This window comes from Haliotis rubra, unplaced genomic scaffold (genome assembly GCF_003918875.1).
Source record: "Haliotis rubra isolate DU_JTF1 unplaced genomic scaffold, ASM391887v1 Scf185, whole genome shotgun sequence".
Lineage (NCBI taxonomy): Eukaryota > Metazoa > Mollusca > Gastropoda > Lepetellida > Haliotidae > Haliotis > Haliotis rubra.
The window spans coordinates 782,285-854,373 of record NW_025765836.1 but is presented as its reverse complement, the minus strand read 5'-3'; the positions used below and the strand labels follow the sequence as shown (position 1 = coordinate 854,373).

The 72,089-nt window shown below is 39.1% G+C and overlaps 1 long non-coding RNA gene across 1 annotated transcript; it reads right to left on the bottom strand.

Annotated features, from left to right (window-relative positions):
- Positions 1-21,730: 21,730 nt before the first annotated feature.
- On the bottom strand, positions 21,731-40,995 carry LOC124273857. The gene is made up of 3 exons (XR_006897759.1): positions 40,911-40,995; positions 24,907-25,030; positions 21,731-22,216 (listed from the first exon to the last, which is right to left on the bottom strand). It is a non-coding gene; the product is annotated as an uncharacterized LOC124273857 (long non-coding RNA).
- Positions 40,996-72,089: the final 31,094 nt, after the last annotated feature.

Below are 72,089 nucleotides of genomic sequence, written 5' to 3'. Positions count from 1 at the left end.
GAAATGGGACCATTTGGATCAGTCATTATACCATCCAGGCATTAGAAAACCTGAAAAAGCCCACACTGCTTTGATACTTTATTACAATCAGACAAGAACTACCAGGGATATTTTCAAATAACTGCATCTGATGGGCATCCACCCTTCTTAATGTCGCACTGTTTAGGTTGAAGAACTTAACCGTAACCGTGATGAGCGAGGCTGATCAAATAAGGCCTAGTGACACCAAGCGATTTTGACGGAATCACCTATGAAAACAAGTTGTAACTCGGAAACTAGGCAAAGCAGGTGACAAAATTAAACGACAGTAGAGTGTGAGAACATATAGCTTTCATTTTTCACAACAGTTGTCACGATTTCAGGTTTAAACAAACCTGTAAACAAGATAATTTGACCCTGAAATGTACATGAATTCTGCATCGGCCCTCACATCTATTCCTCATATGACGTCACAGAGAAGCGCCGCTCTGACTGGTTGAAATTTCGTTCGCGTGTGAGAATTGTGCACTGTTGTCAAAAAGGTCCATTTAAGTCAGTTAAAGATCGAAATGAGTAGTTTTAATGACGGGGTTTCATTTATAACGATGCCAGTTAGGGATTTATGTATTTGTACCCCCCTAGAGTATATGTGATTTTTAAGAGAATTACTGATACTGGATTGGGACAAAAGAAGAAACAAGCTGAGCCTATCAGGGACGATGAAGAGAACCAACTGTGGAAACTGAAACTTATTGGAGGTCACAATGCCAGAGTTCTTGTAAACACCATGGTGTATCTAAATGGTAAACATTTCTCCCTGAGAAGTGGATCCGAGCACAGAAGACTTCGTTACAAGCCATCTCAGATTACCTTGTGTGAGCCTACCGGAAAGCGAGCATACCTTAAGTACAAAGAGGATATTTCAAAAACCTGTCAAGGTGGACTTAAGCATCGCAAAATAACTCCTAAAGAAGTAACACACCATGCAAGTGAATGTAAGGAGCATTGTCACGTAGAGCTGTACAAGAAGTACATGAGCCTGTGTCCCACAGATGGAAGGGATGAGATGTTCTACCTGACACCACTACAGCACCCTACTGATACATGCTGGTACAGTTGTCAACCAATTGGCCACAACACATTGCAGAAAGTGGTTCCCGAACTTTGTCGTAAAGCAGGTATAACAGGACATATGACAAACCACTCTCTAAGGGTCAGTACAGCAAGGAAACTGTATGAGAAAGAAATATACCTGAACAACTGATTATGGAGCGAACGGGACACCGCAGTGTTGAGGGTGAGTTTTACAAACTCTGTTTAAATTCTAAAATTAAACCAAAAATCTGAAAATGAAACAAGGCGGTTATAACATGCACATAAAAATAATGTTAATTGTAAGAACTATTGAATGACGTCTTTAGTAGAAGGTCCAATATTTTGATTTATGACAGCGTCGGTCTTAAAAGTCGATTTGTTTTCCATTTTACGCCATCGTCAAAACCAAATAACGTGCTAGAGTGAAAGATTTCAATGCAGTATCACCCATGGTTCGCTAGTTCCACCCGATGCTCACAGGTTTCATCTCATCATAAACCACATTGACGGTCCAGGCTTTCTTCTGCAACAATACTAACAGGCGCGATATAATTGAAATACTCTTGAAAGCGGCGTTGTGACTGTTGTGAACACAGTAAAGTTTTTGCACGACACAAATATATATACAATGTTTACATATCAAACATTCTGTTTTCAGGTGTGAGGACCTATAAACGAACTTCGGAGGACCAAAAGGAGGCCATCAGCTCTATATTGAATGGAACAGAAGATCCGACTGTGGATGCGTCGGACATTCATGACACAACTAAACAGGAGACCGTGCTCTCTCCAAACTGTTCTGGCGCAATTATCGCTACGAACTGTGTCATTCATGTTGTGGTGCAAAAGTAATAAACAGTAAACTTGCTCATCCCTTTTGTCATTTTGACAGAGGTAATTCTTGAATATTTCTTGAGACGGAAGTTGAGAGAAATATTCAAGAATTGCCGATGTCGTTTTTTCACGAGGGAGAATATGGATAACCGAGGCGAAGCTGAGGTTTTCCATATTCGCCCTAGTAAACATTGGTATTGTAGGACCCTTGAATGATATAATGATAATCCCCAAGGGGGGATATTGAAAACACCTGCTTATGACGTCATAAGAGGTTGATATGAGGATGAACCAATGCAAAGTGAATGGGATCATATCGTTCCGAGGTGTGTATTTCATTTTATATGTGTACCTACACTAATTCTGAAATACTTTTGCAGGTCCATTATAAGGCCAAACCAATTTTATTTCTTGTTTTACAGATCCACCGGTCATATTTTTTTCAGGAATAGGAAATGAAATTAATTTTCCCCACTCCAAAATAAAATCTGGCCAAAAGAACTTTTTTGTCCCATGTAAATGTCATAAATTGCCAAAAGTAAAATATGAGTTGTAAAATGACATGAACTTGACAAAATCATCCAATATTGCTGCCACCCATGTTGCTGTGAAGCCCAAAGACTCATGCAAACCATTCAGAATATAATCATTTGTTGAATAATGAATGCAGACATCGTTATAATCAACTTATCCATGACCTTGGCCAAGTTTATGAGATCTTAATTCACAAATGTTCAAAAACATTTTCATTATTTTGTGTATTGTGTAAAAAGGATCACTTGTAATGTTGAGGTACAGGTACAGGTACACCAGCAAATGTTATGTTGAGTTCCTTAACAGTATCATTGTTTTAGATACCTATGGATGTGTGAGTATATGTGTATGTAAGATGCTTTGTATGGAAGTGCTCGTAGCTACACAAAATTCTGATATTATGGGTTTTGTATTTGGAGCAAGTATCACTTCAGAACATGATAAAGACAGCTTCGAATAAGAACTTCATTGTGTTCATCTGACCCTCCAAGCAACATGTTTATTAGGAAGATATGAGTCATGTGTTTTATCTCCTCAGAGATCCCAGTAATGAACCAGCTAGTAGAAACAGACTTGTACACCATATGATCACATAAATCATGTCAGTAACCCATGCTTGGTGTAAAATGGGATCGGGAGGTCAAGCTTGCTGATTTGGTGGACATGTGCTCATGCTGTTGATCACTGGATTGTGTGGTCCAGACTCGATTAGTTACAGACTGCTGCCATTTAGCGGGAATATAGCTAAGTACGGCATAAAACTAACCTCACTCACTCCTGGTAGGGACTTTTTGGTTTTCAGGTGTATTTTAAGGTATCTGGCAACAATAGATTTGAGAATGTGTCTGGTTTTGGGTCGTTTCACCCCAAGTAGTTTCACCCGTGTCATTTCATTCCAATTCCAAACTATGTCAGTTCATCCCATATTAGGAGTTGTTTCACCCAACCAATTGAGTACACATGGAGAATTGTTTTTATCTCATCTAATCATACTTAAAATTTAAATGAACATTTAAATAATCAACATTTAGTTAGACATTACACTTGCATTTCCGCCATGGCGACTGCATGTTTGGAGATCTGCCTCAGCTGCAAGAAGAGAGTAAGACCGCGTCAAGATGGACTGCAGTGTGAAACTTGTCATTGCCAACAACAAGAAGCTTCTTAACCTCTGGGGGGCGGTGGGGTAGCCTAGTGGTTAAGGCGTTCGCTCGTCACGCTGAAAACCCGGGTTTGATTCCCCACAATGGGCACAATGTGTTAAGTCCATTTCTGGTGTCCCCCGCCGTGATATTGCTGGAATATTGCTAAAAGCGGCATAAAACTAAACTCACTCACTCACTCTTAACCTCTGGACACAGTACACAGACAAGGAACGCTCCACAAGTTCATTCCTGTCCAAGGCAGCTACTTGCTATCGTCACTGAAGGACTTCACCGGATCCAACACAGCCAATTGATCTCCAAGCTTGTACTGTCATGTACATATCAACTGATACAATTATTCAAACAATCTGAATATGCTGTTTCTTCACTATGCATAGATGAATAAAGTATTGAAACAATTTTATAGTTGATAATAATAATTATTATTTTCTGGGCTGAAACAACCTCTAAATGCGGTGGAACAACCCGGGTGAAACAGACTGGGGTGAAACTGTCCAGGGGTGAAATAACCCTTTACTGTGTGTCCTATCCAAAAGACAAAATAAAGTATATCCTGTATTAAAAAAATTGTATTTTCACTGAGAATTAAGTATGAATGTGTGAATGTGATCAACATTCCACAAACACCAATCGGGGATATACAGAAGCAACCAAAACAGTTGGGTTCTGTTGGTACCGGTATATGGTCTAATGAAATCAGGCGAAGACATTTTGATCTACCAGATATTTAGGAGATGAGGTTTGATTGTCTTAGATGTGAGTGCATCGTTTTTATCCAAAAGATGCAAGCCTGTGGTAGTTTCATGAGAGTTGACAGTTTCGCTTTAGAAATGCAATTATCTAAAATGTGATGAGTGTAGGTAACACATTTCAAAACATCACAGAAGAAGCCCTCATAAAATGAGTGGAGGCCATCATTCCATCCCTGCAGTTATACTGCTGTGTACATGGAGGGTTTGATAAAAGCAAAACTCCATGTTCTTGCATATAATCTGTAAACTAAAGAAGTCCTCAATTCATGTTAAATAAATATAATTAGTGTATACATTAATTGTATGTAGTATTTTGCATTATTTTGCATATAATCTGTAAACTAAAGAAGTCATCAATTCATGTTAAATAAATATGATTAGTGTATACAATAATTATATGTAGTATTTTGCATTATGTAAAATAGTGTAAAAACCTTAGTGAGTTTTGGAAAGATGGATGAATCTCTCATAAAATCTGCTTTCAGGAAGTATTACTAGTTGCTGCCAGTTTCCTCCCTCCAATACTATTCTGCGGAACCCTTCCTGCCATGATGCTCTTCCTTAATCAACAACTGACTCTTATGGTCATGTTGCTATATGGATTACCTATTCATTGTTTTTTAACCATTATAATGTCCATCTTAGCACAAATTGTTATAAGCAGAACCATTTCATCAACTTTTGGGGTCTACACTTAAATTACAATTATTTGAGTTTCTAGGCTTTTTGAAAATAATTCTTCAACATGTTGACCACACCATGTGTTGGTGTAGTTAGTATATTTAGTATACTGGTACCTGTGTTCTTTTGTATGATAACAGCAAAAATGTCTTCACATTTTCTGTCACCAAATTTGCAGCTATTTATTCCCACTCAGGCAAAAACTCCCTTCAAATTATTGTAGTCCAGTTTTGAATGGAATGACTGGATGAATGCCGTTATTACAGATGGTTGTTGAACTAATGTCATGTTTTATATCCTGTTCAGTGGCAGAAAAAGAAAATGTGTGGCTACCTGCTCAGGACTCAGCCTTACTGTTGAAGCATTGGCAGTTTTTCTGCTTGCATATTTTTATAGCTGGACATTGTGTCCGGCTAGCATTTCAAATACCGTTCATTTATTAATTTTACTGGGCAAGTGATCACACTTTTCATTGTGAGCGAGACCTTGCACCTTAACAACCAATCTGAAATGTAGAAGGTATCGCAATGTGTCAATGGTGCTATTTTTGGCCTGGGGTTTTCCAAAACTGCTATTTTTTATTTGACAACACCTCGATGGCATTGTGAAAATGTAATCTTTTTCGGGGAGAAATAAAACTGACAGAGGTAATTAGAAAATTGATTTTAAAATCTTAAACTTTAAGATGACCGACAGCCATGAAATTATCGGACATTCTAACTTTGTACCGGTCAAAGTCCAGGATACACTGGATAACGGAAACAATGGCATTGGTACTACAATCACATCATCACAAGTTATTTACCTTTTGAAATAGGACTCTGTCCTTCAATGTTTTATCACATGCTCGGCAGAGTAGTCTTCTTCTTTTTTGTTCAATTGGTCATCAAACTTACATTGCAGATTAACAACATAGCCTTACCGTTTTTGAATGCTGGACAGTCAGATGAAATAAAGACAAGTTTCTGTGTATTTTCTTTGTTTGTTCAGTTTTTTCCAAATTTGAAGTATTTTTTGTTACTGATAAATATTAATCCATTCCCCTCATGGGAAATTTTCGGAATGAGTTACTGGATCATATAAACCATAATATCAATGGTAGCTTGTCAGTTAGAACTGACAGTTCCAAGAGTCTAGTTATTATGTGCTTTCCATTCCTGGAACTAGTGGCACCTGGTTATAACTGTCTGACATGAAGACTTCCATGACACACTTCACAACAGCAACAGTGACACTCCCATCCTACAATAGGAGTTACCAAAATATTCCCTGGTCCAGTCTAACAGCACATGTGAGCACCGGACTACCATGTAATCATTGCATCAGTCAATGACCTCACTTATTCAGAAGAAACTGACACTTGACTACGAACAGCCGCCAGTGTGTATTTCAGTCACTGCACAACAAATCATCAATTGATTATGGCGTGTCACCTCCGGAGAAAGAGTAACAGATGATTTAACAGTTTTAATCACACCTCATTGAGTCGGAACAATGAGTCTAAGTTGTCCGGGGCTGTTAATGCTTCATTTGTGGAGGACGGAGTTGTGATTTGTTGGGGTCATCACCATTGTGGTGGCCATTGTCATTGTGGTCAATGTCTTGGACAGCCAGATGCTCGCACTTGGACGCTTGTGGCTTCACCTCAGCAAGGACATGAAGTCAGCCTCAGTATTTTAGTTAAGGTCATAATAAATTCATTATTACATCTTCGTCCCCACCAACATCAGTACAGCACATTATTAAATGTTTTTCTCACTTCCCACATATGGAAGTTGTTACTTAATATATATAATATATATAGTCCTACCAACATACAAACATGTCTTGAATAGTATGTTTGAAAAATAATGGATTGATAGATGATGAATAATTTATGGTGTCCTCATTTTCCTGTCTTAGAATGAGACTAAGCTATGCATATTACTTGTTTTGACATATTTAATATTCTCGTTTGATTCCTTAATTACTTTACACTCAGATCCCTTCAGCAATATGTTTTATCTTTCATTTTCTGTTCTGCTTCTCTGGGTAGTTTGACCAGAAAATCTGTACAGAAATAAATAAAATTGGTTACCAGTGTAACCACAGATTTCTTCTGTTAGGGAATTTGTCAAGGTGTATATGGTTTGAAAGGTTCAATGAGGTATGAAGTAAAGCGAAGTGCTCACTGTGTACTGTGTTCATACAGACTGGAAATGTCTTGAAAGCATTACAGCCTTTGTATAATTATACAAGGTGTGTATGATAGGTGGGGCTTGAGCTTTCAATATTCTTCTATGGCAAGGATGAATGAAACTCAACTCTGGTGTTGTTTCCAAAATTGCACTTTGTGACTTATCGTTTCTAAGATGTGCGCCACCCATCAAGTTCAGTGCATTTAACGTGAATTGAATTCTATTATCATTAGATTTATGTGCCACTTGTGTGTAGTGTCGCCTGGCCAAGGGGGAACAGGTGTAGATCAAAGGGGAGTTGAGGACATGTGATAGTTGTTGTGGAAAGCTCAGAAAGAAGAGCTCTTAAGGTGTGAACAGGTCAAATATTTATAATTGTGTTCAAAATACATGTATGTGTTCCTGTGATGTGAAAGCAAGGTACTACTAAAATGTCAGATATAATTAACATTGACGACAAGTCAACATGTGCAGTTTGTTTAAAGGTAAAAGACATGAATATTGTTTAAGAGAAATCCCCCAAATGAATAGATATTAATGTTGGAAATAGGAAGCACCTTTCAACAAATGTTAAATAAAAACAGAATAATATGTGTCTGTTTTTTCGTTTCATTTTTAGAAGACAAAAGGTGAATGGGTAGTTGTTTTTATTATTAGTTCATGGCAATAGGTGAATATTTTAGCAAACATCATACTGTAAACTTCAGGACTGGTCTCATAAGCACAGAAATTTGTGTCTCAGACTGTTTTGAATAAGTTAAATATTAATCATGTAAATTGTTGTATGATCAGTCCCATATTTCCATCAGGTGATTTATCATAATATGGTGCCTGTCCTGATGGACCTCCATCTGAAAGATGCTCTGGATGCAGACATTTATCCATCAGTGTCATGAAGAGATGAATAAAAAAGACGGTCATTCATTTGAAATAATTCCTGTTCTACTCCAATGTGTAGATGCCAGGCTCAGCAAATAATAAAATGTGTTCTTCATTTGTCAGGGAGTGTCACGATATTGGCGTTGGGCACTTCAATAGGCAGATGGCATGTTTGACACTTTCACAGCATCCATAACTTGTAGTAGAATAGGCTTAGCACATGCTAATATTTCCCCACTGGTTCCTTGTTTGGTCCTTTGTTTGTACAAGGTATCACAATATACCTGCTTCAACTAACAGGTGTGGAAATATTCATAATGCTCCAATAGAAATTCCACCACTCCTCGAAGTGTTTGGAATGGTCCGAGGCACGTGTCTGGATTAAAGACCTGTTTGCTTTGATTTTTATGGGGACATAGAAACTATTGTGTGATTGGTATAAAAGATAGAAATAGGATTGAACACTGCAGAATGATTTGACTGATACACTCACAAAATAATCAGCAGGTGATAGTTTAATGGAATCTCCATGATCACTGGATTTCATGCATGGTTGAGGACAAACCTCCATCACTTGTGTTGTCCTCAAGAGCAATGCTTGGATGTAAATTATGGGTTTTAGACCTTACAACATTGTGAAAAGGGGTGTTTAGGTGTGTAGAGACGGTGTGAGTGAAGTCTGAGGAGGGTGGGAGACAAAGGAGATGGAGAGGTCATCTACAATATAGCTATTGGATCGTCTGTAAAGAGAATGTCCCCGTGTTGGTTTTGACCTGGTGGGGAACTGGAGGGTGGGAGATGTTATTGTTAGAGGTCAGAGACCGGGTGTTTGATCACAAATAGATGATATGGTGCAGTGTGGTCTGTAATCTATAGCGGATCATAATGACACAATATGTTGTTGGTGGAGTTGATGTTTTCAACTTTCTCAATGCAACCAAACTAGAAGTTGAATGTATAACTAGGGTTCTGAGGATACAGTTTGTAGAGATATGATACTCATCTCTATAGCATGGAGAAACAATGCAATACTTAAAACCAGACAAATGGCATATGAATATGTCTTGGTCCATGAAATTTAGAGAGGAACCTAAATATTTTGTAAATCTGAATAAGTTTTTGCAAAAGTAGCCTGGGGGCAAACCAAGTTCTATGGATAGTCAACTTCTTTATTGCAATGAATGCAACATTAGAATGCAACAGTGTAGATTACACTGAAATGTCGCATTCATTGGAATAAAGAAGTTGACTATCCATAAAACTTGGTTTTCCTTCATCTTTACAACTTTTAAAATGACTCTCAAAGAAACAATAGCCTGGTATATTACTTCTCAATTCATCAAAAATTTAATTTCATGTGACCTGTACTCATATATGAATAAACTTCTGTTCTGTTCTGTTCTGTTCTGTTCTATGCCTACTGTTCTATGCCTACTGTTCTGTGTCAGACAAACACTGTGTATTTATTAGTTATGCACTAAACATTGAAGACCAAAGAAAATAATTTGATTTGATATCTTTGGTTGGTATCCAATAATGATGAGCATTTCTTTCCAGATGCCCCGCATGGAAAGTCCGGCCCTGGCTTCTACAATGAGTATGGTCATCACGGTAGCATGGAAATGGCTGCTGCCGCCATGGCGATGGGCCTGCAGTCCATGGCCCATACTTCCAGTTCCCAGGACTTCTCAAGCCTAAATGCCTTGGCCACAACAGCGATGTCTTGTGCCAGTGGAAGCATGTTTGATCAGATGGCAATGAACTATCCACTGAAGCCAGAGAAAAATATGCCACCTACACCTCCAGGTGATGCCCCAGAACCACTGTGACAAGATTATCACAATACTTGCTCACACCTTACACAAAATAAAGTTCACAAATACTGAAATATTATTATACTAATTATTCATGTTTCAGATAATCTCAAACAGTTTCTTATGTACTATTCATGCCATGTTTACTAGTGACAGAATAATCATTATATGTGACAGATATTTGACATTTTCTGGGGGTTTTTTTCTGGGTTTTCCTGGTAGGGGGTGGTGTTCTTAGTCTGTCTCAGAATCTAGTGATAATGGAATTGAATGCTGGATTACACACATTATAATTAACAGTCTTCGCAGATAGAGGTGGTGGGGTAGCCTAGTGGTTAAAGCGTTCGCTCATCATGCCGATGACCTGGTTCGATTCCCCACATGAGTACAATGGCTGGAATATTGCTAAAAGCGGCGTAAAACCACACTCACTCACTTTGACTGCCTCATTCCAATTCAACTGACTCAGCTCATCTCCAATTATTTTTGATAAAATGCTATTGTGTGACCTCCCGGTAGACACTTGTTGTTGTGGATAATATCATGATGAATCAATCATGAAACCGGGCTCGATTTAGTGCTTTGTTACTTACACTGGTGCAGCCCAATGTTACAAAGTGCAACCTAGTTATTAGTCTTACTTGCACAAGGTGCAATATAATTTTTGAGAAATAAATCAACAATAAATCTAACATTAGAGGCATAATTATATCAACTCATTTTTCTTCTAACCTTCAATAATTCAATAGCATATTTCTTTCTGGACATATTGCCAAAAAAGCTGTGCAACTGGAATTTGGCTGGTGCAACTAGGTTATTATCTCAGGTTGCACCTGGTGCAAGTAGGTTAACATCTCTTAATTCGAACCCTGATGAAATATGTCAACTTTTATGGATTCTTGCAGTCAAGACACTGCTGTTGTCCAAGTTTCTTGTACATTTATCCTATTTGCTGTTTCACACATTGGGTCAGTGGCATATATAGTCCAGTGCCCAGCCGAACACTTGCATTTCACAGAGGTGTCCCTTAGGGATACTAGAGTTTGAATCTTGGTTTAATCCTTGACTGTTTTTGTGGGGTGTTTTTCCAATTGTAAGCTTTTGCTAACACCATAATAAACTGAAGTACTGTTCAGAACAGTGTTAAACCCAAATAACTTACTCCCTCTATGAATACCAAGGAGTCCTGTACACATGAATGAATCATGATTATTGTGACAATCCCAGGGAGTCCTGACGATCCAAAGGAGTTACAAGGAATACCTGGCTTGTCCCACCCTGACCACATGGCTATGCCACAGAACATGATGGCCAAACCTGTACCCATGAAGAAAGGCTTAGATAGAAGAAATGCGCAAGCCAGGCCCGGCTTGGCCTCACCTACAATGGTGTCACCGTCAATGATGTCACCAGAAACCATGATGGACCCCAGCATGGGGTTGATGCAAATGCCAAACGACAGTAAGTCATTACATATACCTTGTCATTATGGATGCTGTTAAATGGAGCTGATTTGTTGCACCAATGAATGACACAAACCATTCAGAAGCTATTCATCTGCACATCAATAAACTAGTAAGGCAGGGGTGGAAATAACTTTAAAATTGCTAGTGTACTCCGGTACAGTGGCACATGTAAAATCACTTGCCCTGATAATTTTTTCCACTGTACCCTCCGTTTTCTTGTTGATTTTTTAAATAAACAACATAATTAACATTGGAAAGTCAACTGAACACCGGTACAGTGTGATATACAAATTTGCTTGCCCGACAGAAAAAAACACTGGACTCGGACGTTGGGCAATGGGTTATTTCCACCCCTGTAAGGTAGTGAGGTAGCTCAGTTGTTGAAGTATTTGCTTGTTGTGCTAAAGGACTGAGTTTGACCCCACACGTCTACAATGTGAGAAGCCAGTTTATTTGTACCCTAGTGTGATACTTCTAGCATCCTGTTACTAGCAGTGTAAAACCATACTCACTCACTTCTGAAATTACCCATGAAAATCCGGGTTAGAATTGGTCTTCAGCAACCCATGCAGGGGTGGAAATAACTAATTGCTAGCGTACTCCGGTACAGTGGCACATGTAAAATCACTTGCCCTGATAATTTTTCCACTATACCGGCCGTTTTCTTGTTGATTTTTAAAGTAAACAACATAAATAACATTGGAAAGTCAACTGGACACCGGTACAGTGTGATGTACAAATTTGCTTGCCCAACAGAAAAAAACACTGGACTCGGGCGTCGGGCAATGGGTTATTTCCACCCCTGCCATGCTTATTGTAAAAGTCGACTAACTGTATAGCATGGTCAGACTTGCTTACTCGGGTGATGCCCATTGTCCATCATCATATCCCAAGTCCTCACAATGTCAATCCCTTTATATATAGCTGGAAAAATGCCTAGTGAATGCATTAAACAACAACAACAAAAACACTTACTTTTCAAACTGTCCCACCCTTTGGCACTTCCACATGCACAATATTGGATTGGGTGGTCAGCCTGAAGACTCAGTGAGTTGCAAAATATAGTTATTTCATTTTAAAATATGTATCTACAAAAGAGATCCAAATGGATGCCTGAACAGTTGACAAGTCAAGAACAGAGGCAATAACACCATGCCATATCGTTTTACACTTGAGTAGGACTCACTTCATTCTTTTTAGTCTCAATAGGTCTTCATTACCCCATACTTGTGGAAATGTTGGTTCTAGTGACTTGACTGATAGTGTACATGTACCACGACATCTGCCAGACGATTCTTGTGACCATGGGTTCTATAGTTCACATTCATTTATTCAACAGCAGCCATTGTAAAGTTATAACATTACAGACTGTGGCCTAAACAAACCAGCAACTAATTCTGTATGCAAATATTGTAACCTTATCTATCTATCGTTTACTGTAACCTTAAAGTTTCATGGAGACTACGAACAAGATGGTATAAGTACAGGAATAATGTTACCTAAAGTATCTACATGTTGTATGATTATGTCAACTGTTTTGATACATTTATTGATTTTGGAGAATATATTGACTTTGAAAGAAGTTGTCTGAGCAATTAATTCCTGTGCCCCAGAGCAAAACAGTTACTTTCATCGTCACCTCAAATGTAAGTTCAAAAATTAATTCTTATAAGTAATTTTTACACAGCAGGGCTCGATTTAAGAGATGTTAACCCAGTTGAACTAGGTGCATCCTAAGATAAAAACCTAGTTGCGCCAGTCAAATTCCATTTGCACTGTTTTTATTGCAATATGTAATATCAGAAATATGCTATTGAATTATTTAGATGTTTTATTCGAAAGTTTACCCTCTCAAAAATTGACTTGCACCTGGTGCAAGTTAGACTAATAACTAGGTTGCATTTTGTAATATTAGGTTGCACCAGTGCAAGTATCAAAGCACTAATTCGAGCCCTGCACAGTATAATACTGTTTGTAAAGGACACATTAGTGAATTATAACACCAAATCTTCCATTACAAAAACCTTTGTTCATACAAAATTAGCATCTGCCTTAAGAATTATTCATTACTGAACTGTACAATTAGTGAAGCCTTCCAAAATTGAAATCAGATGCATTCTATCTCACACATTCTCATCAGTTTGGTCACAACCACTGCTAGAACTATTGCACATCATGTGTTAACTCACAGGTGTGTAATAATAGATTTTACTGGTGCTTTGTCATGTTCAGCCATGCCTTGTTGTCCCTTTGTCACCTTGTCTGTTTTATGGGAGACACATCTCCAGATAATGGTGTCTGTAATCCTGTCTGTGATAAGAGGTGTTGTTTACTGGCCTTATTTAAAACTGACTCGATTTGATGAAGGCCCTTTTATCTGTGTGACCTGTTATCAGGGATATCTCTCAGACGTGGAAGGTTCACATGAAAGTGAAAGGCATGTGTATCTCGTGGCAAAATGTTACACCCTAATACATACTGACATTGTATGTGAATGCATTAAATACTTCAAATTCCAGTAAAAAGCTTGTTACATCAGCATGATAATGTGATGAAATTCATTTAGTTCCTATTGCATGCAGCTATGGACATTGCATTATGCAAGTGTCCACAAACTAAGTTTGCTTCAATGATACCACTGCTTATTGATTAAGTGGTGGTAAATATTTTGAAGTTCTTTATTATACTAAGGAATTCTGTCAGTCTTTCAAAAATTGTCAAAACTGTTGAAAGACATTTTGTTCATTCAGTAACTTGAAATCAGTTGATTTGATTGTTTTCAAATTTGGGGACCACTTTTTCATCTAAAGGAGTGGTGCCATGCAAATTTTGATCAGGATATTTGTATTTTGTCAAGAATTACCATAATTTACAGATTTCAACTTGAAAAGTTTGTTCCACCAATAACTTGACAAAAGTTTCTTTGTCTCAAGGAGAGATGCAATGCAAATTTTTGTTCTTACTTGCTAATGTTTGCAAGAGGTTCAGTCAATTTACATATTTTGAACATAGAAATGCCTATGGGATTTTTTACAGCCTTTTGCTTGAACACATTTTCATGGATTGTTTCCAAATTTAGGGATCACCTTCCATGTCTATAGGAGAGGTGTAGTGATAAGTGTTATTGTGATATTTTTAATTAATCAAGAATTGTCACACATTACATCCCTTGAACTCAGGGAAACATTTCCGTGGCAAATTTGTTCAACCAATAACTTTATAATCATTTAATGGATTTAATGGATTGTCTTCACACATCCCTTGAACTCAGGGATACCGTATTCTGGGAAACATTTCCGTGGCAAATTTGTTCAACCAATAACTTTATAACCATTTACTGGATTGTCTTCTTCACGTATAGGAAAGGAACAGTGCAAAGTTTGATACAGATAATCTAATGTGTTAGGAATATCAGCTTACCTCACACATAAATGTCGTTTTCTGATTGGCTGAGCGCTCTTCTAATATTTTCAATATACCCCGCTTACAAGCTAGAACCATTTTCTATGTACCACGCTGGGAATGCCGAACTCATTTGGTACTTTGTAGTACTAATTCTTCATCTTGAATACTATTGAATCAGGTATGATATTCGGAAATTACCGGTGTTTGCGAATACAAATCGATGGAAGGGAGATAACTCTAAATTGTTTTTTTCTTGTCATCTGGTACTCCATACTATGATCCGATACCCGTGCTCTGTGATGTTTTCAGAACATTTCTCTCATGTTGTGTCAGAATTGTTCAGTATAGTTCTTCAGCTGAAGTTGGGAGTTCATTTGGGGGTGTTAGTGAGACCTGTTCATACTTTTTGGTTTGTCAAGGTTTGTAAAGGTACAGTATGCCAACAGAAGATGTGCATTTGTCGTTAAGATTAGATAGAGCTTCTGAATTTGGTCCTGATACACTATATATGTTAACTTGTGAAAACACTCATCATATACCTGTAATGTAATACAGGCATATCACATGATTCATAGGATAATAGTAACTATAATGTATATAATCATACATAGATTTCTTCTTTGGCGACCCGTGAAGGTCCAGGTTAGAATGAGCCTTCAGTAACCCATGCTTGTCGTAAGAGGCGACTAACGGGATCGGGTGGTCAGGCTCGCTGACTTGGTTGACACATGTCATCGGTTCCAATTGCGCAGATTGATGCTTATGCTGTTCATCACTGGATTGTCTGGTCCAGACTCGATTATTTACAGACCAACGGAATATTGCTGAGGGTGGCATAAAACTAAACTCACTCACTCACTCTCCTTTGGCCTGATGGGGTGGTGGGGTAGCCTAGTGGTTAATGCATTCGCTCGTACGGAAAACCGGGTTTCATTCCCCACATGGATACAATGTGTGAAGCCCATATCTGGTGTCCCTGCCATGATATTGCTTGAAACCCTACTTACTCACTCACTCACTCATGTCACCAGCTGCTAGATTGTCAGGTTATAGCTGATATACTGACTGACTGAGTTTGGTTTTACGCCGCTTTTAGCAATATTCCAGCAATATCACTGCGGGGGACACCTGAAATGGGCTTCACACAATGTACCCATGAGGGGATTCGAACCCGGGTCTTCGGCGTGACGAGCCAACGCTTTAACCACTAGGCTACCCCACCGGCCCCTATAGCTGATACAGCTGGAATATTGCTAAGTGCTGTACTAAACATCAAAGAAAATTCATACATCTGTAATATTGCTCACTACAACATACAAGGTTTAGTCAGTCTTTTGCTGGAATATTGCTAAAAGTGGCTCAAAACCATACTCACTCATTCACTTTGGCCTGATTTGCTTTCAAAAGCACTAAATTAACTACAAAGATTATAATATGTGTAATTATTTCTTCTCACTGATAATTAGGTTAGGAATCAAAGTCTGTTATGTACATAGGTGCCTAAATTTTAAAATCTCTGTGTCCCTAAGAAGAAATAAGCTGGTACTGATAGTTTACAGCTTCTGGTGTTTTTGTTGTTTTCATATTTATTATCCCAATTTTAGGTGTCCCCTGCCGTGATATTGCTAGAATATTGCTAAAAGTGTCGTAAAACCATACTCACTCACTCGTATTTATTTTCAAAAGCATTGCCATAGACTATTTCAAAACATTTTAAAATTTCCTTTCTATCTCTTGAAGTTTGTCATGATAGTGTCAAATGACAATTTGAGTCATGTCATTGGCACCCAAATATGTGAATCATGGAATCAAATGTAATTTTCATCTCCAAATATGACAGGTAAATTGAAAAATAGATTGAAGCACTTGTAAAATCATTGTATCAACAACTTAGCCTTTATCCATGTAGACATGAGGCTGCAGATTTGATTGATGGATGATGCAGTCTACACAGTCAGACTATATACAGCCATAACTATCATGTCAAACAAGTAGGCTGTGTTAGTTCATAATAAATTTTATCTAAACAAATGCTTATCTTCAGTAGACTTGCAAAATTGATTGACTACAGAAGGGATACATGATTTGGTTATGCCCTATCATTTAAATAACTTTATTGTGCAACTGTCATAAACCTAGCTGTGTGACTACTGTTACAGATGATCATAGTTGATTGAGTTGAACATCCTTTTTCTGGTGAGGTAAAAAAGACCAAAGCTAAAAACAGGTTGAATTGTGATATTGATTTCTGTAGGGTTAACTTTGTCTAAAACCAACTCTGCAAAACCAATTCAGTTAAGCAATTGTGGTAAAAGAAGGTTTAGCATTATTATATGGATACTATGCCAACAGGCTATAATTAACCTGTGAATATACTGATACAGTTTAGCAGTTGTGGTAAAAAAAGCTTATCCCATGGAAGATACTGCAGTGTAATATTTATACGTCAATATTACACTAGTGTAATACCGCTAGACGTATGACGTCATAATGTTTTACAGTTTGACGTCACAATGCTTATACCTCTGTCTCAATGGTATTAGATCTTGCTTGACTCGCGGAAAGCTGAAAGTCAAAACAGTGTTAGTAGACAGTGTCTGTCAATTTATATTAGAGAGTAATAAACAGAATACTAAACTCGCTTCAGTGAAATACCATTTTTATTAAACTCATGAAAGATTTAGTATCAAAGTCGCTTTTGCTCGTTTGATACCAAATCATTAACTCATTTAATAAAAATTGTATTACACAGAAGGTTGTTTAGTATCCTCTATGTGTATCTATGCCAACAGGCTATAATTAACCTGTGAATATACTGATACAGTTCATGAGTTGTGGTAAAAGAGAAGGTTTGTTGTTACAATGTAAACCAAGTAGAAAAAGCTTATCTGGCTGAGTGATCTTTGCTTGCATTAATCACACAATGTGATGCTCTGATATGCTCGAGTTAGCTTTGCTTGCATTAATCACACAATGTGATGCTCTGATATGCTTGAGTTAGCTTTTTGCTTGCATTAATCACACAATGTGATGCTCTGATATGCTTATGATTTTATAACAGTAAATAATATGACATGATAAATGATTCACTGAATGAAGATGAAGTGTCTAGATGTCATCGTGTTCTTACCCTATGGTGTCAGTGATGAGTTCTCTATAAATACTGCTTGTAATGAAACTGAGCATAATCATAATGCTACTCCTCAAAATCGGAACTGCAATAGCATTCATTACATGCATCGGTTACTCTACCCATGCCCTTAATACTAAAATGAAGTTGTGACTGTCACTTTAAGCAATGGTGAAATGTTGTATCCCTTGAGCATCGGGAGATATTGCCATTGTTGCATTTTGTCTCCTTTTTATCCCGCTCTCTTTTGTTTGGTTTTCAGATCCCAGAACTAAAACATTAGCTTGATTGTAAATACAGCTTTGACAATATAGATAGACAGAAACACAGCGAACAGTACATCATAACAAGTCAGATTTTAGATTGATACTAGTTGTAAGATTATAAAACAAGATTTGTAACATAACAGGCTTATGTATGTTCTAAATCAAAATGCTGTCTGTTGTTTTCAGTAGAATCTCTCTCTCTCTCTCTCTCTCTCTCTCTCTCTCTCTCTCTCTCTCTCTCTCTCTCTCTCTCTCTCTCTCTTCTCTCTCTCTCTCTCTCTCTCTCTCTCTCTCTCTCTCTCTCTCTCTCTCTCTCTCTCTCTCTCTCTCTCTCTCTCTCTCTCTCTCTCTCTCTCTCTCCAAACAACATTATCACTTTCCTCAACTCATCCAGGTGAGAGAAAAACAAAAACTGAGTAGAAGTTCTGTGTTCAAGTTTATTGAAACTTAGGAACTTGGGTTATGACTATTTCTCCCTTGATATTTGCCATCTTATGACAGAATGACTAGTTATTTAACCACTGATAAGGTTGCCAAGGTATTTCTAGTTTTAAAATTTTCTTGTTCCTTGTAACATGTTCTTATGTTTGTGAAAGTACTTTCAGTTGTCAGATGAGCATGATCATTTCAGAATCCTCAATAGTGTTTTAAACATAATATCTCACTCATGTCTAGTGAAAACATTTCTGGTAAGGTTATTGCAATAATTTAATTGTCATAGCATTATAGCTATAAGTTCAAAAACATACAATTCAACCATCTTCTACATTTTAGCTACATGGCTAACAAATTGGTCCAAAAGGCTGTTCAGATGTTAAGATCAGTTAACGACATTATCGCTTTATTCTTGAATTTGACATTCTTTGACAATTCTTTTTGACTTTTATTTGATTTTATAAGCAAGTGCATATCATCATTGTAAGCAGATGGTATTTACAGCAGTTTGTAATGTATGAAGGCACAACAGTTTTGAATCCAAGAAATTGAATATCTTACAAATTTCACAATATGTTGTTGAACAATATCCACTAGGCACTTCTGATTTGTGTATACTTTTACAATTTTCATTTAGAGCTGAAACATTAATTCTTTTGCCGCAGATATCAGCAAGAAGTGAACTTACAGAAGTATTGTATATCAATTATGTAATGACTTGTATAGATGTAAAAGCGAACAGAGCTAGGGCTCTCATTGTGTGTTTTCTTCACAATCCCTTAATGACTCAGTCAGGTACTTGTAGCTATAATCTTATCACATTTGAATGTTAAGAATCAACATGGCCATTTTTCTATTCACATGTTGGGAAGGATGCTGTTAACACCACACGTTCGAAAAAGAAATATCATGTCTTCCTGGAGTTTCTTTTAATCTTTTCTAAAAATTTGAACAATTATTAGATGTGGTACCTAGGAAGGTTTGAATGTAAATTTTAGTTGTTGAAAATTGTGGGGAAATAAGAATACCCTGCTCGTGACATTGAGAATGGATGGAAGGTGTTTACTCTAGGTGGGAGTGAGATATTTGTGTTGGAATGCTAGCCTCCAACATCTGGTAATGAACAGACAGATTCAATAGATAGAAGAATTCTTCAGCTGTTCAAACCTCTTCCTGTAATCACCCCTGGTCAGCTTGACCAGGCAGACTCTACCATTGTCTATAGTGGGGGTCCAAGCATCAATAAGTGGGATATATTTATGGAAATGCAACTTAATAATTACACAGGTGCAAAAGTTTGACAACTGCTAATACAATGTTCAATTTGTAATACAATTCTTAACTTTCATAAAGTTATTTCAGGAAGGTTTTGACACTCTTTGTCTCACAAAGTCAGTGAGGTAATACTTGCCCATCCGAACATTTGAAGCCATGTCCATCTTTATCAATATGTGCTCCAGACTCTTGTCAGCATATTTATAGATAGCATCCTTCCACCATTCCTCCAACTTTCCTGGGCCTTGAATGAGATTAATGTCATGGCCTGTTACATCATTGGGCCCTTCCCCCTGCCATGGGCCTGATTATGTGTTGGCCCGTTTCTAAATTTATCTTTAATTGCCTGGGGCAGTATGGTCAGTGGTTTGTCCGAAGCCATTTGGAGCAGCGGCAAACAGGTTGAGGTTGGACAATAGGGCTCTCTCTGGTCACTAGAAGTAAAAGTGGAAGCTTGCCCCCTACTGGATTAGTCTCATTGGTGACACAGCCCTGTTAGGTTGGGATGACAGTCAACTGACTTCAATATGGATATGTCAAATATGGATTATTATTGTTCCACCTCTGCTGCCAGTCCAGCGGCATTCCCCTATGCAGCTCTTGCTGGTGCCTTTCCAGGACAGTTTGCTGGTGAGATTTTAAATTTATAAATTTAATGAAAATTAAATTTTACATTTTGTTCTTCTTTTTTATAGCAAGGAAAGAATGACATTAATGTTTGGTTGTTGTTTTTTCATTTTAGTAGTCTTAGTAGACTAAATTAGAATCATTTAAAATTGTGGAAATTGTATTTTTGGTTTTTCTTGGATTGGTGGGTTACAGTTTAGATATTTAAATGCTGAGAGTTATGTTGATAGATTAATGCTTCTGAACTTGTTTCAGGTTAGATTTAGATGTCAAGTTCATGTATTTGGTTGTTGTGAATAAATTATAACCAGTAAATGAGAAACAATACATTAGCCTGGAACAGTTAGCTTGAGTGCCTACTGAACAGCACATTTTTCATTTGGAGAAGTCTTGTTTTCTCATGGACTCAAAGGTTTTCATTTCATGTTTTTTTAAAAATGTAAGAAAACACAATTTACATATATTTCAATAAAATAGATTATATGTACACATTGTTTTCAGGCTTATAATGTGGAACATTTTTTAGCATTAAGTTACATTTTTGGGTGTATTGTGTCTTTCTTTTATAGCAGTGTCAGAAGTTCAGTAATTTTGAGTCACATGTCGCTGCTGTAACACTAACAATTTTACATTTCAACATTGAAACTACATGTGCTTTCCTTTTGGTTTTCAACATGCTGAGTATTAAACAAGGCCCACAGAATTGTTGTATGTGTAAATTTTAAAAAAGGTTAAAAGTTGGATGTTAAATATGTCATATATGTTAATTTGATAAGTGTGGAAAGGATACTATTTGGATTCCATTTGAAGGCATGATTTCACCCTCTCAGTGACTTAGCCACAGAAACTAAGATAGCCCAACCATTCCATGCTCCAAGACAGTATAGATAAGCCAACTAAGAATAGCAACAGAGGTGTTGCATAACCCTGTAGAACTCCAGTGGGGATATATAATATTAGCCATGGTAATGCAATGCAACTATGTCACTAAGCATAAGTTGTCACTTTCTCTATGTCAGCTGAGGTATGGTGTCACGTGACGTCATGAAAGGTCAACAACCTTTACTGTTCTAATTAACCTAATAACCTACAGAGTTGCAATAAGTATTATGCAACGCATGTTGTAAGTTTGGATCACAGTGCCTAGGGCTATTGGTCACAAAAACATGGGACTGTAGTCAAGGGCTTTGGACATAGACCACACAGCACTAGATCTAACATTACCTGATTGCTTTTTACGAGGCATTGCATCTAATGATTTATTCTGCTTTTGCTGGTTTGAATAGGTAATGATCACTTCGAAATAACATTGCATCTTCCTGCATGGGCTTCATTGTAGTACAGAAAGGGCTTAATCCTTTCAATCCCATTCTATGGTCAGAGGACTGTTTGTGGACTTTGATACAAATCAATGATCAATCTTAATGGATATTAGAGCATTGATGCCATGTGTTTTGTATGCAATGATTAACAATTATTTAGACACATGGTAGTAATCTTTTCCTCAAAGCCGAGTCAATGTGGTTTCACATCATTACTTTCTCAGACTCTGAAGTTTTATTTCCTTGTTTCAGTTACTTCACAGAGCTATTACTGACAATAATGAGGTCTGCCTTTGTTCATAGACAAGTGGAAGACATGTGTAGCAAATCATACTTCAGTCTTGTATTCCCAGTAGAAGTTTCTGATAAGTGGTTCAGTCTGAAAACAGAGAGTTGAGAAACTGATTAGTATCATTCTTAAAACAGATTATTTTAAAAACAGCAAAAAGGAATGAGTAATAAAATTAACTTCGGAAACTGAAAGGTTATTTGACATTTGCAAAAGTTATTAATATTAACTATTACTGAAAATAGTGTTCAATGTGGACAAGTTTACACTGACGTCCATTGTTTAAATAAGTTGTATACTTGTGAGATGTTTTGGGAAACAAGACAACTTTACCATGGAGAAAAAAACAAGATGTTCAAGTCACACACATATTACATCAAAGAAGATATGTCATGTTAAACACAATAGGCTGTAAATGAGATTCTTGTCAGGACAATGTGCTTCTTCAACATAACTTTTCAGTTACCCAAGAGTCTTCTGTGGGAAGATGACATTTTGAATCCTAGGTTTAAATGAATCAATGAAAGTGTAGTAAATTCTGCATGTTACACTGCTATTGGCTGGCATTGCATCATGGGGATTAGCCAAAGACCAATTTAATTAAGTGTTGTGACTCACACCTGTTTCATTGCCACCAGGGGGCCAAGTTTATCACATGTCCTATACAGATGAGCAGGAAATCAAAGGTTGAGAGAATGGACTTTCTATGCCCTACCTGTAGATGGGACAATAAGTAATGGCCATGGTACATTTGATGGGTTGTCGGCAAAGGGAAAGTTCACTGACCTCTGCTTGTGTAATCTGACCTAACTATAGGTGAAAGATGTAAGTCTGTAAATGGGGTTCAGTGACCATGGAAATGTGTGGGATCAAATTGGTTTAGGGGTTAACTTTCTTCTTCATGACAAAGAAACAAGAATTTCAGTCAGTATTAAATATGGCTTTTACCAGATTTGATAAAATCAGGAATATGTATAATCTGCTCTCACATTCAGTTCACTGATGGTTAGTGCATATGAAGTGTGATAAAGCTTTAGGTCCAAATACATCAGTGTCGTTTGCTTGATCTTCTATAGCATGCCTGTGCATAATATTGTACAGCATATCAATGTATTATGGAGTCAGCAGAAAATGTATAGGACATAATTGATATCAATGAACCTTTCATGAATAAGATCTTTATTTAACGGCTGTATTCAACGTCTTTATCCAACATGTTTATTCATTGGGAGGGTACATTACTAAAGACTGGAGAGACTTGTTCTAATTGCATATTTATGTTTGCTTCATCAAACTCCATGCATTTACCTATGGACATACAGATGAGCGACACACCTGAATGAGCAGGCAGTTTGTTGACTCTGCCTCCAGCTATTGCATCAGGTACAATATGATTATGGTAATCGGATCAACTGATGTGTCACTTAATGCAGTCCTCTGCTGGGGGTGAAGAGCGACTTACCATGTACTTATGTAAATGTACTCACACTCCAAGGAAACAGAGAAATATACAGGGAATGGATTTGTGGGACTTGTTAATTTAATTGTCATTAACGCAAATATCAGCTGATCTTATATGAAAATAGATTTAAAAAGTGATGATAGATATCACAGTTTGTGTACTATCAATCTTTTCAGTCTATCTAGAAAATATATTTTACGTATTATTATACAAAGACATGGACATCCTACTGGAAATGACATATTAAAGGATTCAACAGAGCTCACCTACTGGTATACTTACATATCTTTCAAATGAGGAGGTGTCTACATATCGGAATGAGCATCTAGAAATCTAATATACAGAATTGGTTTGGCTATGGGAGACTATTTTTATTATTGACATCAAATATACCTCAACATTGTTGCAATCAATTATATTTGGTAAGAATCAGAACCATGTTTGGCACAATATTGCATTGAAATATATTTATTATATATTGATCTATCCATTGCACTAGTTTAACTTATCGCCTGTCATAGCAAAATGTTCCTTTTAGTGGTGACCTTCCAGACCAATACCACTGATTAGTTCAATTAGGTTATGAGATAATCTCATCATCTTCAGTGTGTTTGACATGGAGGAATCTGTGATGAAGTGATCAGAGCATCTCAATTATTGCCCTCAATTAGTGGACATGCTTCACTGGCCAGGCAGGTTGTTGACATAGGCTGAAGATGTTTGGTTTGCCTTAAGGCATGAAATCATTATCTGTTGCCAGATTCTTGTCTTGTGAAGTTTGTAGCTATCTTGGAGTTGTGAAAGAAATAATTAAAATGGTATCGTGGAGTTTGTCCTTGGCATTTTGAGACATGTCAAGTTTAAGTATGTTTTTGTAAGATTAGTAATTCTGTTTCACACATAAGCAAATTGAGTGATAATTACAGAAGCTTCCACTCTTTGTAGACTTAGACAAATTTAGTTTTTGTTTCATGTTTAAGTATATCCACGTTTTTCAAGAAAAAATATGTTTCAACAGCAATGTTAAGCTCACCACACTCACTCACTCACTGAATCACCCACTCATCCACTCACTCATCCACTCACTCACTGAATCACCCACCCATCCATCCACTCTCTCATCCACTCATTCATTCACTCATTCATCCACTCACTGTGAATAATGAAATTAATGTTTCTTCTACAAGAAACCAAGATGAATACGTTTTTATTCATTTGCACTAACAATAGACCACAGTTATGTGTGGAATCAACATTTACGTAACATTGCACAATTCTTCAGATCTACTTACGTTTGAAAGCACTCACTGACACTTACCAGTTCATTCACGCTTAGTGGCAGTGGACATGGTCCAATGGCCATAGAGGACATTGACTTCAAGACACTGGTAGCCTGCAGCCATGGCTGGCCATCCATCAATCAGTATCAAGGGTGGTGTGTTCTGTAGATACGAGTGTTACAGAGTAATGACATGACTATTGCAGTGTGTCATTCACAACACCTTTAGTGGCTACTTGTTCACAGCTAGTTTTGTCAAACAGTTGTCACATCATACCTTTCAAAGATTTGGCTATTGTCCTTGGTTTATGCTGCAGCGAAATGCATGTACATGTTTGCAGTTTTCCTTGTCTGGCAGATGAAATGCAGGTGGAAAATATTTCAAAATAAATATATTATAAAATAATGAAATATTTTGTAACAGCACAGACCAAACCGCAATCTTGGTGCAAGATGAGCACCAGTGCCATATACTTGGTGTGATGCTGCTGGAAATGCTGATAAAAGCATCATAGAATCAGACTATTTGCTTATCCCTTCACACTGGCTGTAAAGGTGTTTACAGATTGGGGGCAGTGGGGTAGCCTAATGGTTAAAGCGTTGGCTCGTCACGCCGAAGACCCGGGTTCGAATCCCCACATGGGCACAATGTGTGAAGCCCATATCTGGTGTCCCCCGCCGTGATGTTGTTGGAATATTGCTGAAAGCGGCGTAAAACCAAACTCAGTCAGTCAGTTTGCAGATTGGTTTGGTTTGTTGTTTATTGCTGCACTCAGCAATATTCCAGCTATATAACTTAAGATAGTCTGTAAATAATAATGAGTCTGGACCTGACAATCCAGTGATCAACAGCATGAGCATCAAGTCTGTAAATAATCGAGTTTGGGATCCAGTGATCAACAGCATGAGCATCAATCTATGCAATTGGGATTCGATGACGTGTCAACCAAGTCAGCAAGCCTGACCACCCGATCCCATGAGTTGCATCTTATGACAAGCATGGGTTACTGAAGACCAATTCTAACCCCGATCTTCACGGGTATGTTTGCAGAAGATATATATTTATGTCTCAGACTGTATTTTCACCAGAGACAGGGATTTATCTACACCTGCTCAGTCATGATGTCACTCAGTGGATTGTCTGGTCCAGATTTGATTGTTTACAGACTGCCATCATATAGCTGGAAATTTGCTGAGGGCTGCATGAAACAGCAAACAAGACACCTGCTCAGACAATCATCCCTAAATGTGCAGCATTTGTCAGTAATATTTCCCAAAATAGGAAGTACATTTTTCCAATTAATGTTAATCTTGTTATTCCTCATCTGATGGCTTGGGCAGTGTGACTTGTATTTCACTGACAACTGGATCATTTAAAAAAGTTGAAATACGATTCAAACATATATTGAAATAGAGAAATACTTAATCAGGTAAAAAAATAACAATCAGTGAGAAAATGATATATTTTTCCCAATTTGCCTGCGATCCTTTGGGTTGGAATCTGAGATGAGTTTTAGAAAGGTACTTCTGTCATGAATTAACTCAGATTATGATGTCAGTAACCTTTATGTTACATTATGTGAGCATAGCCAGTGTCTGTACTCTACATGTGTCTGTTTCATGCCTATACTTTGCTAAAATACAGGGTGCCATTGTACAAAACGATCTTAGAGCTAAGGTTACTGTAACTCCCTTATCTTAACATGGACTTAAGGTAGTCTTAGCGTTAAGGTTGTTTTGTACAACGGCACCCAGGTTGGTGTTGACACTAGTGCTTCTGACATATCTGACAGTGGTGTACAAACTTGTCATTTGCAGTAGTGACACTAACTGCCAGCAGGGCATTCACCCCGAGAATATGCTCTCACTTCATATAACTGTTGAATAATAAAATATATTCCAAAGGTGTGTTGAATAACACTTATATCCTCTTTAGCAGTTGAATAACACCATATATCCAGATGATGCCATTATGTATATGGATCATGTGGGAAATATTAGGCAATATAGGCATGTGTCATATTTCATCATGTTGTGTCTGTGTCAGTGTAATGGTTAATCCTGCTCCAGTGAGAGGATTTGTCTTCATCCTTCAGTGGTTCTGACTTACAGGAAGGACATACCTTTATATAACAGAAACATTCATGAATAGGACAAAGCAAAGGTTTTCTTGTTCAATTGATTCTTTATAATGAATGTACTGTTCCATATCTACTTTTGATATCCTAACTAGTGTCCTGTCATTGTACTGATCAATTTAATGAAAGGGTACAAATTATCAAGAAATTCATATCCAGCTTAATGGTTATGCCTTGCTGGTTGTAACTATTCTAGCAAATCATGGGGAGCTATAAACTATGAGATTACCTTATTTATTGAGTCTGGGATATTTATTGAGTCTGGGAAGGTTGGAGGTAGTCTATAAACCGAGGGTGATCTCATGCTCCCAAGATAATGGTGCATTGTCACCCTGCTCAAGTCATGGGCTATTAGCATGAATTGCATGTGCTGTTAATGTCAGAATTTATTAATATCTCAGTCTGCTTTTAGTTTATGCAAGGGTGTTTTACATCAAATTTTATCAAGGAAGCATCTTTTGCTCATTTCCTCCAAATGTCCCTGGTCTGTGCATTATGAGGGTCAAGGCATCCTTCAGCTTCCTGCGGGTTAGCTCACCAGATCAGTGGAGGTCATCTTACAATAACAAGGATGTTACCTCCTCTGATGGTGTTTGTACAGCCACAGGAGGGGAGGGGGGAGGTAGTCCAGTCTCCACTATACAAGTTCTGGGATGGATAGGCAGTTTCCCTATCAGGGGGCGGTTGAAGCAAGATTGGACCCAGCCAGCCCGTTACTTACGGGGTGGAGGAAGATGTCTCATGAGTTACTTATGGGGTGGAGGAAGATGTCTCATGAGTTACTTATGGGGTGGAGGAAGATGTCTCATGAGTTACTTATGGGGTGGAGGAAGCTGTCTCATGAGTTACTTATGGGGTGGAGGAAGCTGTCTCATGAGTTACTTATGGGGTGGAGGAAGCTGTCTCATGAGTTACTTATGGGGTGGAGGAAGCTGTCTCATGAGTTACTTATGGGGTGGAGGAAGATGTCTCATGAGTTACTTCCGGGGTGGAACAAGTTGTGTATTGAGTTCTTGTGGGTTGATGGGAGTTGCCTTCTCAGTTACTTAAAAGATGGAGGGAAGGGGTTGAGGGAAGAGTGGAAACTCTTGAAGAACCATTCCTTACAACCAGGGTTTTGTGGATTCTGTGCAACTTCTTTCCTTACAACCAATGTGGTTTTGTGCAACCTCTTTCTTTACAACCAATGTGGTTTTGTGCAACCTCCTTTCTTACAACCTCTGGCGTCTCCTTTCCGTGATATTGCTGGAATATTGCTAAAAGCGGAGTAAAACCATACTCACTCACTCACTCAGTCACTGCTTACAACCACAGGGGTTTTGTGGTAACTCCTCTGCAGTGGTTTATTCTGTGCATGGTAAACATCATTAACTTGTAGAGGATGTTTACACAGTTGGTGATGACTACTGGTATTTAGCTGAATATTGTTTACTTTATTCAAGCTCAATTTCTTATCACAGAAATATACCCCTATAATTTCATGATAAGAAAGTATAAGGTCACACAAACATAGTGTTTAATGGGTGAACCATCTCTTTTCCCAGCCATTCGTTCATATGGAAACATTATTTCATTCGAATGGATGTGCCAAACTGTGCTGAGTTTGACAGTCTTTCTGTTGATATTGCTTTAATGTCTGTCGAAAACAGTTTCTTAAAAAGATGTAGTTGTAGCTCTTATGAGCTCTAAAATGTTACTCGAGGCTTTGAGATGACTTTGTAAACTGGTTGGTTAGTAACATATCCACACAGTTACACATATTTCAGTTAATTTCAAAATAACAATTTTCAATCTTCAAAGGGTGGTGTGGCCATCTAGGGCACTGCAATTTGCTCTCACAGAATTGCATCCCTTGGGCATGCCCAAAACATATCATTCTTTTGAAACCTGTACCTCTATTACATCATTGCCATAAATCATTAATTCTGGCTGCACAAAACATTAACAAGGTGGAAAAGTTAAAGAAGTGAGTATTGTTCAACTTTTAACAAGGAGTTCTATCATCTTGACAACTAGTCATGTGTAGTTGACAGTTAATAGAATTTCTGTTGAAAATTCTTGAGAATAATTTTGCATGATTGCAGTCAAAATACAGGATTTGTGCCAGTGCTGTGATAGAGTTAATCTTAGAATTATTAATAATGATAACTATTGTTCCTATGATTGTGGTTCAGGAGCCAGTTGGACCGCCTCCGTGGTATAGTGGTTAGAGCGCCCGCCCGGAGAGCGGAAGGTCGCGGGTTTGATCCCCCAACGCGTCATACCAAAAGACGTTAAAATATGGTATTTGTTGGTCCCTGCCTGGCGTTCGGCATTAATGGGTAAAAGGACTGGTCGGCTCGGAGTCAGTATTATGTGTCTGAGTTGGGTACTCATGCTTTACTACGGCATGGTATCCCAGCACTATAAAACCAGCTTAAGTCTGGGCTAGTACAAGCAGCCGCACATACACATACACACACACACACACATGCATGCGCGTCGTCATATGAGCGAAATATTCTCAAGCATGATGTTAAACCCAATTTCACCTCACCTCAGAAGCCAGTTTGAACTGGATGTGTTTTTAAGTTACCCTTGTTAGTGAATTCAACTCACTCACTCACTTGCTCCTGGTGTCCAGTGCTGCAGTATTGCTGAAGTATTGCTAAAAGTGGCGTGAACTAAACTCACTCACTCACTCAACTCAACTAATATTTGCCAGCTTGCATCATGTTATTTAAGCCAAGAAATGGAGAACTAGAAGGAAATATATCAGGGGCTATTTGTTATATTTTCATTCATAAATTCTTTATCAAAATATGCAGCTGTTTACTTGATTTTCTGCAGATAATTGTAATAGTCAAAGACAGAAAGTAGATATCAAGATTTGTGTAACATGATATATAATGACTAAATATATATAGTTATAAGTGTGTCTACGTTAATTGAAAGGTGGTAGCAAGTGATTTCGCATCATGGCAACTTCCTCAATAACCCAATATAACATAGCTAGTTAATCACCAATTACGCATGTTTCCTCAACAACTATTCCCCCTACCCACTGGAGTCTATTGGTACAATATGCCAGCATGGCCTTGAGGGTGGGAGGTCAAGGGGATGGGCTAACCATCTGCCCATAGTTTGTATATCCTGATGAAGGCTTTGTCCAGTAGGGGGCAGTGCCAGGGTCAGGTTGTTTGACCTTTACTTTTCATCACTAGCCATCATTGACCCAGGGCCATGGAGCTTATCCATCCTGGAATTTCTTACAGAGCATTGAGTGAAATATACAGATGTGTTAAATGGAGAGGGTCTGGAGGGGGTGGGCTCAGTTCCTTTGTAGACTTGTTAAACTGATGGGATATTCTGAGATATGTCTGACCTTATTAACTGTCAAGTCCATGAAATCTTGGAAAGAGATAAGATGATTAGAGAAGTGGTATTTGATGTTTTTCCATCATTTGTCCAAAGATATTTATGTATATAAATGCTAGAACTGTGGGATGCAGCTAATTTGTGATTGCATCTTTTGTGAAGATTTTCATGAAAAGTTCCATCAAATTTTCTTTTTTTGTACTTGTATTTTTTATCAACGAAGGATATTCAGATGTTCCAGTGTCACTGTTAGAAAAGCAGAACCACAAATAAGATGAATAAAATTCAAATTTTGCTATAATCCTCTTGTATATTTGTTCATTGAGTGACAAATGAAATAATTGACTGTAGCTATAGCAGATATATTGTGTGATCTCTTCGGATCATATTTTTGTTCTGGAACACATTCCCACTTCTGAGGTAAGTTAAGTACCTTAGACACAGATGAGAGCTCAACCCATTACTAAAGAATTCACTCCACAGACAAATCTTGCTCTTGCTCTTGACTTCAATTAGATCTTTAAAGATACTGTAAATGCTCAGCGGAGGGTCAACCATGTATACTATTTCAAAAGTCAAAACGTTTCTATCAGTAACCTCTATTTGTTTACTAGCAAAATCAGAAATCAACATTTCAATGACTATATTCTTGAAAGTGCAAGCTCGGTCATTTCCATGCAAATATTTGTTAGTCTTGTGCAGGTATTTTGATTTTGGAGGTTCATTAGGACACACAATATGAGGAATTCAACTTGTCTACAATATGAGGAATTCATCTTGTCTATTCTCTATGCAATCCAGATGAAATCTCCTTTGTCTCTAAATCATTATAAAACATTGTAGCACATGATGACCCTCCCTTCGCAACCCTCACAGAAGTATGTTTACACAAACTACAATGAATTACACCTAGACCATTAGGTCACAGTGACCTGGCCATCTACAAACACTGACCAGATCTTTTTACCACTCACATTGTGAGGGTCAGATTATGCTGGGCTGCTGTGGTCCTTGGATTTAATGGCTAGCTATTACTAGATTTCTGACACCCTGAGATTTATAGTGAATCTAATGACCAGTTATAAGCTTTTGACCTTGTAATGTAAGCAAACAGAACATATTGATAGAAAGGTTTTGATTGGACACTTGAAAGAAATAGCCTCCTCGTTAAGTAGTTTTCCAATACCTCACTGTTGATGGGTGTAGGTCTATCATTAAGGCATAAAAGCTGGTTTCATTTGAGTAAGCCACCATTGTTTATTACTTTAATGTCCTGCAAGGGCCATATCTGTGTGTAATTGATGGAGTGAGAGTGAGATAGTGCATGGAGTGACTGGTACTTTACTGGATGGAACCCTAGCTGTTTGTCATCAGCACAGTAACACATTATGGGAGTGATGTAAACAGACCTGGAACCTAGTGGTACATGTCCTGCTAGTTGGTAGGCAGGTGGAAGACATTACTCGGGGGTGTTACATCAAAGGTAACCTCTGTTGTAACATAGAGAAATACTACACATGTTATTAGATTGCTTGTAATGTTGTGCAGGTGGTACATATTCCAACGCTGCTACGCTCTAGTCAGTCTAGTTAGTTTGAACCACATTATTTTCCGTACAGCCTTGAATTCCCTGCAGTGCTAAAGCCTAAATGAAGCAGGTCTAGATTTCCTCAAGTTCTGAATCACTGGTCTCCCTGGGGATACTTTTCAATTTAAATGGGTTTATTTGTTACAATCAAAATTTTATTTATCAGAGACTAAGCATTAGTCTACATTCTAGTCGTCATGGCCCCCCGGACCTGTTTTGAGGAGATGTACTGTGAACTATATAATCGTTTATAAAGCTAAAAAAACAAGTATCTCGAAGGAAACGAATCCTAAAGACAATACTAGTAACAAAAAATGTTAAAAATCTACCATTCCAGAAAATCCTTAAATTTGATTAGTGAAGCTGTTGTCACTTGACCGAATATGTTAGTGGGGAGGTGACTTTCTGATGATCACTGTTTCTGTGTAGTGTTTGGTAGATTATTTGCTTTGGCCATAAAATCAAAAGACAATGCCAACGAAGAAACCATTTTTCTTGCAAAAGGTTTTCACTATTTCTCTATTTACAAAAATGTGAAAAAGTTATTTTTGTGTAAAATGTGCCAGGTGTAGACTCATGCTTGCCATTGTCAAAACATCGTGTTGTCACAGATCAAAATCTATATTTGTTTTCTGAGCACGAAAATGTTATATATTGATTGCGTTGTACATGTTTTCTGATTGTTGGTCCAGTTTATACTGCTGTTTAACAGTTGGATATATGAAGCTGACTATTATACAGACTCAGTATAATGTGTCTGAGTGGGGTATTCATGCTTCACTGCGGCATGGTATCTCAGTGGGCTAGCACTATAAAACCAGCTTCAGTCTGGGCTAGTACAAGCAGCCGCACATACACATACACACGCATGCACGTCGTCATATGAGCGAAATATTCTCAAGCACGACGTTAAACCCAATTTCACCTCACATCTTTCAAATAATGACAAAGGTTTCTGAAGAACATCTATAAACTAGCTCTCAATTGATTTTTAGACAGCCTGGAACAGAAACAAGAATGGTTAGGATCCTTAGAGTGAAACTGTTGATGTCTCATCATCCCTTTGTGAAGACCAGAGGTCTTTTGATAGCTTTGCTGTTATGACAGCTGAAGTACTTCATTAATTATTCATTTCACCATTTCAGCTGCCTCATCACCTGCACTAGCCAGGGCACTCTCAGCCATCCAGAGCACACAGAAGCGGCCCCGCAGTGAGAAGAAGGCTATTCCAGATGAACAAAAAGACGGTAAATACTTCGGAAGAAGGCAACGCAACAACAATGCTGCCAAAAAGTCACGAGACGCAAGGAAAGCAAGAGAAGATGAAATAGCAATCAGGGCCAGTTTTTGGAGAAGGAAAACGCAATACTAAGAGCCCAAGTAGCGACATTGCGAGAAGAAGCCAACTCCCTACGGCAGCTCTTACTTCAGAAGAGGTCAAGACATTAGGACACACTGTTTATCTTATCTTTCAGATTTTATATACCTGCAGCAGCTGTTACTATTGTATTTCTGTGTTGTGTTTGTTCCTTAAAGGGGTTCTTTTAGTGTACGGGGTGGTGGGGTAGCCTTGTGGTTAAAGCATTTACACGTCATGCCGAAGACCCGGGTTCGAATCCCCACATGAGTACAATATGTGAAGCCCATTTCTGGTGTCCGTGATATTGATGGAAAATTGCTAAAAGCGGCGTTAAACTAAACTCACTCACTCTTTTAATGTACAATACATGTAGTACAATCAGAGATGCAGACAATTATGCTTGTCCTCCAATAATAACTATGTTTTGGCACTGATTTTCACGAATTATTTACATGCTTAATATTTCACACAGAATAGACTGTAACTGTCCTGGCCATATGAAGCATTCTGCCAATGGCATGTACACCTGTTATTCTTCAGAGCTGGAAACACCACAAAGGTTGTCTTCAAAACAATAAAAAGTTTATTATCTCATGAAGAATATTATGAATAGGTGGAGCTTCAACCTTATGTTTGACACGATGCAGTTTACAGACTCTGCAAGTTTCTCCAGCTCCAGTCCTTGTTGAAATTATACTCTGATGGATGTCACTGATATGGTTGTCACATGCCGTTAGGAAACTAGTATTGGTACATTGTTTCATCTTGATGTCCATTGTTTTGATGTTTATATATTGCTTTGATATTCAATTTCAAGGTTAAATATTATTGAACTTTTCAAATGCAAGCCTAGTCATTTTTCAGCTTGGTTTTAGCTTTCCAACCCTATTTTTCAAGTATTGTTGATGTTGTCTACATATGTATTACAAGCGTCAGTGCATATACATGTGTTTTATATCCGTTTAGACATAACGAAAAAATGTTGCAGCAAAGAACTGAATTATGGTACCATTATAAGCAATTATTATTTAATTGGAATTACACTCTTTTACTCCACTAATTACTTCAAAACTTTAATTAGGGTTGGCATCTGTGGCCACTGCATGTTACTCAGTCACATAGCCCACAGTTCGTGACTAGCTCCTTGCATAGGTAGAACATCGCTTAGCTGTCAGTGTGCATACAGTCTGGACTATGTCCATGACGATCAACAAAACACTTCAGTGAAAATCCTTCATTCTCATGTAAGTACTTCTTACGAACATTTTTTGGCACCGTAAGAACACTCCAGCCCGTTTGCTTGGTCATCAAAATTGTTATGAAAATGGTCATTTGAGTGATTATAAGGTTGCCAATAAAATGGTTTCCTTTACCTGAAAGAACCCCTTTAAGACCTCTGCAAACCTTCTCTATAGTGCTGTGTTAGATTAACTCACTCACTGTTTTATTACTGTTGAAATAGACTCAAAACCTTCCTATTTATGCAAATAAATCTATGTACATAGCAATAGTGTTTTAGATAATTAGGTGGCTAAATCTAGATTACTGATAAAGCTATTAAACTGATATTCAGACTTGATCCTATTTTCTAAAGTAACTGTTATTAGTTTATCAAAAGGACATCTCCTAATTTTGTCTCAACAGATGTATACCACCATTCTGAATGATTTCATGTACAGTGAGGGGCGGTGGGGTAGCCTAGTGGTTAAAGCGTTCGCTTGTCTCACCAGAGACCTGGGTTCGATTCCCCACATGGGTACAATGTGTGAAGCCCATTTCTGGTGTCCCCCACTGTGATATACCTGGAATATGGTTAAAAGCGGCGTAAAACTGAACTCACTCACTCACTCATGTACAGTGAAATAGAGTAAAAAACAGTGATCTCACTTTTTGTGTAAGAGATTGACAGCTTTAGGTCTCATTTTTGGGAGAATTTGTGTATAATGACAATTTGTTTTCGCGATCTATTTGTAAATGTTATATAAGGAAATGGGATGTAAATCTGATTATCTCACTTAGCTGTAAACCCTTATTTGTTCATGCAAAGGTCTTCACTACTTAATGTTAATTTTTTAACATTGTTTGGTTGTCACGTTTTAAACCTTTGTCTTTTATGCTGTCTTGTATATTGTAGGACACTTGTGATTCTCTGTATGGTTAGTTGATAGCAGGCAACATATGATAGCAATTCGCTATATTTAGTTTCACAACCAAGTTGCAAGGATGACAGTAATCAACTTCATGGACTTGGAACATGTTCTGTAATGATAAGATGTTTAGTTTTAGTTTCTATTAAGCAGTGATGAGTTGTTTATCAGACAAGGTCAGAACATCACTTTCTGTCACATATCTTCACGGGAGCGTCTGTAGACTTTGATCATTCACAGCATGCAGCTGAACCATACCAGGAAAGTCATGGCAACCTTGAATAGGATCTAACATTACAATCTTAAATGGTTTGATCTTGAGTTCATTCCTTTAAAAATTATTATATGCTTCAAGAAAATGTCTTATACATTACAGGGAGTTGTGGCCCAGTGGTTATTGTGTTTAACTTGTCAGTTCACAACTGTTGTGATACAGGTGCTAAATTGTGATGTATAACAAAACCAAATGATCTCAAAGCTTGCACGTTGTTGGGATGAATGATACACCAAAACCACAAGTCAGTATGTAGCACTGTGATTGTTATGTTATGTGTGACAGTTCACTAATTTGGAATGAAATATCTGAAATTTAGTCAGATTTTAACATTGGAAAAGAAAGCTTGATTTCTGTTCCCAAAACACTTATTTGGTGTGAAATATTTGTGTTTTTTCGACACCAGACATGAAATCACTTTGATCACACTGAATTATCGATTTTGTATGATAAAAATCGTAAAAAACATTCTCACTCATATGGTAAAACTCACATATTGGTCTGAGATCTGAATGTGATTTGATTACATTAGTTTGAAACATTCTAATTGGTACAAAATGAAGCAATTCATGTATCATATCTTTCCAATAATTATTGCTTAGCAGGGTTCGAAATACCCCATATATTAGTGTGCAACGGTTAAAAGATGTTCTCTGTGCCCTTTTGACACGCCTAATTTTCTGGAGACATAGCTCACATTTAGTCATTTAATCCCCCAAACAATTATTTATTACCAAACTGAATAATACCATACATATTTGAATGCTCATAAACCCATTTCTTTATTTAACACTAAATTTCAAATGATTATCATCATTGTCATTTATTCTAAAAATATGTGGGCATACTTGATTTCTGAAAGGCACACCTAAAATATTTGTCTGGTGCCCTAAGGCACACTTACAAAAAAAAGTATTTCTATCCCTGCTTAGTTTGCAGTTGAAGCAAAAACTTTGAAAAAAAACTTCAAAAGTTCTTAAAGGGGAGATAAGTACTCCTTACTCTCATCACTCCCCCATCAAACATGTTTTTGCTTCATTTAACCAACCCAAGCAGTGTTGATTGGAAATATATATACAATTTAAATATACCTGTATATTATTTCTATTTCAAAAGGTTTGAAAAATAATCTACAAAATCATATCTCATTGTGGATCTGTTATTACTAAGTCTTGCGGCGACATGGGGTGCTGGTTAAAATGTTTCTAAACCGATGCGGTTCGATTCCCCCATGGGTACAATGTGTGAAGCCCATTTCTGGTGTCCCTCAATATTGCTGGAATATTTCTAAAAGCGGCGTAAAACCATACTCACTCACTCACTACTAATCTGCCGAGTGTTACATTTCCATGTATTCCAAAAGCTGTTTACTGCTGTTTCACAAACTTCTGTATATAATAATACTGATATGGGACAAGTTAGGCTACAGTTCATGCAGCTTAAACATCAGAAACTAGCATCTCAGGAAACGTGATGAAAAAGTCAATATTAACTCGTCCCTTAACAGACCAACTGTAGGTTGAATGACTAACATTCAAGATGTGATCATGTGACAATATGAAGATAGAACTACGAGGCTGATATTGTCTATACCCATATGTTATTTTATGAATTTCAGTTTTGCCATAATGTAAAAAAATCAATTATATAACCCCCGGTGATTATGATCAGTTATTCCAACAGATCACGGCGGTACCTCTGTTGTCACAGGTCAAAGAGTTGTTGGTTCTGTAGCTTGTGTTGAATGTGGTAGACCATGCATATTAAAACCTATCACTGCCATTGTAAATATATCGTTGTGTCAAAGTGATGAAATGTATGAATTATAAATGATAATTTGTACATGTTCTACCCAAACCAACTGAATCGTATGTTCTTTTTTCGGAAAATCTGTGAAAGTGTATGATAATGAATTTATGTATCAAGTATGTAGGATATATCGGATAGGTGAAACTATTCATTTGTGAAATTTATATATTGTATTTAAACTTCAAGATTAATTTGCAATCACCACAATTGTCTTTTGCAAAATAGTTTAAAAAATTAGCAATCATCATTTGAAACAAATGTACAGCTCTACACAAATATGCTCAACTGAGACATGATTATGCGGAAATGTGTATGTTTGTTGGTCACTATTTTTTCCTTGTACGGTAATACGGGTTGGCACAACATTTGCTCTAGTGTATGCTCTGTGACGTAGTATTGTCTAGTAATGTAGATTAGATCTACATGTATCATATTACTAGCAATTTGTGTGATAACCAGGAGACATACTTTTCTGTTAATACATTTTTTCATTTGTATATTTTCCTGTTTAATTGTGGAGGAGGATAACTGTTTTATTTCTTTTTGTCAAATTAATCAAAAACCTCTTGAAAACATATATTTCTTTGTAGACCTATGTCAAACTAATTTGCTCTGAGTGTAAAATGAGACAGTTTTGAAAATCACAAGATAATAAATTCACTTTTTATTCCAGTAGTCCCAGGAAATATAGTTTTTATTAATGCTTTGAAGTTGAAGATCGAATACGAACACTTGTTAAGTAAATTGCTTTAAGACAGCCAGATTGATTTTATTTCCTGATACATATCTAATGTGCGCTACTCTTTGAATATTGCTTCAGAAATTATATTTTCATTTCTAGACATCAGTATAAGCATTTGTATTAAGAAAATCAATTCATTGAAGGAATTGAAATAGAAAAGTCATGAAGATTAATACTGCTAGACATTGGTGCTCCTATACTACAGGTTCTTCATAATTAAGGACAACTGACAGCTTGTTCTCAAGACTTTTTAGATAAAATGATAATCTCTAATATGAATGTTGCTGTGGTAATCTGAGAAGTGAATGAAAGTTATTGTGTAGTATTTGTTGCCAAAACCATGAACACCTCAACTGTTTCGTGTCTGAATATGTCGTACATCTCAGGGACATAAGTCAATACCTGCAAAGTATAGCTTAGATTTTTTTATGGATAACCGAATATGCATTTGCAGTATACACCAGTAATAAATTTGTTTTGAAATGATATATTGTTGTGTGCTTCTTTTGTGCAGACAGAGGAAGACAGGTTTTACTGTCTGTAGAATGGTGCTTGTACTGTCTGCTGACCAGGCAGTGGCTTGTGTGATATAACTGTAATGTTGCTGACTAGGTTATGACAGCTGCTGCTTCTGTCACTCATCCAGCTACTGACCCATGAAGATCGGGGTTAGAATTGATCTTCAGTAACCCATGCTTGTAGTAAGAAGTGACTAAGGGATCGGGTGGTCAGGCTCTCTGACTTGGTTGACACATGTCATCGTATCCCAATTGCGTAGGTCGATGCTCATGCTGTTGAGCACCGGATTGTTTGGCCCAGACTTGATTATTTACAGACTGCCACCATATAGCGGAATATTACTGAGTGCAGCCTAAAAGTGAACTCACTCATCCAGCTTAGTTTAATTTGATACAGCTGACCTTTGAAGATCTGGGTTACAGCTGATCTTCAGCAACCCATGCTTATAGGGTGGGTGATAAACAGGATCAGGTGGTCACCTTAGCTGACTCAGCCGATTTATGTCATTTTGTCCCTAGAGATGGATGTTCATGTCGCCAGTTGGGGCGTTGGGAAGGCTAATGGTTAAAAGGTTTGTAAAGCCACAGGCCCCAGTTCATTTCCCATGTGGGTGCAATATGTGAAGCCCATTTCTTATGTCCCCTTGCCATGAAATTGCTGGAAACCTCACTCACTCACTCATGCCAGTAGCAAGATTGTCAGGTTCAGACTCCATGGTATAGCTGGAATATTGCTGAGTTACACTACACTTCAAAGAAACAAATTTCATACATCAACCGCCTCTGTGGTGTAGTAGTTAGAGCGTCCGCCCAGAGAGCAGAAGGTCGCGGGTTCGATCCCCGACCACGTCAAACCAAAAGACGTTAAAATATGGTACTTGTTGGTCCCTGCCTGGCGCTCGGCATTAATGGGTACAACAAGGACTGGTCGGCTCGGAGTCAGTATAATGTGTCTGAGTGGGGTATTCATGCTTCACTGCGGCATGGTATCTCAGTGGGCTAGCACTATAAAACCAGCTTAAGTCTGGGCTAGTACAAGCAGCCGCACATACACATACACATGCATGCACGACGTCATATGAGCGAAATATTCTCAAGCACGACGTAAAAAAATTTCATTTCACCTCACCTCACCTCACCTCACCTCATCTGTAATATTGCTTACTGCAGCATACAATGTTCAGTCAGTCTATAGCTGGCTAACTTGTTGACGACCACATGAACTGGCTTCAACAGTTAGGCTTGAGACAAACAGTGTAATATGTATGATCTGGACTAAGGGTTAAATCTGGGTAGTGTAATATTACTGGTCTTAGGGTGTTTTTTGAGACAAATGAACAGTGTAATAAGAACTGGTCTACGGATTTGACTTGAGACAATTCACCAATGTAATGTGAAACATTTTACGAATGCTTCAAAAAGTAGCGAATTAACCTTCGGATAATATTTTCATGATATAAAATCACCCGCATACGGACCTTTTGGGTATTAAAATTTACGTCAGCGTAGGTTACCACAGTTCTGGTACAGAGGGTTCACAAGACTGAATAAGTCAACAAGTGTTTATCAAACATAAAACACGAAAATGCACCCAGAAGGAGAGGTACTGTTGCTATAACTCAAAACCATCAGAGGTTAACCAGTGTCTCATTGCAATTTAATGCTAAAACGACCAGACATTTCCGTCGTCTTGTACCGGGCGGTAAGTATGGAACATAAGTTGCAGAAACTGTCAAATTCAACATCTCGCCACGAATATACAGTTACCACAACAAACAATTCAGTTAATAGCATTCAGGGTAACTCACCACTGCTGTTAAACGCCACAGCCACCAGTAACTTATATTTGAAAAATAATCGAATTGATTCAGGTGCAAGAGTATTCGAGCAAGAGTTTGATCATCCTCGATAATCTCCAGGGTATACGTTACGATCACTCTCCACATATAGTTGAGAGTGATCGTAACGTATACCCTAAAAATAGAGATAATCGAGGATGGAGTTTGATCATTACCTCTTGAAATCAGCCATGTTCTACACGTTATGCTCTCCTCTGTACTGTTTACATGAATTGTTTAAATGAACAAATTTCTTATTCACGTGAGCGTACCTGGTAACTTTCAAAACACTTTCTAAATGATTTGCTTGTGTCTTCAAAACAAACCAGTGGTTAAAAAAGAACTCCTTATCCCATCTTGTACTTTCACTTTCATTTTAGTGTGGAAATGATGACAAAACTACGGCTGTCTATATGATATATATGCAGTGGTTAGGAAGCCCGGATAAGGTGAAAAGGCGTTTAAGATGTGTTGAAGATTATTGAACTAATATAGCTAGTGCTTGATCCGGAATAATGTTACGATGCAAGCCGGCTGAGAAACCATTCCAATCTGACACGCATGCGCACTTAAGATATATCCTCCTTTTTATTCACTGACAAATACAACTTGGCCCAGGAGGGGGATAAGATACTGTTCCTGATAAATGGGAAATATTCCTATCATGTGCGTCATTGTTTCATTAAGAAGACAAACGATTAATGGTATTAAAGTCATTAGAATCCTGTAAATTGTATTTTGGATCTGGAAAATATCTACTGTACACGTTTCAAGGAATGCACAATACTAATATACCATAATGTCATCCGCATGAAGAAAACAAGATCAGAGAGAAAAAGAGTCAAAGGGAAACAGGTTTATTGAAGTGTGACCTACGAGTCGCGATATCCATGTAATAATGCAGAAGCTCACTCTACACCTGACATGGGCGGATCCAGAAATTTTGAAGGGGGGGTGGGGTGTTTTCGAACCCCTGACACACACACACACCCAATGGCTCCGCCAACGCAAAACAAAATCTTCAATGTGGTCTTAAGTCAATTTCAAGGTGAACCACCACCCCACCCCACCCCACCCTTTCTGGATCCGCCAATGCCTGAAGAATTGACATTGAAAACGTAATCGTCCTAGAGGTAGAATCGTAAAGCGGGTCCATTAAAGGGAGGTAACTCTTACCACCTTAATTCATAGGAGCTTCAGTGCCATTAAATTCACTTCGATTTTCCTGAGAGACAGTTACCTTTGATTTTTCACTTACAACATGTCGAACGAAGAACAGATTCAAATGCACAAACCACAATCATGGATTGTTTGGCCAGTTCATGTTTTAAATGAGGTTATCGAATGTTGTTAGACGAGAAATTGGAAAAACCAGGGAAGGTATTGGCAGTTTGAGATTATATACAAGGTTTGATGTATATACTCACTGTCAGAAAAAAGGAAGCCGGTGATGTATTATATATATTCCTGGTTTAACGGAAACAAGAAGTTGATTGGCAATATTAAAACAGGCTATAAATAGGCAAAACCGACCATAACGTAAATCCAGTGTATCCCACTGTGTCGGACTCAACTACATAAAAGGCATTAATGGAAATCTCTGATAAACATGTCGGTTCGGTTCTAAATGACTGCGCTGTTCAATATCAGCTGCATTATGCTGAATGGAGGTCTGTGGATTAATCTTTATCGTCACACTCATTTGCATAGTTATATCACGTCGACCTGTAAACAGTGGAGACAAACCAGTGGTTGATATGGTGAGCAAATCCACTCTGCCTTGAAACGATGACACGCATTCAGCCATGACACCATGTCGACTTCTGATGCATAATTAACTGGGACCTACTTTAACACTTTTACCCACTAGGCAAGGCAGTTCGTTTACCTAGTAGGATTCAAACATGTAACATTTCGATATTTAGTGAGTAGTCAATTTGATACTTATTTGAGACCTTTGTGTTCCAAAAGTTCCAAAAACTTCAGGAGAGGCGATTAACGGGATTGGGTGTCAGACTCGCTTACTTGGTTGACATATGTCTTCGTATCTAAACTGCGTAGATTGATGCTCATGCTGTTGATCACTGGATTGTCTGATCCAGACTCGATTATTAAAGCCTGCAACCATATACCTGGAATAATTGCTGAGTATAGCGTTCAACTACAAAAATAATCCGACGTCATCATCAAGATTTAGATTTTTCCAGTGACAGGTATGTTCTAAATACAAGGAGGGGCGGTGGGGTAGCCTAGTGGTTAAAGCGTCGCTCGTCACGCCGAAGACCCGGGTTCGAATCCCCACATGGGCACAATATGTGAAGCCCATTTCTGGTGTCCCCCGCCTCGATGTTGCTGGAATATTGCTAAAAGCGGCGTAAAACCAAAACTTAGTCAGTCAGTCAGTCTAAATACAAGGAGTCTATAGATTTATGGATGGCATGTGAGTCAGCTAGTTCTCTGTGTTATGACGAGAACATATGGCTATAAGCTGACTGATGTATGAGATGTAAACAGTGTATAGCACACAGACATTGTTTAAGAACCAGGTACCGCGGTATGGTATTGTATATGTCAGAATTCCTCTCACAACAGCTGCTTGTCAATCATAAATACCCACACGACCATGCTGAAATACACAAATGAATGCATTAATACTGTTAGAAGTGACTTGGATATAGTTGTGAAGCCGAGATACAGCCCGGTTGTCTTCCTCAAGACAAAAAACCCGCAGTTGTGAGAAAGAACGAACCCCAATCTTGCTCATTCTGAATCGCATGTAAATTATCGTCATTTATTTTCACACATACTCCAGCGTTTATTTAATCTCGATCCTTCCATCTAATCATTTCAGTCTGTATGTCATCCATGTTAGGGGCCTGTATGGTTTACTGTGTGTTCGGGGTATGAATGAAATGCCACACCACATTCCTTCTCAGTGTTACGATCTGTAACCTCAGTATGGCATTGAGGTGTATTTGTTTGGATGACCCTGTTTAAAGGTTAAATAAACTACATCTCGAAGTCATAGCCTATAGACCCAGAGGGGTTTTATATGTATCTTATTTATTGTCTTGCGAATACATGAAGGATTGGATCACTATCATACATGATCGTGCAATGATCGACTTGTAGTCGCTGGGTGTTGTGCAGGTTCTGATGGCTGGAACGGCACTGAATATAGGTATAGCGTGAGAACTAATTGCAGGTGTATGAAGGCCTGTGTACACCTGTGGAGGAACAGGCGATATCAGTCAGTAATGCAATTATTATGTACGTTTGGTTTATGTGTTTGTTGTTTAGCACGGCACTCAGCAATATTCAAGCCCCGTGACCCTTAAACAAAGGGACCGCCTCCGTGGTGTAGTGGTTAGAGCGTCCGTCCGGAGAGCGGAAGGTCGCAGGTTTGATCCCCGATCGCGTCAAACCAAAAAACGTTAAAATATGGTACTTGTTGGTCCCTGCCTGGCGCTCGGCATTAATGGGTACAACAAGGACTGGTCGGCTCGGAGACAGTATAATGTGTCTGAGTGGGGTATTCATGCTTCACTGCGGCATGGTATCTCAGTGGGCTAGCACTATAAAACCTGCTTCAGTCTGGGCTAGTACAAGCAGCCGCACATACACATACACACGCATTCACGTCGTCATATGAGCGAAATATTCTCAAGCACGACGTTAAACCCAATTTCAACTCACCTCACCTTAAACAAAGGTATCCAAAAAATCCCATGCAAGTACAGGACACGTGGCAAGTCTAGCCACGTCTATATAGATTACCACAGTTTCAAGCCTGGGAATGAACACAGTCTCTGAGTTCCTTTGTCGTCAGTTCAGTGTGCGAAATAGTTTCCACATTTTGCCAGCCAGTCGGGCTAGCTATGCCTGAAAGTTACTCGCCCACGAAATAATTCACTAGCCCGAAATTTGAATGTAGACACGGGTTTCATCATTAAGCTGCTAAAACAAATATGATAAACATTTTTATCAGGCCATAATCTTGCATGATTTATAAGTGTACTGTTGCTTAAAAGGTCACATGCAACGTAAAACATAACTTTGCAGATTCTGATACCTTTCGGTATGGACCAACCGAAACAAATCATCAAAAATGCAAATTCAACTTAAAAAGTTGAAAAATAACGCGATGAAAAAACCGCGCGAAATCGGAGTTCAAACGATTCACTAATTTTCCCCCAGCGCTTGGGGGAAAAGTGGTTCAACAACTATGATGCGCTGCGCTCCTAACGGTTCGCGGAGCTTGAAACAGGATGCATGCCCGGATTATAAGGTCGTGAGCAGGAGTAGTCTAATCCTGGTTGTGTACACAAATAAATAGTAAATAATCTACTCGTTACATAAAAGAACCTTGTAAGGATCTAGATCTACTCAGCTATGTGTCAACCAGTGAGGCGTTCGACATTTCAAGACGGAAAACCTTTCCTGGCGGTGAGTACTGCGAGTCAGGAGGCTTTGATGTGAGCTATTTTTCTAATGTATTGTTGATATTTCACATGCGCGAGCTTTTTATATGTTATGACAGTAGATTACCGATTTAACTGTTTATATAATTTCATTTGTCTATTTCACCACACGTTCTTCTTACAGAGTCACTTTCTCAGTTCGATACTTAAAAGCAATGTCATTATTCAGCGTTGACAGAATTTCTAACTGTGACCTATCAGGCTATACACCATAAACAAAACGCATTGAATTATGGCCCGAGTTCGGTCTCTGTCACATTATGTAATTACACAGACAGGCAGGTGTGATACTTGTACACATGACATGTTATGATGTCTGTTGATTGCAAAATGTTATACACAAGAAATGAGCATGTATTTACAAAACCCAACATCTCTATATACACACACACAATGAGGGCATCGGCAAATGAACCAGCCGTTACACTTGAGTGCACACCCACCCACTCTGACTGGGTTCGGTCTCCCAGGTGCTTCGTTTCTTGGGAAGTAAACCCAAGTACAAAATATTGCACTTTTGATTTGCGATTGTACGCTTATAATTTTGTTTATATGTTTTATAATACATATTGCAATACGCCATCACATATATCGCAATACGAAAATTTTGGCAATACCCAACCCTACTATTTAGTCGGGCCAGTGACTGTGGCCATTTACTGGCCCGACTGGATTTTTACTAGCCACGGGCTAGCGTGCCAGTGGCTATTTCGCACACTGTGCTTCATCCTATGTTATAATTATATTTTAGGAGCCATTTGTTCGGTAAAAATGTTAATTTAAGAGACTGCGTGTTTGTCTATATGAAGACTATCTGTACAATTCGTTTCTGGATCAGACAATCCCGTGAGTACCATGAGCATCGATCCTCGGTATTAGGATACGATGATATGCATCAAGTCAGACAGAATGATCAACAGATAAGTCAGTCACCTCTCATCACAAGCATGGGTTCCTAAACACCAAATCTTAACCTGGGCTCCGTTCCTCAAAGCGATCGCAACACTAAGATTATCGTAACTCCCATATTTTAACATAAACAAGCGACTGTCGTAGCTCTATGATCGCTCTGAGGAACGGGGCCCTGATCTTTACGACTTTTAGATTGGATTTAGACTTTAAAAAGTATGCTGGTGGGGAATCGAACTCGGTCGGATTCGCATTGAGCGAATGGTCTATCCTCGAGGTTACACCGACGGACTCTGAGGAAATAAGGGGATCACATGCAGATTAGAAGCCATTCTTTGTTTTACTATTTATGAAAAAAACCCATAGTTTCCACGATGAAATTATTTGTTACGTTTTTCATCAAGGGCGAATGGTACATAATTTTACATTCTTGGTGGGGAAAAGAAGTTTGAAATCTCAGATATGTACTTCTTATTTACATCAATGGCATGCCAACGACTTCGCGGAAAATGTATGTTCTGTTACTTTACCTTGTGCCTGTAACAGTAGATAAATGATTTCTCCATACATGTTACAGTGTTTTCCATGTAACATGCCAGATATGCCGACAGGAAACCGCCTCTAGATGCTCGCGAAAAATCAGCTCACTGTCTAGTCTCATATAAATCTCACATACCTATAAATTCCAAAGAATGTCAAGAATGTTCAGCGATTTTAAAGGAATGTTATTCTGCATTGGATTGCTCACGATTAGCTGAAATGAAATGTCTGGGTTTACATATTTCATCGAAACAGCAAACATGGCCTATGAGATGGAAAGCTGAAACAAACATTCTCTGCAAATATAAATGTGTATTTTAACGCGTCTCTCAACGTCAGCTGTCACAGTCAGTGCCGCTGCCACGACTTCGCCGTGAGTCATCACACATCGGCCTTGAATAAACACACTGGAAGACGAGTGCGTCGCAGACAGTGGATATCACAGAGATTCCACTAATCATAGAGTCTCAGAAAACTGGTATTTTCTGCCGCATAGTACCTTTCACACCAAAAGAGACGGATTTGGATAATCTGTTAATTCATTTCATTCTTACAAGCAAATTAAGTCTGTGAATTCACAATGCCATTTAGAAAGTGGTCTAATGTAACATATGTTATATTTGGTATTACTTTTTCCCAGTAAAGTACAGATTGTAGTACTTTTATTAGGTTGAGTCCCATCTGGAGTCAGGCAACTCATCGCCAACACACAAAGTAATCTAACCGCCTCCGTGGTGTAGTGGTTAGAGCGTCCGCCCGGAGTGCGGAAGGTCGCGGGTTCGATCCCCGACTGCGTCATACCAAAAGACGTTAAAATATGGTACTTGTTGGTCCCTGCCTGGCGCTCGGCATTATTGGGTACAACAAGGACTGGTCGGCTCGGAGTCAGTATAATGTGTCTGAGTGGGGTATTCATGCTTCACTGCGGCATGGTATCACAGTGGGCTAGCACTATAAAACCAGCTTCAGTCTGGGCTAGTACAAGCAGCCGCACATACACATACACACGCATGCACGTCGTCATATGAGCGAAATATTCTCAAGCACGACGTTAAACCCAATTTCACCGCCACCACAAAGTAATCTAACCCACTCAGCCGCCTAACAAAAGTACTAGAATCTGTACTTTACTGAGAAAGTGTAATTCCAAATATAACATATGTTACAAATGAAACCTCATTTATTCAAACTCCATTGTATTGATTTTTCTTTATTGTCCTGAAAGTACCCTTTTAATAGCTGGACATTTGTGATACGCTGCAGTCCATATAGAGCATGCCCTGAGCGCCATCGCCATTACTCCGGTCAATAGATCAGTGCCCGGGAATATTCTTTCTCAGGTGCTCGGGGTGTTGCAGAAGAGTAATTATCACATTACAATCCCATCCTACTTGTTACCCATTCCCTGCTGGGTGCACACAACAAATTAACACGTACTTCATGTACTTCAGTGTTGGGCAGGACAGAAGTCCTATCAGGTGTAAAGCTGCTCAGCTACTCTCCGTGACAGTCTATACCAGTTCTAGACATGAAGATTTAACTTACTTCTAGTTGTTCAGAGTACACCAATCTGGTAGGAAAGGTTGGGATTTGCTCTGGAGACCCAGATGCCTGAAGTGCTGCATTTCTTTTTGACAAGTTCATGTTGTAGCCCTTCGGCCTCCCAGGAACTTATTATGGTTGGTTCAAAAGTCAGAATCGCTCCAATTGTTTTCCTACGGTTTGTTTCACCCAAGTAATAAGTGTTTGAGACCTGTATCTACACGAGCTTCCTGACATGTCTTGATTTAAAAGGAATAGGCCTACTGTAGCAAGCAGTGTTAAAACTAGTCTCTCGTACAGACCCTGAAGCAAATATATCCAAGAAAGCCCACACAAGTCTAGAAAATGTGGCAAGTCTAGATTTCCTCAGCTTCTGAAAATGAAGAAAGTCTCAGGGCTCCTTTTCATTATATATTGTTTTTTTTTACTATGAACTTTTTTCAGTAAAATATGTTCATTTCAGAGACTAGTTGTTAGTCTATGTTAAAACCAGCTCACTCGCTATGCCGCGGTGCGTCCCCAGACATATAAGATCGGTGGCTCGAATGCCAGGTTCACCATGATTATGTCTCTGTGTTTGCCAGTACCAGGACTGCATCACATGTATCCCACACCTAACTACCGTGTTGTGATATAATATCGCTCAAACGCCTCCTGAGGTTTTCTCTAGGTGTACAGTTAACTACGGGGCGCCAGGGTTAGTTAGATCCAGCGTATGTTCGATATAAGGGGTACTCCAACTGTGTTGCAAAGTGAAGCCACGTGTCAGAAGACGGACGTGTGTGATGTGCAGTTGGTGTCCTTCCAGGAATACAGTTCTGCGAAATTATCTGAAAGATTTACACACGCACACACGCGTGCTGTTCAGGAGCCACACTCAGGGAGACAGCATGTTGTGTTCTGCCTTTGTCCTTCTTGGCGTGACGGGAACGTGTTCTATGAAGTGGAGTGAATTAAAGGATGTTCACCCACCCCTTCTGGAACCACACTCAAATAGAGAGCATGTTCTGTTCTGATTGTGTCCTTCTAGATGTGACGTAAATATCTTCTATGATGTGCAGTGAAAGGATGGACACCCACCCCTTCTGGAACCACACTCAAATAGAGAGCATGTTCTGTTCTGATTGTGTCCTTCTAGATGTGACGTAAACATCTTCTATGATGTGCAGTGAAAGGATGGACGCCCACCCCTTCTGGAACCACACTCAAATAGAGAGAGCATGTTCTGTTCTGATGGTGTCCTTCTAGATGTGACGTAAACATCTTCTGTGATGTGCAGTGAAAGGATGGACGCCCACCCCTTCTGGAACCACACTCAAATAGAGAGCATGTTCTGTTCTGATGGTGTCCTTCTAGATGTGACGTAAACATCTTCTGTGATGTGCAGTGAAAGGATGGACGCCCACCCCTTCTGGAACCACACTCAAATAGAGAGCATGTTCTGTTCTGATTGTGTCCTTCTAGATGTGACGTAAACATCTTCTGTGATGTGCAGTGGAAGGATGGACACCCACCCCTTCTGGAACCACACTCAAATAGAGAGCATGTTCTGTTCTGATTGTGTCCTTCTAGATGTGACGTAAACATCTTCTGTGATGTGCAGTGGAAGGATGGACGCCCACCCCTTCTGGAACCACACTCAAATAGAGAGCATGTTCTGTTCTGATTGTGTCCTTCTAGATGTGACGTAAACATCTTCTATGATGTGCAGTGAAAGGATGGACACCCACCCCTTCTGGAACCACACTCAAATAGAGAGCATGTTCTGTTCTGATTGTGTCCTTCTAGATGTGACGTAAATATCTTGTATGATGTGCAGTGAAAGGATGGACACCCACCCCTTCTGGAACCACACTCAAATAGAGAGCATGTTCTGTTCTGATTGTGTCCTTCTAGATGTGACGTAAACATCTTCTATGATGTGCAGTGAAAGGATGGACACTCACCCCTTCTGGAACCACACTCAAATAGAGAGCATGTTCTGTTCTGATTGTGTCCTTCTAGATGTGACGTAAACATCTTCTATGATGTGCAGTGAAAGGATGGACACCCACCCCTTCTGGAACCACACTCAAATAGAGAGTATGTTCTGTTCTGATTGTGTCCTTCTAGATGTGACGTAAATATCTTCTATGATGTGCAGTGAAAGGATGGACACCCACCCCTTCTGGAACCACACTCAAGTAGAGAGCATGTTCTGTTCTGATTGTGTCCTTCTAGATGTGACGTAAATATCTTCTATGATGTGCAGTGAAAGGATGGACACCCATCCCTTCTGGAACCACACTCAAGTAGACATCATGTTGTGTATCATTAAACCGCTTTACACAATTCAAGAGTTGGTCGCACTTCTGTAGATCCTCTATAGCTCTAAATATGACCGTTGTATGATCTCCATGTTGATCTTCAGGAGTTTCCTTGAAGACGTTCTCCGAATTTCAGTGAAAGGAGACCCTCTCCTGTAGGCCTTCTCAGGAAGACAAAATAATATGATCTGTGGTTGTTGTCCTGCCAGATGTGCTATAAAAGCCTTCCATTGTTATGTTATACATATGGGAAATGTGGGGTTTCAAGCCCATGTCAGACCGGCGGTCTCCAGCCGCCGTATGTCGCGTCAACACCTTCAGCTAATAACCACTTTCAAATACAAGCCAGTCTGATGATCAAAGCTTAATAGATATACTTAATAAATATGCTATAAGTCATGTTGATATTAACACTGACATGGATTTATTTAGAACGGGGATCTGGCAGCCACAATAATGTTAAAGTATTGATCTGGACGGAAATCAGTTACCGTCACATTGACACTGTGTCATGTATTGCTGGAGGGTTCAACACATTCTCAAGGTTACCTTGGCCTGGCGATGAATCTATACAGTCCGCTGAATCCCTGATAATGGCTATATTCTGATGCTGGGCGATATCCAAATATTCTATTGAATTACGGCATTGAAAAGAGGCCTATAATTTTATATTCTTCCGAAAATCGAAATTCCTCATTTGGAAGACGCTGTAGTCTATCATGCGTTTACTATTGATTTTTCAAGTGCACATCGACATGTATCTATTAGTGTTGGTGGGTTGGTGTGATGGAAAACTTGATTAAATGTTTGCGGCGGGATTGATATTTCTGTCTATCATTCATAGCTAAGATCGTTTAATCATCCTATTTACAGCGCGAAGACATTAAACAGTCGATCCAGGCGAAAGTCAGATCAAGGAATTGGTCGATTTTGGCGCAGGGATAAATTTGATGTTTATGTAGTGGTACCTTCATATGAGAATATGAACCCGTCATAAGGATATTATACGTTTTTGTATATTTCTTTAAACGACGGTGTATATACAAATGCACATGCACGTTGCAACATGGTAACACTTCCCCTGTAACTTGGCTGTAACTGTGCGCGTAGTCTGTCTCACAGTCCCCGAACCATGGCCTAGCCATCCCTGCTGTGCTAAAGCCCTAAATGAAGCAAGTCTAGATTTCCCCAGGTTGATTCTCTGGTCTCCCTTGGGCTCCTTTTCCATTAAAATGGTTTTTTTGTTACAATCAAAATTATATATTCAGAGACCAAGCGTTAGAGAGCTTGGCATTCAGTCGCTCAGGAACGATCTGATCCACTTCCGACACAGCCAAAGTTTCTGACCTAATTACGTGTTCTTGGAATCCTGTTGTACGGCACTTTAGCGTGGCGAACCAACTCGAACATTTGGGTGTTCTGTAAAATGCATAGATATGATCGAAGAAGGCAGTAATTGACAAAACATTTGCAAAATAATGTCTATGATCGTTTTAACGTGTCGCACCTGGGCCCTGTATCATTTTCCGCGAAGTAATTGCCATTGCGTGTGTACCAGAAATTAACCACAGATGATTCCTGGCCAGAGAACTCTTCGCCTTCACTATGTTAATGCTACGTACTAGTCCGTGCAAGTTCTCATTCTGGGGTATGTGGATCTCAGTTCACGCGAAAAACTGGTTACTCGCGTGACAAGATACAGTTCGGGAAACGAGCCCCCTTTTCCAGCCTCCTTCTGAACGTTCATGTTCATTATCAGCAGCCCTCGGTTTACCAGATGTAACCTGAGTCTGGATGCTGCAACGCAAGTGCAGAGCAAGTACGACTGTGTAATCGTATTAATTGACGCCGAACTCGCCAACACCACGTGCTATCGACCGTCTTCCGGGATTGGAGTAGGGGTCGGTTCAAAGCTGAAAAATGCATTTTACAAATCGGATATTGTTTTGTTGTTCTGTATAAATACAAAAAGGCATATCGAATACCATGTAATTTGCATGAATTATATTTGTTTGCACGATCAACTCCATCCCCTGCTATGCAGGGTGTATAACATGAGAGTATTAAAATATAAATCATCAGTGTTGACCTTAATAATTCTCAGGGCAATATAAAATCATTGCCTTTTGCAAACCCCAGAGGTCTTTTATTTACATGTTCTAACACAGTGTTTTAGACAGACATACGATGATACGAATTCATCGATCAATGTCTTTGGGTACGGTCACACAACAGTGCAGCCAGGCCCATTAATTGACGTCTCCGTATCTTCCCGAGTGCTAACCGAATCGAGTACTTTATCGATTCCGGGTTACATATGTTACAGTCAATTGTAAAGTTACATGTCCGACATACACAAGTATGCTTAGATTGCAACAACTTTCATTTCACAACTCTCATCTCGAAGCGCGTTTCCCTCGGGCTATGATTCGAGGTACCGTTGTCGTTAACTAATTGCAGTCCTACGTCAATGTTTAAGTCCGCCCAACCCCTTACTGCTGATATTTAAATGATTTGGGGTCTTCAGTTCGGCCACCTCTATTTCGAAAGACCGAAGTTTATTGAAGGCTTTTCGTTTTCTTACTCCACTGCCATGGATGACCACTAAAATATCGTCAGACACGTTCATACGATTAGCGGTTAGTTATTTTTCCTTCTATTGATTTTATGTTCCGTACTTAATCAATTTACCCCTTTGGACTGAAATGAGAGAAAATGATGAACTTTCAGTGAACACCAGAACATGAACAAACCTTTGAATGATTTTTCTGATGTTTGTCATATTTTCATTTGTATCTTATGTTTTAGAAAGATGCTCCAAACTATCTAAAATCGGCCGTTGTGATACTATTAACAGTGTCCTCTATATTTGGTGTTTTATAATTTACAAAATAAGGGTAAAATTTACAAAGTCCACATCATTTACGCGGTCATACCTGGTGAATTCTAAACCAATATCAAAATACTGCAGATCTACTATGGAGTTTGAACCCCACACCAACCCTTATTACAACACTGCAGATGGTTTGGTTTTGTTTGATGTCAAAATTATTCCCCAAACAGCTGACATGTTCCCCGCTGGAGTGCTTTGTCTCAACGTAGTCGTAATAAATAACAGCTTAGCATTAAGTGATTATATCAACTTTACCGTGTTTCATGAACAACGATAAGCGATCTCTTCCACCAAAGCCTGCAAAGCAGTTTTATTCTCCCATAATAAAACCCGATTTTAGCCAATAACCGGTTGATAAGGACTGAATGTCTGTAACGAAATGATTCCCTAATGACCGTGCCACAGCTAGGCCCGTTAATGTCAATTAACACTGATGGATTCATGTTTTATTTCTTCCAGTTAACATGTCGTTGTAATAGGCACGTGCAGAACTTTACAAAATTGTGGAGCAAGGAAGGAAATGTCAGAGTAATGAAATACCGCCCGTACAAAATATTAGTGAAAATCAATGTCTGCTGATGAGGGCCTCCGGAACGATTATATCACAAAAGGCAATCATGAGCTGGATCCACGTGTTCGAATCCCTATATGGGCACAAAGAGTCTTTATACATGATGTTTCTCACCTAAATGTGACTGGGACCAAAACTGAAAAAGAAGCAAACAATTCTCACTCCCTCACCTCACCTCACCTCACCTCACCTCACCTCACCTCACCTTCACAATCTCACCTCACCTCCACCCAACCCAACTCACTCACCCACCCAACTCACTCACTCACTCACTCACTCAGCCTCAGCTCAACTCACTCAACTCTCACTCACCACTCACTCACTCACTCACTCACTCACTCACTCCTCAACTCACTCACTCAACTCACTCACTCACTCACTCACTCACTCACTCACTCACTCACTCACTCACTCACTCACTCACTCTCACTCACTCACTCACTCACTCACTCACTTCAACTCAACTCAACTCAACTCACATGGATTATATCATCGTGACTGTGTCTTATCGACCATCCCTGTGACAGACTGTCATGGCTCCTGGGTGTCAGAGAGTAGACTTATACATGCTTGAACGGAGTGTTCTAACACAAACTTTCACCCCTCTGGCATGTCTGTCAGCTAATTACGGAACCCAGGCTACCTGGGGAACCCTTCCTACCTGAGATAATGAATGTTACCTGTCTCAAATGAAGGTATTTTGGTCCGCTGCTGCCCGTCGCGGGGACCGTTTTTACCATACAATGCGCCCTTCATTAGGGTTTGGCTGGCATGCAGGTCGACAGGTACATTGTGTCATAGCGTACCCTAGTTAACCGTGTTATCGACTGGTTTTCTGCAATAGGGAATTTTATCCTACAATAGCTATTCATCAAGGTATGTCCTTATATGCCGATTGTACATTTGGAACGATTACCAACGCCGTGGTATCGACCATTTAGAGTGGGTGGGGATGGCATAAAAATTCGGCCAACATTGTATCAGCGAAACGAGACTTGAAGTTAAGTGAAACGGTATTTTTGTGTTCTGGCAGGTTTGCGTGCACTACACCCACTTGGCTGACTGGATTGAATATATTTTCAACCATTTTTTAAGCAACTTAAACATCGACAGTTACACGGGAATATAGGCAGGTGGGATATAACACAGTCGCGTTTACCTGGAGATATACTCTCGAGATCATACTGTTATCTCACCGTATACGACTGATTTACTGTCGATATTCAAATACTAGTACTGTTTTTAATGTATTAATAGGATGACATATTAACGTGAGGCTTTATGTATGTTTGGTTTTTTTTGTATCGTTGAGTTGCTGTTGTTTTTTATTTTTTTATTTTTATTTTATTTTACTTTTTGGGGGGTTTAGTTTTGTTTGCAGTGGGGTTTTCTTTTGTTTAAATGTGTGAGTAGAATGACAAGGTACACGTCTCTCCTCAGCGATATTGAACCCGTGAAGATCCGGGCCCATGCTTGTCGTTCGGGTGGTCAGACAGGATCGGGTGGTCAGACTCGCTGACTTGCTTGACACATGTCATCGTATCCCAATTGCGTGGACCGCCGCCATATAGCTGGAATATTGAGTGCGGCGTTAAACAACAACCAACCAACCACCAGCGACATTGACCCATATATGTATAGGTAGATATACTCTCTATTTGAGGTCTTCTCTTTCATTTTTTATTTGGTTGCTGTTCGAATACTTTGGGAAACCATGTCCTCTTTAGGAGAGAAACTTCGTTTGCGGCATGAGGAGTTCACATTCTCGTCATGAGGAGTGTTTCCCAATGGACTGTTACATCTGTCAACATAAATATACATAGGTTCTAAGTGGCTCGTACATGGGTCATGGCGCTCTGTAATAATGGCTACAGAATTACTGCATTTTTAGTGCCACTGATTGACGTCAGCAGAGCAACCTCCTCGATGTGAACCAGTTTTTCCTACACGTTTTTGTATCTTACATGCAACCTTCACTTTCCTTCATATTTCCACACTCTCGTTGCACTTCCAAATGTGAGGGCGTCTCAAACGCATTATCCAAGTAAGCTAGACCCGTGTTTAGAAGTAAACCATGCCCTCTCTTGCATGGGGAATCTGCTGCGGTTGGATCATACCGAGCGCATCCTTTGAACTCATCACGGAAACGGACGAGGTGAGCCGACTTGGCTAGCAGGTCGAACAGACAAACGACGGGGGATTCTCAAGCGTGACTCATAGGTCACGCTCGTGCTACTGGCTGCTCGGAAATTCTAGAAGATGGTAACCTCCATTGCAGGAATAAATACTGTTTAGTTTAAGTGCCAGCGTTCTCAAGATACGCGCTCGTCTGCCGTGGAGCTATCACAACAATCCGGATTTCCGACTGAGTTTTGAAAAGTTGGGTCTTCTGACGAGATGGCTCACACGAAGCAGGTCTCTGGAATTCGGGGATTTCCGAGCCAGATTTCATAACTTATGAAACGTGCTGATCTAGCATTTACTTGGTGGAGTTAATGCCTAATTATTGATGCACGTGTGTGTTGATTGTATAACGCGAGGTTACTGTGTGTGTTATGTGAATTGAATGCTCAGACGTGTCTGTTGTAAATAGAAAATATTTTCAAGGTTTCTTTTATTGATAGGAATTGATGCGCTTTTGAAAACTGGGTGTAGCTGTTCGGAGTTGCGGTCCTATTCACTTTCTGCTGTAACGTGTAATTAACACTAAAACACTTTCAGTAATCACAAGAAATCTCTGATGAAGCAAACTCCACAATATGATTTCGACTCCATCATAAGCATGTGTTTATGAATCACTAATAAATCGTGAAGATATGATAAATGGTCAGTGTATCCTACACCACATGTGGTCACAAACGCATTCGAAGGCAGGTCAACTGTTACAAAACCACGAACACAATGGGAATCTGCATCAGACATCATTCTGGTCACTTGAGCGCCGAATGTGGGAATATCCTCCTCGTACAACACTGACACTTTACTAAGGCTTTTTACATTGGTGTAGTGGTGTAAATCAGACCAGACAACCTTTGAGCTCGAGTGATACGATGCTCTTTGAATACTGTAGAAAGTTGGTGGTTGACTATATGTTCCAGCATTCGTTCATTTGCATTCAATTTTCAACGAGGGTGCTAAATACATCAACACGTCTCGCACTTGATCGGGTAGACTAACATCTAATGAACATATTTTACAGAAAAAAACATTTCCTACATTATCATCATAAAATAGAATAAAAAGGAGCCCAGAGACTTTCTTCTGAAACAGTGGAAATCTAGACTTGCCACATAATCTAGACTTGCATGGGCTTTCTTCGATATATTTGTTTCAGGGTCTGTATGACAGACATGGTTGATTGGGTAGCTATTTTGTTTAGAACCAATATAAATTTCATCTTGGGCGATGACAACCCACTCGTCTCTCCATCGAATTAGGGACTGTCTCTTTTCATGAATAGAAGCGGACAGGTCTACTCGAACTTCCAGTTATTGTCTCACTGACTGGTATATTCGGTCTTTATTGTATGGGATGCAGTGAGTCATGTGATAAACACACATTACTCCAACACCGTGCCCATGGTTCGGCACGTAGGCTCCTGTTGCAGTTATTAAGGTTAAAGTTTCCAAGGTCACAGCAGGATGTACTCGTCTTTGTTTGTTGAAGCCTTTTAAGTTCAGTTTTGCTTCGGATCCACGCAAAGTAATGTCATGTGTTTAAACAAACCTTTCCTGAAACGAATATAGATCCAGTTGAAATCACTAAAAACAAAGTGTCCATGTTTTCACACAAATGCGAGTTACACAATAAACATTGTGGAAAAAAGCATTCTGGATTTGAATTACATTTGAGTTGTCTATGTCTATGTTTACAGCCAAATTACCAGTGCAGGCCAAAAATCGTGAAACTTTTCATTGAGTACTTTTATGGACATTAAAATACTGTTTATTTGATGTCGAGTACTAATGCACGAGTGGCGTATATCGCTGATTTGGCAAAACGAATATTATGATGTATGGGTTTCAGAGAATTAATTTATATATTGTTTTCATTGTTTTACTAGTTTTCATATTTTTATTGTGTTTATTGGTATGGCACACAAACATGAATTTATTGAACACAATCACGTGATCATGAGAAACGTTTGAATACATCGGTATAACAATGTCTGCCGATAACATATCGGAACTGCTTTGAGAGGCATTATTGAAGTTGTATACATGAAGGTATCCATAAGATCTTGGTTTTCTATATCGGAACTGTAAACATCGAATGAATACAACCCTTCAAAGCTGTAAACATTCGATATAACCCATCAGAACTGTATACATTCGATATAACCCATCAGAACTGTATACATTCGATATAACCCATCAGAACTGTATACATTCGATATAACCAATCAGAACTGTATACATTCGATGTAACCAATCAGAACTGTACACATTCGATATAACCCATCAGCATTCGATATAACCCATCAGAACTGTATACATTTGATATAACCAATCAGAACTGTACACATTCGATAAAACCCATCAGAACTGTCAGAACTGTACACATTAACCCATCAGAACTAATCCATCAGAACTGTATACATTCGATATAACCCATCAGAACATTGTATAACCCATCAGAACTGTATATAACCCATCAACCCATCAGAACTGTATACATTCGATATAACCCATCAGAACTGTATACATTCGATATAACCCATCAGAACTGTATACATTCCATATAACCCATCAGAACTGTATACATTCCATATAACCCATCAGAACTGTATACATTCCATATAACCCATCAGAACTGTATACATTCCATATAACCCACATTCGATATAACCCATCAGAACTGTATACATTCCATATAACCCATCAGAACTGTATACATTCCATATAACCCATCAGAACTGTATACATTCCATATAACCCATCAGAACTGTATACATTCCATATAACCCATCAGAACTGTATACATTCCATATAACCCATCAGAACTGTATACATTCGATATAACCCATCAGAACTGTATACATTCCATATAACCCATCAGAACTGTATACATTCCATATAACCCATCAGAACTGTATACATTCATATAACCCATCAGAACCCATAACCCATCAGAACTGTATATACATTCCATATAACCCATCAGAACTGTATATTCATTCCATATAACCCATCAGAACTGTATACATTCCATATAACCCATCAGAACTGTATACATTCCATATAACCCATCAGAACTGTATACATTCCATATAACCCACATTCCATATAACCCATCATAACCCATCAGACCTGTATACATTCCATATAACCCATCAGAACTGTATACATTCCATATAACCCATCAGAACTGTATACATTCTGTATACATTCCATATAACCCATCAGAACTGTACATTTGATATAACCCATCAGAACTGTATACATTCCATATAACCCATCAGAGACTGTATACTGTATATACATTCCATATAACCCATCAGATCAGAACTGTATACATTCCATATAACATCCATATATATAACCCATCAGAACTGTATACACATTCCATACCCATCAGAACTGTATACATTCCATATAACCCATCAGAACTGTATACATTCCATATAACCCATCAGAACTGTATACATTCCATATAACCCATCAGACTGTATACATTCCATATAACCCATCAGAACTGATATATACATCAGAACTGTATACATTCGATATAACCCATCAGAACTGTATACATTCGATATAACCCATCAGAACTGTATACATTATACGTTTGATATAACCCATCAGAACTGTATACATTCCATATAACCCATCAGAACTGTATACATTCCATATAACCCATCAGAGAACTGTATACATTTGATACAACCCATCAGAACTGTAACCCATCAGAACTGTATACATTCCATATAACCCATCAGAACTGTATACATTCCATATAACCCATCAGAACTGTATACATTCCATATAACCCATCAGAACTGTATACATTCCATATAACCCATCAGAACTGTATACATTCCATATAACCCATCAGACTGTATACATTCCATATAACCCATCAGAACTGTATACATTCCATATAACCCATCAGAACTGTATACATTCCATATAACCCATCAGAACTGTATACATTCCATATAACCCATCAGAACTGTATACATTCCATATAACCCATCAGAACTGTATACATTCCATATAACCCATCAGAACTGTATACATTCCATATAACCCATCAGAACTGTATACATTCCATATAACCCATCAGAACTGTATACACATTCCATTCCATATAACCCATCAGAACTGTATACATTCCATATAACCCATCAGAACAGGATACATTCCATATAACCCATCAGAACTGTATACATTCCATATAACCCATCAGAACTGTATACATTCCATATAACCCATCAGAACTGTATACATTCCATATAACCCATCAGAACTGTATACATTCCATATAACCCATCAGAACTGTATACATTCAATAGAATGATTTACTATACATGGTAATATATCACGCCTATTTTCGGCAAGTCAAAGGGTGGGGATTTTAGGGGAAATAGTTCCTAAAATATTTATGTTGTTTTCTAAAATGGGAACACAACACATATGTGCGAAATTCCCCAGAATATCACATGGCTCCTCACTTGGAAATATATTCCGGGAGTGCCAATGTTCTTCCAAAGCAGGCGCAACAGACCGTTGAGGATGTACAAGAAGAATCGAGTAATTTTTACAAGTATCAGTCTTTACAGAAACTCCTACCATGTGTTACTCTCGGAGAGGCGTGGGTGTCGGCACTTCCGTCACTGGCCTAGATAATGGCAATCACAGAATGTAGGTGATCCACATGCCTGACCAACCCTGCCTCCAGGAACCCGGTAATTCCCGTCACTCCGCAGTCATTCTCAACACCCTGGCGCTATTTGATTTATCTCGGTTTTATGTGCGAGCAATTCAACGTCACTGTTTTTAAGCGGAATTTGACGCCAAACGTTTAAAAACACTCAAGCAAGTATTTTACAAACCTTTCAATAAGAATATTTTTGGCGTTTTTCTTTCTACTGATGTGACGTTCAACATGTTAGCGACGATTCTTAGAGTCCTCAGTCAGTGCCAGTGATGTCCCAGGAAGAAGAAAGTTGAAACGTGAATTTAGGTCACGTAGATCGTAGACCTATGGGGTTTGGGTGACCTGGTCCAAAGCTTGATGCTTGCCTATATCATGACACATTTTCACGTTCACTGTGAATATTGCCTGTTTCAGAGACTAAATTGTGTCACATTACAGTACCGTATTATATCTGACGAGAATATACGCCAAGCATTATGATCGCCAAATGATCGCATTGTACGTTTATTTAATTCCTAAAGATGTACATGATATTTATGAGAAGAAAACACCGTCAGGAAAAAGCACCGACCATTCTGGGGAGCTTCAGTTTTATCGAAAAATATAACCTGCCCGAGGAAATGCTTGAAATGTTGGAAATAATCAGTCGCTAATGTGGTCCTTTATGTTTAATAGAACATCAGAGATCAGACGGGATGTTACGAGCTGTGATACTCACATCATTAGTGTACAATATATGGCCCAAATACATTCCATAATCATAAGCGAAGATCATTGTACGATTCCAGATTTATGAATCACTATCAAATAGTGATGATGACAGGTGTTCACCTAAAGGTGAGGGTTCCTGGTTGTTATAATGAACGCAGTGTAGGTTTCCGTACACCTGCACCTCCCTTCACCTGAAGTAAGGTTGCTGATGCAGCATGTTAACAATCACCCACTCCGTGACAGAATCACCAAATTTGGAACAGGATTGAAATTCTCTGAATTAAAGAAGCTTGAGAAAACAAGACTGAGCTTTGGAAAGTAACCAGTGTATGTAAGTTGGAAGTTTATCAGCTGAAGTAATCCTACGTTTACTGGAAGTATTTTACATCTCAGAAAATGAGACACGTAGTCCGAAGTATTGCACTCGGTGAGATTCTTAGTGCATATACAGCCGCGTCATAACCCGGGAAGGGATGGAACTAAGGAAATGTGTGTTTTTAGTGTGGCCGTGTTAAGCTAAATGTTTTGAATGAACTTTCAAAAGTCACTATTTAAAAAACATATGGGTTTGGTACCTTGCGAAGATAAACTTGAATTTGTTAGGAAACTTATCTGTATTGTAGTCGTCTATAATGACGCGAAGGGGGGTAACTGCTGGTGTAGTGTATGATGCATCCCTTCTGCATTCTTCACATTGTATTGCGAGGACAGATTGAGTATTTCTCGGCGAGAAGATGACGAAAATAGATCCGAGATTTCCACATTTAGCTAGACTTCTCTGTTCTTTAGCTCGTCAGTGGGGTACAAGTCTTCGAGATTACTATGAGTCAAAGTAGCTAACCACAGATATTTAAGACGCTCTTGAATCAGCCCGAGAAGGAAAGTTACAGATGCGAAGATGCGCTGAGATCGTACACTCCTCAATGCACGGGAACATGTGGTATTATCAGATGTTCTATTATCATATAGTCTTGGATGATATATGGGTAATTTAACGTCAGATTTTATCCAAATAATCAGGGTGTGACAAGCAGATACATTTTCTAGAGGGGTTTGGGATGGATGTGTTATGTGTTAAGGGGCCGTTCATAATTTATGGCTGGGGGGTGGGTGATGATGATTTTAGAGGGGTCACCCATTTTGTTCTGGGGAAGTAGGAGGGGCCATCAATTTTGTATACAAGTACTAGGGGGTGGGGGAGTCAGCAATGTACGTAGAATATTAAAAAGTAATGCTTAAAAATAATGGGATTTATGGGAAAGGAGTGTGTGTAATTGATTTTCTACATGACATGCATGGGAGAGGGGTGGGGCGGAGGGAGGTCACTTGCTTTGTACTTTAAGTTTAGGGGGATCATTCACATTGTACGTGCCTCTCCATAAAATCATCATCAACCCCCCTCCCCCTCAAATGAAAAAATATCTCTAACACACACTCACTCACTCATTCACTCACACCCACACACAGCGCGCCCACACACACACACACACACACACACACACACACACACACACACACTTCTCAAATCACTAGTAACTATTTCCAACCTAAGGGTGGTATTCAAAGAATGTGCTACTTGTCATAATTCAGAGTGGAACATTCTTGTCTCCCGCCAATAAGATGTTCTTCCCCACATCTACAAGTTTCTCATCATTGAACGGCTGTGCTTCCCTTGACTCCTGCAAATGTACAAGTGTGTCTTCCTTGGCGTGGATGTGTGATAATGCATGCTTGTTCGTGATGCCGTGTGTGTGAGACTGCGTCTGTAGGATGCTGTTAATGTGATACCGTGGTGTGTGGGTTTTTGTGATCTCTGTATGTCTGCGTGTAGGTTTTGTGTGGCGAGTGATGAGAGCCTGAGATAATATATATGCCCCTGTGACGTTATATGTCGCGTCTCTCTCTCTCTCTCTCTCTCTCTCTCTCTCTCTCTCTCTCTCTCTCTCTCTCTCTCTCTCTCTCTCTCTCTCTCTCTCTCTCTCTCTCTCTCTCTCTCTCTCTCTCTCTCTCTTGGTGCGAGAAAAACAAAAAACTGAATAGAAGTTGTGTGTTCAAGTTTATGGAAACTTGGCTTATGACAGTTTCACCTTTCATAGTATATGCCATCTTATGACAGAGTGACTTGTTATTTAACCACTGATCAGGTTGCCAAGGTATTTCCAGTATTAATCTTCGTGTTCTTGTAACATGTTCTTATGTTTGTGAAAATACTTTCAGTTGTCAGATGAGCATGATCATTTCAGAAACCTCTATAGTGTTTTAAACATAATAACTCACTCATGTCTAGTGAAAACATTTCTGGTAAGGTCATTGCAATAATTTAATTCTCAATGACTCGTTCCATGATTTTCAAAATGGTTGAATGAAAACAATTTTTATGGTTACTCATGTATCAAGTGCATTAGGGTAGATTAAAGTGGCTGTTTGCCTAAAGAAGGGTTACCATATTATTATTTATCCAGTTTTAAATGGATACAATTTCAAATTATAAATCTATGTTTAAGTAAAGTTGGGAAGTTTTGTGATCCTTAGCAAAGTGTGAGTAGTATATATCAATATTGCACAGTGACGTTATATACTGACGGCAAAAAAAAGGGAACACCATTTCATGGCATTTCATGAATTTTCCTGTGTTCCTTTATTTGTTTCTCTCAGTATATATGCGAGTTAGTCTGTCTCACAGTCCCTGAACCACATTATTTTCCCTACAGCCTAGCCCTCCCTGCAATGCTAAGCCCAAAATGAAGCAAGTCTAGATTTCCCCAGGTTCCCAACTCACTGGGGGTCCTTTTCAATTTAAATAGGTTTATTTGTTACTGTCAAACTTATATACATTCAGGAACTAAGCATTAGTCTATATGCGGGTGTGAAGCTATATATGTATTTGTGTAAAGGCAGATACATGCGTGCTGTGGTGCTGGTATATGAGTGCTTGTGTGTCACTTTGCATGTTCAAGAGTGGTGTTATATATACCAGCGTGAAACTATATGTGTGTATATAAGTTTTAGCAGTATGTTCTAGTGATAAACTTTGTGTCACTGGTCATGTTTTCGTGAAGTATTAAACATATTAGATTGTACTGCTGATATACAATATGTTTGTGCCATACCATAATGTGGGCCAATATGATACCATGTGTGTCCGTGTGTTTTTCAAATTTGTGCTTGTATGTAAATGCGCTAGTACGTGTGTATTGATGTGAAAGTGCATGTGTACTGGCAATACGTTAGACTAACGCTTAGTCTCTGAATATATATAATTTTAATTCTAACAAATAAACCCATTTAAATTGAAAAGGATCACCAGTCAGATGGGAACCTGAGGGAATCTAGACTTGCTTCATTTAGGGTTTAGCAGGGAGGGCTAGGCAGTAAAGGGTGAGGTGTGGTGAAATTGGGTTTAACGTCGTGCTTGAGAATATTTCGCTCATATGACGACGTGCATGCGTGTGTATGTGTATGTGCGGCTACTTCTACTAGCCCAAACTTAAGCTGTTTTTTTAGTTCTAGCCCACTGAGATACCATGCCGCAGTGAAGCATGAATACCCCACTCAGACACATTATGCTGACTCCGAGGTGACCAGTCCTTGTTGTACCCATTAATGCCGAGCGCCAGGCAGGGACCAACAAGTACCATATTTTAACGTCTTTTGGTATGACGCGGTCGGGGATCGAACCCGCGACCTTCCGCTCTCCGGGCGGACTAGGCAGAGTAGGGAAAGTAATGAGTTTCAGGGACCGTGAGACAGACCAGTAATACGTGTCTGTGCGTGCGCGCATGAGCGCGTGCGTGCGCGCGTGATAATACTAGTATTGGTGGGATTCTAGATATATTTTTTTACGTCACATGTGTGATACCATGTGTGAAGGTGTGATACCACATGTGAGCCGCTGTAATACTTTATGGGTGACACGCTGTTATCGTGGCAGCATGGCGTGCGTGATTACGTAGATAGTTGTGACGTGTGTTCACCGTGTATGGAACACACATGTTTGACGTGCACGATGAAGGTTCAGTTTGACAGGAGTCACGTTTTGCCATTTGCATGTTTCGCCTTTGCTGCAGACGCTGTGGCATTTGCGTTTTACAGCATCCGTAAATATCCTACTACGACCAGACCATGTAACTCCGTGTGCGCAACTCGGACTTACGAGTCTGGCTTCACACAGTATGATAACCGCCTCATTCTAACGGCTAATCCGCTGCGTCTTAAACCATTGTCTAACTATCATAAGTCTTGTTTTTGAAGGTCTGTGAGTCTAGTTGTCAAAGTACTCAGTCGTTAGTTGTAATACGTGTAATGATCGTAGTGATGGCGTAGATAGTGTTATTGGCGAGATCCTGGATGTATTACATGGTACAAGTTGTGCATGAAGCAAATGAGGTTCCATCAGATTGTACTCATCCCTTCAAATGCCGTTCTATCTACATCATTACACTAATACTTTTCACTTCCCACATCTTCCCATCTATCTAATATCTATCGCCCACCTTTGCCATCTCTCAGTTCACAAATCCCTTCTTGACACCCCCATGTACTAACCCTCACCCCACCCCCAACACACACACACCATCCACCCCTAACATCACAATCCCTTTAATTCCCTCTCCCTTTCCCGGATCCCCCAGCTAGCAGATCCCTCATGTTGACATCAGTTGACAATATTAGTAGTAGTAGTAGTAGTAGTAGTAGTAGTAGTAGTAGTAGTAGTAGTAGTAGTCTATATGGAGGGCGCACAGGTCAGTAGAATGTATGGAGTGAAACAACCGAAGCACAAGTGAGTTCAATATTGTTTAATAACCGACACATGAATAAAATACAAGCCTCGTTTGGACAGGCACTATCCCACTTTTTGGTTTACAAACAGGAGACGCATTGTCTTTTACACATCTAGATACTTAACAAAGATTCTTTGACAGTTGAATTTGTATTAACAAAGGCACTATTGGTTTGCGAAAAAGAATTCTTCTACGCCTTATGACATCTTTGCCTAAAATGAATTATACGTATAATACGAGCATGTAGTGATGAAATCTGTTGAGAAAAAGTATGTATTCATGAAAGGCAACCAAAAGCAGTATTAGCCAAAAATATGCCAGCCAAGTAGTTTTTCTTAAATTTAAAATGCACATCGTTATCTCGTTAACTCGTTTATTTGAGAAAAGTCAGCTAGATTTCGCGTTATCCGTAGCTCAAAACACGTGGTCTTTGTAATCCGTAGAAACCACCAGGGTGCACGGTCTTAGGCCCTATATCGAGATAACATGCGGTTGTTAAGGAGTTGAGCTTTCCTTCTCCCCCAAAATGGCTGTGATATATATTTTACAGAAATCAGAATACAAACTTTGATTCAACAAAATACGCTAAGATGGTTTATGTATTGCAGTGATGCCCTGTAAAAGGAAGATGTGAACATCTTGTAAAAATAAACAAAACTGGACGAATCATACTGATAAAAACAAGCTAATGTAAAGAAACGAAAAACAACCGGACGGACTATAACGTACATACATACTAGACAGGATATGTAAATCTGTATTTTCTGCAAATATCGGTTTAATAGTGGAACTAAAATTAAATATCACATCCTATGAAACTAGTAAATAAACTAGCTCGTGGAAATGGTCGTCATGCATTAAATAGCTTTGCTAGAGGCTATGTTTTCGAAGTCTTAATCACGTTGCACTTACTAGATCTTACTATGCACTTACTATGTTCATGTCAGGAGGTTGGCTCTAATCCAACTTTCGTGCTCTACGAGTTGTAGAAGCTGGTATGCCTGCACATAATATTCAATCAGCGGTCAATGAAATATAAACAAAGCACGTGACGGGGAAAGAAACATACAGTGAACACATGAAATCCAAATGTTGGGTAAATATCAGCATTGCTAAATGAAAGGTAAATAAAAATGGCGAAACAATAATCCAGATAGAAAAACAGAGTATTTCCAAAGGCTCACTGAAGATGTCGGCAGTGCTATTTGCAGATTAGAATCACGTGGTCAAAAATAATAATCACCGAGTTATGTCCCCTTAGTGTGAAAAACGCTACCGAATGCGCACAGCGAAAAACATTGATTTGGACAGCCTTATATATAAACAATCGGCATTCCTCGGCTGATGACAACTCCAAGAACCATCCACTAGCTATCCAGTCGTTTCAGAATCACCTCTATGAGGTTCAAAATGACACATTCGGAATCCCGCGGATGTTTCCGGAATTGATCGCAAGTGCACTTCCAGTCGATGTTTTCCGAGTGTAGCCAAAGCCATCTCCCACAATGAGGCAGCTTACGACACGAAGGGGAGACAACCCATATCCCTGTTTAATCACGTGTAGCGTCGTCAGTACTGATTTGTCTTGAGATAGTCACGAAGACCTTCAACGGCTACTCGGACATTTCCGGCTTGAACTTTCTCATCAACGTTAGCGCCCATTATAAGTGCTGTGTTGGATGCAGCACAAACCATATTTTGTTTACATGTCTCCTGGTCCTTTCCCTTTAGAATGAGCATATCGGATTCTCTTTCCATTCGAATAACAGTCCATTGTTTGCCGCCTAGACGTACCCCTGTTGTGTATATGCACTGTTCGTTGTTACAGATGGCGTCCACTATAACGGCGACTTCGTCTGGAGAGGGGCTGAAGTTGGGACTGGCTCCCCACGCAGCACCGTTCTTACCATAGATAGCGGCCTTCTGAACTCCTGATTGGGCCAGCCGGTCGATATACGCTTGCCAAGACATTCTGGATTATTCTGAAATTATAACAAGTTTCATTAAAAACATGTTCATTAATAACCCAATACCCACTATTGATTAAAACATCCCCGGATTCATGTAACAAAGGTTCTCTATCTTTTTTACGATAGCGTAGGCTTTGATGTAAGGCTTGAATGTTAATTTTTATCAATTTATCTCTTATGAAACTTTGCCATCATATTTACTGTCTTCATGATCATCATCATCATCATCACAAGCATTATTCCAATATCATCACCACCATCACCAAAACGATCATTACCAACTTAATATATATATATATATTGCGGGTACAGCAACGTGCAGTGAACTTGGACAAAGTACTGTGACTATGTGTCCCAGTCCACCCAGCTGTGAATGGGTACCTCGTTAGGATGAGAAGGCCACAATAACTCGGTGCGCCTAGTGGCTGCAAGAGTTGTATGCTCCCCAGGGAGTTGAGATTGATAACACGATGTGCCGTTGAGACTGACATCCAATGATCGAGGGAAAGAATACCAGCGCCTTGAGCAAGCACTAGTTGCCTGAATATGTGCGCTATATAAATATAATATAATAATAATATATTTTTATATAAAAGGAATCATAAACTCAAAGAAGGGTTTAATCATCATCATCATCATCATCATCATCAAGAACCCAGTCAGCATTGCCATCACACACATGAAAACAACATTACAGATATTCTAAATTTCCAATAGAGGTAGGTGTTTGACGATGCACCATAAAAACGGGAAAATTATAAAATTCTGAACAAAAATTTACCACAGGAAACCTCTTGGTCTCATAATTTTAGCCTTCTTGATGTCAGCGTCCCCTATGAAAGATCGCTCAACGTAAAACGGAGCAAATCAAATAGAAGAAAAGCCAGGTGACCGAGTCCCTGTCCAAATTCCATCCCAGACAGCCATTAACCGTTTACCTGTCAGGGAGGAACATGTGCACTTCTAAGGCGATCGGCAAGTTGTTATGTACCCGCACCAAACATCAACATAATTCATGAATGGTGCGAATTTTCGTGCATTTCTGACATTTGACTTTGTCATCTGTTCCTGAGTGCGGAACTTAACATGGCACAGCTAATAATCCCCATTTGAAAGGCTAATGACCTGTGGTTTTTCTAAAGCGTTTTGAAATGTCGATATTGCAGAAATTGATGTCATAGTTTGACTTTCACCTGTTGGTGTGAAGATGTGTGAAATTCAGTCAGATTCCATTCTTGTTTGTTGTTATTGCGAAGACATTTTTTTAGTAATACAGGGTGCCATTCATGTCACGGCAGGTTTACGGCACCAATAAATTCGAATTGAAGAGAGCCATCTCAGTTTGCAATTTGTTTTATTTAAAAAAGAAGACTATCTGTGAATATAATTCGTACACTTCTTGCAAGCAGATTCTATTGGAAAGACGGTGGGTGAGCACCGTTTCAGCAATATGCCATCAATATCACGTTTGTTGGACAATAGAAGTGGTATTCACACATTGTACAAATGTGAGGAATCGAACCCGGGTTTTCTGCGTGACGAGCGAACGCATTAGCCACTAGGCTACCCGACCAGCCCTCTGTGCAAGTAATCCTGAAGTATAATTTCATATTTGAAAACAAAATGTTCTGGAGCTACATGAGAAAGAAATGATTTAGATCGGTCTTGGTGTCAAACCTCCGGCCGTCATATCTTCGAACAAATCAGTTATTTATTTAAGAGGGATCATAGGCGCTTGTGAAGACCCAAAATTCAATACAGTCCTGTTGAGCATTCATAAGAATTGTGTTGCCTACAGTAATCGCTGCCTGAGAATTATGATGATGTATCGACCAATGTAAGTAGAACATGCACAGACCAACACAAACTTCAGGCAGCGAAATGTTGGCGTAACCACAACGTTATCTCCATTCACGTCGACGTTCGAGTAAGGGTCGAGGAAAATTAAACATTAATCCCATGTCGCCGGTGATGTTAGCGAAACGGACCCATGGTCCGGTCATGTGTGCTATTAAAGCCTTATGACCTTATACACACCGTATTCCTCAGTGATATCTGATGGGGATTCCCGGCCTGTCCGTGTTTCCATGTTTCTCCCAGGGCATAACAGGAGCTAATTCATCCCAACAGAGTACATATACGTGATGTTCCTTGGCTGTAACTTCCCTCGGTCGATACGCTCTTTCGTTGTATAAATACGTATTGGACACCACTTTTCCGCGAGGGAGTTGGGTTGGTTACGACTGTATCGGTTGCTGGTCGTGACGCAGAGAGTTACTATATTCCAGTAAAAGATCCGATTGTAATGAAATTGCCAGAGTGCATTTTTAACTTTCGATATGAAAGCCTCCTGTATCCTTATTTCTCACCTTATTTGCACATCTGAACAAGTTAGTTTCTGAAGGACACTTACAGTCAAACATCGCATATTTAAGTTTATTTTGTGGTTGATCAATGAATATGTAACAGCCGAAGTCAGTTCTGTTATCACCATCACTGAAAGAAGAACCAGTCGAACCTTTTCGGAATGTCCGGAAGGGAACGATTCGTGCCGAATGTAATATACATATCGATCAGGCGCCACTGCAGCAGTTGGTGCGGGCTCGACATCACGGGGGTTAACGGGAAGGAGAGCTCAGCCCTCGTGTGTAGGAATGTTTAGTTTAGTGCATCTCAAACACTGCGGCAGCGAGAACTGCAAACACATCAATACCATGCAGAAGAAGGAAAATTAGATTCATTTGCTTTAACCCCAACATGGAAACAGGTTTTCGGTCTCTTCGCTCCAGAGATAATCTCTGGTGGTCGTGTGGCACTCGTTCCCCCGACACCAGACACGTAGTATCTCGGTCATATGTGCTGGAACTTGGTCACGTTATGTCGACATGGAGAGAATGTAAGCTTTAAAGATGTGTGGCAGGCAGTTAGAGCATTGCCTACATTGAATTTACTTTAAGAATAGTCATAATAATTTACAGATATAACATAATTAAAATATCCCTTTTAACAGGAAGATGGTCTTATCATGAAAGTCTGACAGGTCCATGACATGCTGTTGGCGTATAGATAGCCAGTATATGGAGATATCAAGTCTTGATTAACGCACATATATGTAACTGTTCATATGTATAGGTTGTGTCCAAATTCTGTTCTCTCTTTATGGTACTAGAGGCGGTGGGGTAGCCTTGTGGTTAAGGAGTTCGCTCGTCACGCTGAAGACTTGGGTTCGATTCCCCACATGGGCACAGTGTGTCCCTCAGTCTAAGTAAACTTAGATTACACAATGCCATTTAGAAAGTGGTCAAATGTAACATATGTTATATTTGGGATTACACTTTCTTAATAAAGTACAAATTCTAGTACTTTTTGAGTTGAGCCCCATCCGGGATTCGAATTCACACCCTCAGAGTCAGGCACCTAATCGCCAGCACACAAAGTCAGACGCCTAACCCACCCAGCTACCGCGACTTCCACAAAAATGGAAGTCGGACAACTGGTAGTCTAGACTGCGGGCTTTGTGTACCCCTCTGATAAGTGTTAATTGGCACGGCTCTCACGTCCGAAAGCTATGATTACACATGGCCATTTAGAAAGTGGTCAATTGTAATATATGTTATATTTGGGATTACACTTTCTCAGTAAAGTTCGAATCCCGGATGGGGCTCAACTCAAAAAGTACTAGAATTTGTACTTTACTAAGTAAACTTAGGCTCAGTATTATTCGTTACACTGCTATACTGAGTCTAACAAAACCTTGTGGACGGTCGCGTCAGGTAACCTTTTCAATTGACCAAATCGCGAAAGTTGACATTCGCACATACCTTTTGAACTTTTACCTCGAAATAGTTTTGTACCCGAACGATTCCGA